The sequence below is a fragment of the Magnolia sinica genome, chromosome 9 (genome assembly GCF_029962835.1).
Source record: "Magnolia sinica isolate HGM2019 chromosome 9, MsV1, whole genome shotgun sequence".
In the NCBI taxonomy this organism is placed as follows: domain Eukaryota; kingdom Viridiplantae; phylum Streptophyta; class Magnoliopsida; order Magnoliales; family Magnoliaceae; genus Magnolia; species Magnolia sinica.
The window spans coordinates 76,912,334-76,984,422 of NC_080581.1; the positions used below are offsets into that span (position 1 = coordinate 76,912,334).

General features: G+C 39.2%; 3 protein-coding genes and 1 non-coding gene across 7 annotated transcripts in view; 2 read left to right on the forward strand and 2 right to left on the reverse strand.

Annotated features, from left to right (window-relative positions):
- Window positions 1-3,734: 3,734 nt before the first annotated feature.
- LOC131255744 (sister chromatid cohesion protein PDS5 homolog A-like) lies at window positions 3,735-33,460 on the reverse strand. 4 transcript variants are annotated; one of them, XM_058256549.1, is made up of 10 exons: window positions 33,246-33,460; window positions 33,024-33,134; window positions 31,425-31,504; window positions 30,629-30,680; window positions 25,413-25,499; window positions 6,017-6,054; window positions 5,087-5,152; window positions 4,835-5,001; window positions 4,083-4,195; window positions 3,735-3,990 (listed from the first exon to the last, which is right to left on the reverse strand). In XM_058256549.1, the coding sequence occupies exons 1-10, from the start codon at window positions 33,450-33,452 to the stop codon at window positions 3,982-3,984; spliced, it is 930 nt and encodes a 309-aa protein (XP_058112532.1). In that variant the 5' UTR covers window positions 33,453-33,460; the 3' UTR covers window positions 3,735-3,981. The 4 variants fall into 4 exon arrangements, with proteins under 4 accessions (XP_058112532.1, XP_058112531.1, XP_058112534.1 ...); XM_058256548.1 differs by lacking the exon at window positions 6,017-6,054 and adding an exon at window positions 25,283-25,320; XM_058256551.1 differs by lacking the exons at window positions 4,083-4,195; window positions 4,835-5,001; window positions 5,087-5,152; window positions 6,017-6,054 and adding exons at window positions 13,534-13,680; window positions 14,251-14,417; window positions 25,283-25,320.
- Window positions 21,873-21,979, forward strand: LOC131257217 (small nucleolar RNA R71). Its single transcript, XR_009177230.1, has one exon. It is a non-coding gene; the product is annotated as a small nucleolar RNA R71 (small nucleolar RNA).
- Window positions 33,461-40,268: 6,808 nt separating the features above from the next.
- On the reverse strand, window positions 40,269-45,159 carry LOC131255172 (uncharacterized). Its single transcript, XM_058255871.1, has 4 exons — window positions 45,090-45,159; window positions 44,910-45,032; window positions 41,488-41,568; window positions 40,269-40,979 (listed from the first exon to the last, which is right to left on the reverse strand). The coding sequence occupies exons 1-4, from the start codon at window positions 45,157-45,159 to the stop codon at window positions 40,942-40,944; spliced, it is 312 nt and encodes a 103-aa protein (XP_058111854.1). The 3' UTR covers window positions 40,269-40,941.
- A 13,577-nt stretch (window positions 45,160-58,736) lies between these two features.
- Window positions 58,737-72,089, forward strand: part of LOC131255173 (uncharacterized) — an 18,975-nt gene continuing 5,622 nt past the window's right edge. Inside the window, exons 1-7 of the mRNA XM_058255872.1 lie at window positions 58,737-58,910; window positions 59,977-60,068; window positions 60,155-60,215; window positions 61,956-62,015; window positions 62,530-62,594; window positions 67,738-67,844; window positions 68,993-69,111. Of these exons, the coding sequence (XP_058111855.1) occupies window positions 58,737-58,910; window positions 59,977-60,068; window positions 60,155-60,215; window positions 61,956-62,015; window positions 62,530-62,594; window positions 67,738-67,844; window positions 68,993-69,111 (678 nt within the window). The remainder of the gene's footprint in view (window positions 58,911-59,976; window positions 60,069-60,154; window positions 60,216-61,955; window positions 62,016-62,529; window positions 62,595-67,737; window positions 67,845-68,992; window positions 69,112-72,089) is intronic.

Here is a 72,089-nt window from a genome sequence, read left to right on the forward strand (position 1 = left end):
TCTGTTAGGCCCATCGTCTATTGCTTACAGTTCTAAAGAATCAATTTTATCAGAAAATCATAACCATCCCAACCATGGTTTGGCAATAAATAAAGAAGTTCCACATATGGATGGATTAGATCATTCAACTGATGTGATTTTCATATTGTAGCCCATGAAATGTTTGCTAGAACTAGTAAACATCTAGTGCAATCGACTGGACCGTGCAAGTGTCCTCCTACGAGGAGTCATTGATGAGAATAGAAAACTTGTCTTTGATTGAAAATTGTGATTGTTGAATGTATCAAATGAGAATTGTAAATGTAGATTGAAAGAGAGAAATTGTACATGTGGAAAGTATGTAATTAGATACTGGCTGAAACCTTGCAAAAAATTGTACACGTGGAAAGTATGTAATTAGATACTGGATGAAACCTTGTTTAATAGCCTATTTGGTTTGGCTCACTTAGTCTCACGGGCCATGAGACCACTTAGAACTCTTAGGGGTTGTATGGCTGCAAGCAATGTTGTGCCCAACATGGGTCCTTACTCTTGGTCCGGTGGTAGAGTCTCAAGAGTTTCAACACCTGGTCAACGGTTCGAGTAGCCATGGGTGGTGAAATCCCACTATGGTGTGAGCGTGTGGGGGTGTGTGTGCGTGTTAAAAAATAATAATTTGTGCCCAGCATGCACACTCCAGAGCAGACATCTTCTCTATGGTTTAAAACCTATTTATGCATAAGAATATATAAAATAATAATAATAATAATAAGGACATCACACCCTTGAAAGGTGGAATATAGCTAGGATGGATTTGTACCAAAAAAAAAAGAGAGTAAGGATAGATTCCTATGAAGAGGTGGAATAAACATAAGCAACCTCATCCCAAGTTCAGTGTAACAATCTCAATTACATGCATATGTGCCAGCATCAATCTCGATTACATGTGTCAGATGTGTCAATGTGCAAATTCAAGGTGCTTTACAAACAGCTTTGCTTGCATCCAAATAGCCCTTTCTATATATATATATATATATATTGTTGTGTTGCTTTGAGTAAGAATATAGAAAATAGGAAAGTTTCCTTCTTTCTTCCTCTGTATTCTCTTCTTCACTTTCTAACTACAATAATAAAGATAAGACTTCATGGTATTTAAACAACCAATTATCAAAACCTTATCACTCATTTGACATATAGCAATCATCTTGCAAGCCACACCACCCTCAAAGAATATCCTTTCTTCTTTTCTTCCCTAAAGTTTTGCTATAAAAGAATAAAAGATAGATCTACAATTTATATGTTCTTCTATTTCTCCAACTTTCTCAGATCTTTTACTTTCAATATCTTTAACTCTTTTTTTAAAGTCCATATTTTGAATTTCAAGATCATCTATTCTTCAAAACCTAAGATTCTCTTTGCTTTTCTTTTATCTTTTCACATTTTTCTTTCCCTTCCCTTTCCTTTTTCTATTTAGAAAAAAAAAGCCCATAAATTTTGATTCCATCACTCTCTCCAAATTAATCCCCAACTTCACCTCACTCTCCAAAATCATCTACAACGCTGGTTCTCTTTTTTAAAACCATCTCCAAAGACCATCTCATTCACCAAAACTTATTCAAAATCATTCCATTGACATCTATAATTCCTTCTCTCTTCATAGGTTCTCCTTCTTCCTCAATGCATCCCTTCCTACCCAATATGTCTTTTAAGCATGCTTCTCTAATTGATGCAAACTAAATTAAAAAATGATACCTTTCTTATTTGAAAAGGTCATACTGACAAGGCCGTTAGAGGCAGGGAATGATGAGCCATATGGATATAACAGCCATCGCTACCTATGACTACTAAGCATTCTTCAAATAAAAGAGAAATGGAAATCTCCAATCCTGAATATTCCAAATAGTTGGAAAATGATTACATGGCCTTTGCTCATTGTGACAGGCCGCATTGTCAGATATGCCGATCCACAAATCACAACAATGCTAATTGCCTTCACTTTTCAACTCTTTTTATTTGGATAAATGTTCCACGAGGCCTTCACAACAATAACCACCTAGTCAATATGCCCTTATGCATTCCTTCAAACAATTTTCTCCAAATCATTACGGCTCCCAAATTATTATTGGTAACCCATCATGTCTACTTTTTTTTTCCTTACGCTCCACCCATCTCCTATTAAACTTCTTCTAGTTCCTCTTCATCTTTCAACCCCTCTGTGCCAAACTACTTCTAGTTCCTCTTCATCTTTCAACCCGTCTGTGCCAAACTTCAACAAACCCAAACCTCAATTTGAACCTAGATGGATGGTACAACCCATGCCTAAGGATTGGTGATGGCATTACATTACCTATTACTCGCATGGTCGTCGTCACCTCGACATATATTCAAAAGAAAATTTATTCAAGCTTGACAATTTTCCAATACTACCAAATAGTCTTTCTTTTCTACACTCATTGTAAAAGGCCCAAAAGGACATGCCTGAAGGAGTTACGAAAATATTGATGACTTATGATCTTACTAAAGGTATAGCCCTTGATGAAGTCAAATAGGGAAACCAGATTCATATAGCCAACCCCAGGTAGTTGGAATAAAGCTTAGATAATGATAATGATGCTGACACTCCTCGTTTGTGAAGGATCTTTACACTCAGAAAAACCTCGCTAAAGGAGTGATGAGTGGCAACCTATATTTTCTAAGCAATGAAGTATGCCACATTGTCACAAGCAAAATCTCTGTTCTTTTCTTCTTCTTTTTCTTCTTTTTGTATAGTAAATTAGGCCATATTAGTTATAGCACTTTGATGCAATCATCCAACAAGCAGCTCATCTCTTGTAACAATGTTCCCGGAGAATGGCATGTCCTAATTTACAAGTTAGGAAAGTGCATATGGCTTCCCATTCCTTTGTCAAATAAATGCATTTGTTATTTTCTAAAATTTATGGACTGTGATTTGTGGACCAGCTACCTTCTATTTCTAATCGTCCCAGCTGATGATGATCATGTGGGACACATAAGGGATGCGATATCACCCTGAAGCCTCCCAAGTTCAAAGATGTCAATCCATCAAACAGAAATTATGCCACCAATTGTAGGCTTTGAACTCTCCAAAACTGAGAAGTTTCTGATGCACCACACATTTATAGTGGGAGTTTAATATCTAAGGCTGGAGATCGCCAAATGATGGACCCACATGAGATCATACACATTATCTGATGCACAGGATGCTACATAATTCATCATTTGTACTAATGATAGGTCGCAGCAAATTTTAGGCCGAAGTTGTACTGTGACGCCAAAAGGTGGAGACGATCCTTTCACACCAGACTCACTTCAGAAAGCGATAATTGTCACACATCTCAAATAAAGGTGTCCTCTCGAATATAAGCAAAATGCAACTGATAATGAATGAACTATGCCTGGAAATTCAATACTTACTAGTCTAGCTAATGCAACTGATTCAGACCATCCAATTAATTAACCGCCTCTTGGATGGACCATAACTGAAACCCAAATTGATTAAATGATGTTAACAGACGGATCAATGGACCTACTATCGACAGACAAAGTCAAAAAATCCAAGGGAAGCAACATCCAAGGGGTTAGCATACCAATTGAACAGTCGGAAGTCGCACATGAGATGATTCCTTTCAACGGTCCATTTGAAGGAACAAATCAGATGGTTAGGATTGTTGGGTGTGTAATTGTTTTTAGCTATGACCTATCCAAGATGAGTGGTTAAACTACTGTACATAAGATGGCTACAAACGCATGCTACATACAATAACCGTGGAAATTACATATACATGGCCCTTATCGTGGCATTTGTGTTACTATAGTTTATTAGCAGCATCTATTGTAGGTACCAAAACGTCTGTCTTCCTCCAGTAACTCAGATCAACAGACCATGGTTGGGACAATGGCAACAAAGCCAAATCCAACATTTGAGTTTTCAAAGAGAAGACCAGTCTCCAAGCTCTAGGCTACTTTTGCTCCTGGTACCTTCTACATGCTCTGCATTGGAAGAAACATAACAAAATGAGGAAGAATAACTAGTAAGATGCTAAGCAATCTAGTCCAAAGATGAGAAGGCAAAGAGAGATTACAAGGGGTTCATCATCCGAATCTCCTGCAGCTCCTCTGTCGGAAGAATGCATTTTGTCTTCTCTGTCTGATTCTTCTAGGTCTGATGGGGCCTCTCGTTCCTCCTCCTTCGCGGCTGCTAAAGGAGATGCTTGTTCATTTGCAAAATCATCAAATAAGAAAAAAGTAGGACATGAGAAACCAAAAGAATAGAGAAGAACTCTTCCATGGTTAAAAGACTCGTTGATTCAGATCAACTCATTCAGTCCTCAGTCAAAGTCACGAATCACTAAACTCAAGAGGATGAATTGGGGGGGGGGGGGGGGGTAAAACGAGGTGTCGAACCGGGTTGGATCTCACCTAGTTCGAGTTGACTCATTCAAGGTACACCCATGACCTATCTAGTACATATCTTAAGACCATAATGAAATCCTTCCACAAAATGATGTGTTAAGTGCCACTCATTAATTTTTTAAGAGGTAGATAAATCAATATTTTAAGAAAATTTATCAGCTACACTGATTACAGCAGAGAGTACTATTCTCATTTCTCTGTGAGGGTGTGAAGAGCATGTAACAAACATCATAGCCACAACATCGAGCAGATGGCACCCAGTGAGGTTGCAAGGGTAAGGGCAGAAGTGCATGTATTGAATTTGGCACCAACAACAGGTAACAGTAAGCCAATGGATGAAACTATCATCTTGTGGGCATTTTGCATTTCCCTAGGTGAACAAAAGACAAACCATTGATTTTGAAAGTGGCAGTAGCTTTACCTGAATTAACTTCATTGACTTCAGGACTAGTGTCGGGGTGAGAATCTGATAAATCAGGGGTAGCTCTTCCTTCAGCGTAATATCTAGCATTAGCACCAATGTTGCTTTCTGACATTCCACTATGGCTATTCTTTACATTTTTCTTTATAGTCGTTTTCCTCCTGAATCTAGAAGGTGAAAGCATGTCACAAATTTTCAGAATTCACTAAGCAAGAAAGATAGGTAAATACCAACAACATACAAATTCCATACTTCTTATAAGGATTCTTATTTCGTCTTGAGGCACCAGGTGTCCTACTTTTTTCCTCCTTGGCTGACCTGTAGCAACAACAATGTACAAAATGTATAATGGAAATTGCATTCTCGAAACCAAGTACCCTGCCTGGTATGGCAACTTGTGAGACTGGATTTTTTTATTCCTAGTCCCCAACATATGCCAATTTGCCATCTGTACATCAGGCCATTCATCAGGAGGACCCCCACCTTGTAACTGGTGTGAACAGATAAAATGGCTCACCTGGCCATTAGGTGTGCCACACATATGCCAGATAATGATCGCAAGTGTCAATTATTTAATCCGGTGACCTACCAGATGAGCACCCTGACCTAGCCATTGGGCCATGACACATATATGGGGACCATGGGTCCCAGCAGATGAACAACCCAGAATAAGCACACACCAGTCAATTGGCATCTGCGAGGAGAGTAAGATTCATAATACTACCATCACCAGTAGTCATCTCATTGCTCAAAAACCAAACTATTCACATAGGTCAGTCGGGGTATGAAATCACATCATTCTGACCACTACAATGACAACGGACTTGGCACCAGTTAGTTGCATAAAGTGGAAGAGAAAGCAGTGGCGGATTTGGGTGCAGGAGCAGTGAAGCAGCATTTCCAAAATGTTGCGAGTATGATGAACTCCTAGGAAGTAAAGAGCAGGAAAATTAGTTTGAACCAAAAGAAAAGATAGAAGAATTTTGGACGAGTTTAAAATCAGCAAAGCATCCCACACGGCAGATCCATTCAGGACCCTCATATCAGTTTCTATAATGTTGTGGTTCAGAACTCCTAATCTGTGCATAATATCAACCATATACTGCCCAAACTGTATTTTAATTAACTAAAATGACACAAAACTGAATCATGGAAAGAAAAGCTTTTGACAGTGATACTTACATTCCTTTGGATGGGGAAACATTCGATGATTTAAGTCGCTGGAAAAAGGTTGAACACATTATATTCCATGCTAAAAAAATTGCAATTTAGCCAAAGAAGAAAAGATTGCTCGATAATAGATAGATCAATACCTTGCTAGGCTCAGAACCTTCACTAATAACCCCCCACTGCTCCTTATCTAACTGGAGAACTTCCACATCTCCATTGTCATATAGTATCTTTGAAGCAAATATCATTCAGCAAGTAAGTCTTCAAGAAAGGGGACAGTTTGGACAGGGACAAGTACACAAGTCTCATAGTTTACCACATGTTTCTTCTTTCCTGGGCTATAAGATTGCACAACACCTTCATAAAACCTGCAGGTAAGAATGGTAGAGTTTACAATAAATACAGTGTTAAACAAGTCCATCCTAACAACTCAGCTTCCTGTTATCTCAAATTTTTTTACTTCAATGCTAAGAAGCCATGAAGTCGAGCTATCCCTACACACACACACACACAAAACAACAACAACAACAACAAAAAATAAAATAAAATAAAATCCAGTCACCCCAACTAAAAGAACCAGGAGTTCAAGATTATAATGATTCAGGGCATGTTCAAGTGTGCCCCCAAGTTGTGTTTTACAAGCCTACCCTAGCATATTTAATGCCCTCGGTTTAGGCAACAAGGAAGATGAACCCACACTGAGCAATCTTCTGCTTTACAGCCTTTTCCGGCCCAACATGATTGAAGTGGTAACAAAGTCCTACTATTATTTCAACCATGATTTGGCAGTAGCACAGTTTCTGTCTTGGGAATTGGGAGCAGTAATCTTTAACTAGTAACAGGATTTTGTCCAAGAATAAAAGGTGGAAAAGAAAGACATCTCCAACCAACACATAAAATGTGATTAATTAAATGTTGTTACCCAAGGTTCTCTAATACTGACAACTATTGTACGTAACAGCCAACGCGCACTACATATCTTTTTTTTCTCTTTCAGGAAATGCTTATATGTTGTAAGTTCCATAAAATCATAATGTCAAACAAAACAGTTACTGTTTATCTAGGAAATTATCTGGCCAGTCAATATTGTTTGAATGCTACCATCAACTGATGAGTAAGAAAACTTAAACAGGAAGTTGAGAATATAGTAACATGAAATGGCACATAATGTAGTACATAAAACCAAAACCTTGCATCAGATAAATAACTTATGACAAGAACATGTGGATTTGCATACCCAACCAAACATACCATCAGTACCTTTCCCATTATATTTTGGAAGATAGTATTGTAGAAAGACTTTCCTTTTCCCTTTTCGGGAAACTCCTGATTGCCCCCTTCACATCGGTGCATCAGCACAAAAAGAAAAAAATGGAATTGCCTTAAAAAATATAGAGCTTACATTGGAACAGAGGTGGCTAGGTTGTCTCAAGGACACAAGTTAACCTTGCATTTTCAGGCAGAGTAAGGGAATTCTACTCTGAGCATGCATTTGCATTTCAAAATCAACGTGACCTTAGGTGCATATATTTTTTCTAGTGCCATGTATCAATGCAGCAAAATTCATGGGGGATAGAAGGCCAAATGACTAAGATGCATATAATTGTAACTATTCACAATACCAAATGCAAGTAGCTTGAATCTAATTGCAATTTTTTAATGAATAAAACCAATTAAAGTTTGTGATCCAAAACTTATACATAATATGTATTCCTTGAAGATATTTAACACATCAAATCTGAGAAAATAGAAGCCAAAGACTATCTCAATAATATGACCTATCTATGTATATGCAAGCTACTTATATTTGATTTACACATATCATGCGGGACACAAGGTAGCATTCCCAAAATGCATATATTTGTAAGTACTTCTCGTATCAATTGTAAGTAGCTTGCATCCAATTGCTAATGTTTCTATGACAATGCCACTAATGAACATAATCTTACACCATGTACACTTTTAAGATATCCTTCCAAATCCTAGAAAACAAAAGCCAACAACAACCCGAATAATATAACAAACAATAGCACACTTAAGCTACCATGAAGCCGGATGCTCCAATTCCTATTGCTTTGTTCTGATCATGCAGCTGCAGTGTGGGGTCTATTTTGAGAGACAGCAGAGGATGTTGGATAAAGCAGAGGATGTGGAATTGGGTTCTATGCAATGTGGATGCTACTGTTCCAGTGCAGTTGACCACAGGTGGTTTGCTGTGGACAGCTATGATTTGTTCTTGCCTTTTTTTAGTGGTTTTAGATTGTTTTATGTTTTGTCTTCTCTATAATGTTTTACTTCTGCTGTGGAGTTATATGATAGATGAGGGACAAAAAAAATTTGTGGCACCCACCCAAAATTGTGTATAGCATTGTTCTCAATCAACTACAACGACAAGTTACAAGGCACCTCACGTATAAGTTGGACATGGAGTAGGTGTAGGGATGCTTTTCTGGACCCTAGCACTTTGGAGGAAGGGAAGGAGAGAATTCTATATATTTATTGATAGAATGTTTTTCTTAATTTTTCCTTCCATGGTGTTTCCTAAATAGCAATGACGGTGAGATGATTGGAGCTAGGGAAAATATGTTTGTATAGTTCATGCCTTAAAAATAAATATTAAAAAAAAAAAAAAAAAAAAAAAAGCTTTAGTTCTTTTCTTCTTTTTGTAAATTTGTGTATTTTGCTTGGTCTATATGATATGTGTGGCAGTTGTTTCTTGTATTTGCATCTACTTGAATGGTTGTACAGAACTAGTTTCAAATCAATAAAATTACAGGTGGTTTGCTCCCACCTTTCTGCAAACAAATAAAAATAAAAATAAAAATAAAAATAATGTCCAAGTTATCTCTTTGTTTTCAAATTTTGGCCCACCTCAACAACAAGATAACTTAATCTATGAGTTGAATGATCTAACTAATGTAGCCTACCTAGCCATTGGTTTTTTTTTGTTTCCGATAGTCTAGGCAAATGTGGGCTAAGCAAATTAACATTCAACAAAGAATAGTACAAATGTGGGCTAAGCAAACATTTAGACGAAGAAGAGTGGTGTTTCGTGTATATTTTATATTTTGTATTTTTCGATCATCACACACAGAGTTCTTTCACCTTCCCACATCCATGTACGTAGGGTGTAACCGTATAAGAGTAATCACTTGTTACTATGTGGTGATTTTCGAGTTGGACTTTTGTGATGCCAAAAAAAGAAGTGTGGAAATCATCATCACATGCAGTTTTCTACTTGCAAGGGGACACTTGGCCAGTCTAACCATGCAATATGGGCTGTGAATTACGTCCAGGACATATTTCTTAGGCCACCATGTAAAATTCCGACCAAAGAAGATGATTCATACCATCTGAACAATAACTATTTAGTGGACAATCAACATACTTTATGGGAAAGTCAACATAATTTTTTGGGAAAGTAGGCCTATTCAGCAGTGAGCCATCCATCTGTTACGCCCATCGTCTATTGCTTACAGTTCTAAAGAATCAATTTTATCAGAAAATCATAACCATCCCAACCATGGTTTGGCAATAAATAAAGAAGTCCCATGCAGATATGGATGGATTTGATCATTCAACTGATGTGATTTTCATATTGCAGCACAGGAAATGTTTGCTAGAACTAGTAAACATCTTGTGCAATCGACTGGAGGATAGAAAACTTGTCTTTGATTGAAAATTGTGATTGTTGAATGTATCAAATGAGAATTGTAAATGTAGATTGAAAGAAAAAAAAAATTGTACACGTGGAAAGTATGTAATTAGATACTGGATGAAACCTTGCAAAAAATTTTACACGTGGAAAGTATCTAATTAGATACTGGATGAAACCTTGTTTAATAGCCTATTTGGTTTGGCTCACTTATCTCATGGGCCATGGGACCACTTAGAACTCTTAGGGGTTGTATGGCTGCAAGAAAAGTTGTGCCCAACTTGGGTCCTTACTCTTGCTCTGGTGGTAGACTCTCAGGAGTTTCAACACCTGGTCAAGGGTTTGAGCACCCATGGGTGGTGAAATCCCACTATGGTGTGAGTGTGTGGGGGTGTGTGTGCATGTTAAAAAATAATAATAATTTGTGCCCAGCATGCGCAGTCCAGAGCAGGCATCTTCTCTATGGTTTAAAACCTATTTATGCATAAGGATATATAAAACAATAATAATAATAATAAGGACATCACGCCCTCGAAAGGCGGAATATAGGTAGGATAGATTTGTACCAAAAAGAAAAAAAGAAGAGTAAGGATAGATTCCTGTGAAGAGGTGGAATAAACATGAGCAAGCTCATCCCAAGTTCAGTGCATCAATCTCAATTACATGCATGTGTGCCAGCATCAATCTCGATTACACGTGTCAGATGTGTCAATGTGCAAATTCAAGGTGCTTTACAAACAGCTTTGCTTGCATCCAAATAGCCCTTTATATATATATATATATATATATATATATATATATATATATATATATATATATATATATATATATATATATATATATATATTCTGTTGCTTTGAGTAAGAATATAGAAAATGGGGAAGTTTCCTTCTTTCTTCCTCTTTTTTATCTTCTTCACTTTCTAATTACAATAATAAAGACAAGACTTCATGGTATTTAAACAACCAATCATCAAAACCTTATCACTCCTTTGACATATAGCAATCATCTTGCAAGCCACACTACCCTCAAAGAATATCCTTTCTTCTTTTCTTCCCTAAAGTTTTGCTATAAAAGAATAAAAGATAGATCTACAATTTATATGTTCTTCTATTTCTCCAACTATCTCAGATCTTTTACTTTCAATATCTTTAACTCTTTTTTTAAAGTCCATATTTTGAATTTCAAGAAAATCTATTTCTTCAAAACCTAAGATTCTCTTTACTTTTCTTTTGTCTTCTCACAATTTTCTTTACCTTCCCTTTCCTTTTTCTATTTAGAAAAAAGCCTATAAATTTTGATTCCATCACTCTCTCCAAATTAATCCCCAACTTCACCTCACTCTCCAAAATCATCTACAACCCTGGTTCTCTTTTTTAAAACCATCTCCAAGGACCATCTCATTCACCAAAACTTATTCAAAATCATTCCATTGACTTCTATAATTCCTTCTCTCTTCATAGGTTCTCCTTCTTCCTCAATGCATCCCTTCCTTCTCAATATGTCTTTAAGCATGCTTCTCTAATTGATGCAAACTAAATTAAAAAATGATACCTTTCTTATTTGAAAAGGCCATACTGACAAGGCTGTTAGAGGCAGGGAATGATGGGCCATATGGATATAACATCCATCGCTACCTATGACTACTAAGCATTCTTCAAATTAAAGAGAAATAGAAATATCCAATCCCGAATATTCCAAATAGTTGGAAAATGATTACATGGCCTTTGCTCATTGTCACAGGCTGCTTTGTCAGATATGCCGATCCACAAATCACAACAATGCTAATTGCCTTCACTTTACAACTCTTTTTATTTGGATAAATGTTCCACGAGGCCTTCACAACAATAACCACCTAGTCAATATGCCCTTATGCATTCCTTCAAACAAATTTCTCCAAATCATTACGGCTCCCAAATTATTATTGGTAACCCATCATATGTCTACTTTTTTTCCTTACGCTCCACCCATCTCCTATCAAACTTCTTCTAGTTCCTCTTCATCTTTCAACCCCTCTGTGCCAAACTACTTCTAGTTCCTCTTCATCTTTCAACCCGTCTCTGCCAAACTTCAACAAACCCAAACCTCAATTTGAACCTAGATGGATGGTACAATCCATGCCTAAGGATTGGTGATGGCATTACATTACCTACTACTCGCATGGTCGTCGTCACCTCAACATATATTCAAAAGAAATTTTATTCAAGCTTGACAATTTTCCAATACTTTCAAATAGTCTTTTTTTCTACACTCATTGTAAAAGGCCCAAAAGGACATGCATGAAGGCGTTACGAAAATATTGATCTTACTAAAGGTATAGCCCTTGATGGAGTCAAATAGGGAAACCAGACTCATATAGCCAACCCCAGGTAGTTGGAATAAAGCTTAGATAATGATAATGATGCTGACACTCCTCGTTTGTGAAGGATCTTTACACTTAGAAAAACCTCGCTAAAGGAGTGATGAGTGACAACCTATATTTTCTAAGCAATGAAGTATGCCACATTGTCACAAGTAAAATCTCTGTTCTTTTCTTCTTTTTTTCTTCTTTTGTATAGAAAATTAGGCCATTTTAGTTATAGCACTTTGATGCAATCATCCAACATGCAGCTCATCTCTTGTAACAATGTTCCCAGAGAATGGCATGTCCTAATTTACAAGTTAGGAAAGTGCATATGACTTCCCATTCCTTTGTCAAATAAATGCACTTCTTATTTTCTAAATTTTATGGACTGTGATTTGTGGACCAGCTACCTTCTATTTCTAATAGTCCAAGCTGTTGATGATGTGGGACACATAAGGGATGGGCCATCACCCTGAAGTCTCCCAAGTTCAAAAATGTTAATCCATCAAACATAGAAATCATGCCACGAATCGTAGGCTTTGAACTCTCCAAAAGTGAGAAGTTACTGGTGCACCACACATTTTTTGTGGGAGCTTAATATCAAAGGCTGGAGATCATACACATTATTTGATGCCCAGGATGCTACATAATTCATCATTTGTACTAATGACAGGTCGCAACAAATTTTAGGGTGAAGTTGTACTGTGACGCCAAAAGGTGGAGACGATCCTTTCACACCAGGCTCACTTCAGAAAGCGACAATTGTCACACATCTCAAATAAAGGTGTCCTCTCGAATATAAGAAAAATGCAACTGATAATGAATGAACTATACCTGGAAATTCAATACTTACTAGTCTAGCCAATGCACCTGATTCAGACCATCCAATTAATTAACCGCTTCTTGGATGGACCATAACCGAAACCCAAATTGCCAAATTGATTAAATGATGTTAACAGTTGGATCAATGGACCTACTATTGGCAGACGACAAAGTCAAAAAATCCTGGGGAAGCAACATCCAAGGGGTTAGCGTACCAATTGAACAGTCGGAAGTCGCACACAAGATGATTCCTTTCAACAGTCCATTTGAAGGAACAAATCAGATGGTTAGGATTGTTGGATGTGTAATTTTTTGGCTATGACCTATCCAAGATGAGTGGTTAAACTACTCTACATAAGATGGCTACAAACGCATGCTACATACAATAACCGGGAAAATTACATATTCATGGCCCTTATCACAGCATTTGTGTTACTATAGTTTATTAGCAGCATCTATTGTAGGTACCAAAACGTCCGTCTTCCTTCAGCAACTCAGATCGACAGACCATGGTTGGGACAACGGCAACAAAGCCAAATCCAACATTTGAGTTTTCAAAGAGAAGGCCAGTCTTCAAGCTCTAGGCTACTTTTGCTCCTGGTACCTTCCACATACTCTGCATTGGAAGAAACATAACAAAATGAGGGAGAATAACTAGTAAGATGCTAAGCAATCTAGTCCAAAGATGAGAAGGCAAAGAGAGATTACAAGGGGTTCATCATCCGAATCTCCTTCAGCTCCTCTGTCGGAAGAATCCATTTTCTCTTCTGTCCGATTCTTCTAGGTCTGCTGGGGCCTCTCGTTGCTCCTCCTTCGCGGCTGCTGAAGGAGATGCTTGTTCGTTTGCAAAATCATCTAATAAGAAAAAAGCAGGACATGAGAAACCAAAAGAATAGAGAAGATCTCTACCATGGTTAAAAGACTCGTTGATTCAGATCAACTCATTCAGTCCTCAGTCAAAGTCACAAATCACTCAAGGATGAATGGGGGGATCACTCGAGGTGTCAAACTGGGTTGGATCTCACCTAGTTTGAGTTGACTCATCCAAGGTACACGTACACCCATGACCTGACTAGTACGTATCTTAAGACCATAATTAAATCCTTCCACAAAATGATGTGTTAAGTGCCACTCATTAATTTTTTAAGAGGTAGCTAAATCAATGTTTTAAGAAAATTTATCAGCTACACTGATTACAGCAGAGTACTATTCTCATTTCTCTGTGAGGGTGTGAAGAGCATGTAACAAACATCATAGCCACAACACAGAGCAGATGGCACTCAGTGAGGTTGCAAGGTTAAGGGCAGCAGTGCATGTATTGAATTTGGCAGCAACTACAGGTAACAGTAAGCCAATGGATGAAACTATCATCTTGTGGGTGAACAAGAGACAAACCATTGATTTTGAAAGTGGCAGTAGTTTTACCTGAATTAACTTCATTGACTTCAGGACTAGTGTCGGGGTGAGATTCTGATAATTCAGGGGTAGCTCTTCCTTCAGCGTAATTGCTAGCATTAGCACCAATGTTGCTTTCTGACATTCCACTATGGCTATTCTTTACATTTTTCTTTATAGTTGTTTTCCTCCTGAATCTAGAAGGTGAAAGCATGTCACAAATTTTCAGAATTCACTAAGCAAGAAAGATAGGTAAATACCCACAACATACGAATTCCATACTTCTTATAAGTATTCTTATTTTGTCTTGAGGCACCATGTGTCCTATTTTTTCCTCCTTGGCTGACCTGTAGCAACAACAATGTACAAGATGTATAATGGAAATTGCATTCTCGAAACCAAATACCCTGCCTGGTATGGCTACTTGTGAGACTGGATTTTTTATTCCTAGTCCGCAACATATGCCAATTTGCCACCTGTACATTATAGAGAATGCTAGTGTATTGTATTTATTGTGTGTCCTTTTAGTGTAAGTGCATGTGCACACTTCCCTATTCCCCTGCAGTGTACTATATCTTTTTCATAATAAAATATTATGTGTTAGGGCATGCAAGCCTAACACATCATCTCTCCCAAACTCTCCTCCTCCTTCTCTCTCAATATTCTCATCTCTTCTTCACATTATCCCATCAAATCTTTTTCTACTTGGTATCAGAGCAAGTTCAAGGCATTCCGCATCCAACAGGTTGAGAGGCGACACGTCACCTTGCTGACGTCAGCAGCCGTACGGCTGACGTCAGCGTTGTACGGACGCATGGCTCTGTTTGAGCTAAAAGTTTAGGGGTTTGATAGATCTTGATTTTAGAAGATTTGTCATGATTTTTTCAGAATTTATTGGACCTCATTTTATGGTATTTTGGGCGAAATAGAGAAATTCGAAAATCGGTTCCAGATTCCGTTTTTCTTCGATCTACCTCAAATCGGTAAGCTTTTCTTCGGTTTCTTTGCTCAAGATGGACCGAAATCTTCCTCCCAAGCTATCCATGGTGGATTTTTTACTTAAGATCAATGTTTGAGAGATTTTTAACCTCAAATGGGCGTGCGGCTGGGCCGTTTTTCACTCGGTCAGGCCCTATTTGACTGCGTTTCATGGTATTTTGGATGATTGATATTTGTTTGAGGTTTATCTCTTGTTATGTTGAAGGATTGAGTGAGATAGAGTTGTTTGAATCAATCTTTCTTGGCATAGGGGGTCTCTTGGCATAGGTTTATTTCTCTTGAACTCTATTATGGCTGACAAAGGGCCCTCATCTTTTGGCAAAGGGTCTCTTGAATCTAACCCCTTACAGATTACCTCCATTAAGTTGAATGGTGACAACTATCTTCAATGGGCACAATCTGTAAAAGTATTTTTAGGAGCCCGTGACAAGTTGTCGTATATTTTGGATGATTCCCCAAGCTCTACAGATGTTACCTTCAAGTCTTGGACAAAGGAGAATTATCAAGTTATTGCATGGTTGTTGAATAGCATGGATTCCTCGATTAGCCACTCAGTGATGTTCTTATCCTCAGCTAAAGGCATTTGGGATACGCTTCATGATATGTTCTCGGAATCTCAGAATTTTTCACGGGTATTCCAGCTTATTCAAGAAATTGGTCGGTTTCAACAAAACTCCAGATCCTTAAAGGACTACTATTCGATGCTTCGGGGTATGTGAGATGAGTTGGATATGTATCAGGCTCTTCCTTCCAAATGTAAAGAGGATCATGAACATGCTCATAAGCAACGGGATGATACTCGTATCATGCAGTTCCTCGCTGGGTTGAGTTCTGATTATCTTCACGTTCGCGATCAGGTTGTTATGCAGGATCCTCTTCCCCCATTGACGACAGTCTATGCCATGTGTCAGCGTGCTATGATCTCTACTCTTCCTTCTCATTCATTTGTGCCACCCAAGCGTTCGGCACATCTTGTTGGCGATCAGTCCTCCCTTGGTCTTTGGGTACCATCCTTGAGCTCAGGGCGCATTTCTGGTTTTGGTGGTCATAGTAGAGGCCGCGATCTAGATCGCAGTCGCGGCGGCCGTAGTCTTCGTGGTTGTGGTGGACGTGGACGAGGACGTGATGGTTCCCACATTTGTTCACATTGCGGTGGAACTAATCACACTATTGATTATTGCTGGCAGCTATATGGTCGTCCTACGTATGTCGCTGCTTCTGTTGCTTCCACTGTTGCTTCTGAGACACAGTCTTCCACCCCGACAGCTGAGCAGTTTACTTCAGGGGAGTCTCTTATTATTTCTCGGGTGGCATATGATGCCCTTTTGCGGCTTCACATTCGGGATATTCCTGAGCCTTCTCACGCAGCTTCGGCCCAGTCAGGTACCGCCCTTCTTGCGTCATCCTCTCCTACCTCCTGGGTCATTGACTCTACAGCTTCCTCCCATATGAGTGGTAAGTTGCAATTCTTTTCTTCTTATTCTTCTTCTTCTCCCACTCAGTATGTCACAGTCGCAGATGGAACCCAATCTCCCATCTCTGTGATTGGTTCCATCCCTCTCTCTTCTTCCTTATCTTTGTCCTCCATATTGCATGTGCCTCGTTTTCCATTAAACTTATTGTCTGTTAGCTCTCTTACTAAATCACTCAATTGTTCCATCACCTTCTTTCCTTCTTATTGTTTGTTTCAGGACCTACAGACGAAGAGAGTGATTGGTGGAGGGCATGAGCGAGGAGGTGTTTATCTTCTCGATGATACACCTATTGCCGCTTCTAGTACCCTTTCTCTAGATCAAGAGTCCATGACTCAGTGGCATTGCCGCTTAGGCCACCCATCCATTGCTAGATTGAGACTTTTATTTCCCTCCTTACCTGTCACTAAACCATTATGCTGTGATATTTGTGAATTGTCTAAACATCATCGTGCTACGTTTCCTCCTAGCTCTTCTGGGAGAAAATCTCAACCTTTTCTTCTAGTTCACTCGGATGTTTAGGGACCAGCTCCGGTTACCTCGACTTTTGGATTTAGATATTTTGTTACCTTTATTGATGATTATTCCCGCATGACTTGGATTTATCTTTTGAAATCTAAAAGTGAAGTGTTTGATGCGTTTAAAGTGTTTTATCATGAAGTGTGCACTCAATTTCATTATTCCATCAAATCCCTCCATTCTGATAATGGGTGAGAATACATGTCTACTGCCTTTCTGTCCTTCTTGCAGGAACGTGGTATTTTATCTAGGACATCATGTGCTCGCACTCCTCAATAAAATGGTATTGCAGAACGAAAGAATCGTCATCTTCTTGAAGTTGCTCGCACCCTTCTACTTGGTATGCATCTACCCAAACATTTTTGGGGTGATGCTCTTTTAACTGCTACTTTTCTTATTAATCGTATACCCTCACATATTCTGTCTTATAAATCTTCATTTACTATTTTGTATCCTCATGATAATCCATTTCCTCTACCACCTAAAGTTTTTGGTTGTACATGCTTTGTTCAAATTTTGGATGGGAGTAATGATAAACTTAGTCCCAGGGCGATTAAATGTGTCTTTATAGGGTATACTCAGAGTCAGAAAGGTTATAAATGCTTTGACCCATTGACTCGCAAGAAATATGTCTCTGCCGATGTCACCTTCTTTGAGGATCTTTCTTTTTTCTCCTCTCCAAGCCGATCCCTCTGTGATCCTCTTGCGCGTCAGGGAGAGTATAACTCTTATCCTCTTTCCACTAGTGATCATCGGAAAACTCCTCTCCCCTCTATTCAGCATCCTGTTGGTGATATGGGTGAGCCTAAGCCTCTGCGAGTGTATCAGCGTCGAGATAAATCTTCACAAGCTCAGTCATCTACCCTTCCGCTTACTTTAGATGTTGGTTCAGGTGACTCTCCTAACTCGAGTTTAGATCTTCCCATTGCCTTGTGCAAAGGGTCACGATCTTGTACTCAACACCCCATTAGTAATTTCGTTTCATATGATCATCTTTCACCGTCTTTTCAATCGTTTGCAGCTTCCCTTTCATCACAGACTATTCCTAGATCTCTCTCACATGCTCTTCAGAGTCCTGATTGGACAAAGGCGATAATGGAAGAAATGTCTACTCTTGAGAAGAATCATACCTGGGATCTTGTGCCACTTCCTGTAGGCCATAAGCCTGTTGGCTGTCGATGGGTTTATACAATCAAGTTTCTTCCAGATGGTTCAATTGATCGCTATAAAGCCCGTCTTATTGCTAAAGGTTACACCCAGACTCATGGTGAGGATTACTTCGAGACATTTTCTCCAGTGGCTAAGCTTAATTCAATTCGTGTTGTGCTCTCCTTGGCCGTTAATTTATCATGGCCCTTGTTTCAGCTTGATGTTAAGAATGCATTTCTCCATGGGGATCTTACAGAGGAAGTTTACATGCATCAACCTCCTGGCTTTGTTGCTTCTCACAACCCTGCACTTGTATGTCGGTTGAAGAAGGCTCTTTATGGACTCAAACAATCTCCACGCGCATGGTTCGAAAAATTTAGTCAGGCTCTCTTGGAGTTTGGCTTTGTTCGTAGTCATGCTGATCATTCTCTCTTTATATGTCATCGATCGACGGGCATTATGGTTCTCATTGTCTATGTGGATGATATTGTTTTGTCCGGTAGTGATTCTGCTGGAATGAGGGAGGTCAAAGATTTTTTGAAGACCAAGTTTGAAATCAAGGATCTTGGTCCTCTTCGCTACTTCATTGGAATTGAAGTTGCTCGCTCATCATCCAAATTGGTCTTGTCACAACGAAAATATACGCTCGATCTTCTCATGGAGACCGGCATGTTAGGGTGCAAGCCTGCTACCACTCCCATGGATACTTCACAGAAGCTTCGACCAGATGATGGTCCTCTCCTTACTAATCCCGAGATGTATCGACGACTTGTAGGCCGGCTTATTCACCTGACTATTACTCGCCCAGATCTCTCATTTGCAGTGGGGGTTGTTAGTCAATTCATGCAAGCTCCCTGTACTTCTCATCTCACGGCTGTCTACCGCATACTTCGATATTTAAAATCAGCCCCGAGTCTTGGCCTCTACTTTCAGTTGCATGGTCATCTTCATCTTTCTGGCTATTCTGATGCTGATTGTGCAGGTAGTACTTTTGATCGCCGCTCTACATCCTGCTTTTGTACCTTCCTAGGTGGCAATCTTATAACCTGGAAGAGTAAAAAGCAGCCAGTTGTTGCCGGTCCTCGGCTGAAGCTGAATATCGTGCTATGACTCATGCGACATGTGAACTTGTGTGGCTTCGCAATCTTCTTGAAGAACTTGGCTATCCTCCTTCGGGTCCTATTCCTCTTCACTGTAACAATCAAGCGGCCATCCATATTGGTCGTAACCCAGTTTTCCACGAGCGAACCAAGCATATTGAGGTTGACTGTCACTTTATTCGGGAGAAAGTCGAGGAAATTGTCACTCCTTTTGTTAGATCTGGGGATCAACTTGCGATGTTCTTACAAAATCCTTGAGTCGAGATGCTCTTCATCGTGTTCGTGACAAGTTGGGCATGATCAACATCTATACTCCAACTTGTTGAACAAACCAATGGTCCAGCCCAAGGCTCCTTTATGGTCCCTTAGAACTTTTAACAATTTAATCTCTTGATCCTTCTCTAAAAATGAAGAGATCACTACAGGATAAGTTTTATTTTCACCTAAGTATACATACTTAAGCTCATTTGGTAGTGGTTTTAAATCAAGCTTTGGATCATTGGTTGGTGATGGCAAAGGTCGCAAGTCCTCGATAGATAGGATTTGAGTGCGTGGTCTCCATTGGTACATACCAATGTCCTGGGGGGTAGTGCTCTCATTATCATCAGAAATTTCAGCAAGCACTTTTTCTAAATCAGAATTTTTCAAGTCTCCAATGACTTGAATCAATTCCTCAGTCAGACTAGGTTCTAATTCCTCTTCTTCTATCAAGCAGTCCATGAAATTCAACTCATGAATCTCATTAATATCAATGGGCTGCTTATATAGATTGAAAATATTTAGCTCTAGAGTCATGTTACCAAAAGACAAGTTCATCATTCCATTCCTGCAATTTATGATTGCATTTGAAGTTGCTAGGAATGGGCGGCCTAAAATGATGAGAACTTGAGCGCTAGCATTTACACATGGTTCAGTGTCTAGTACAATAAAATCCACGGGGAAGTAGAATTTCTCCACTTGGACCAGCACGTCCTCTAAAATTCCCCCTGGTACCTTAATAGAGCGGTCAGCGAGTTGGAGTGTAATTGTGGTTGGTTTAAGCTCGCCTAACCCCATTTGTTTGTAAACCGAATAAGGTACTAAGTTGACACTTGCACCCAAATCTAGCAAAGCATGCTCAATTTGAAAATTCCCAATAATACAAGGAATAGTGGGACTTCCCGGGTCTTTGTATTTGGGTACAACCCTTTGTTGAATGATAGCGCTCACTTTCTCAGTAAGGAAGGCCTTTTTGTGCACATTTAATTTCCTCTTTACAGTGCACAAGTCCTTGAGATATTTAGCATATAATGGAATTTGTCTAATGGCATCAAGCAGAGGAATATTGACAGTAACCTTTTGGAGCACATCCAACACCTCTTGATATTTCATGGGGACAGTTGGATTCCGAAGTCTAGATGGGAACGGAACTAGAGGCTCATATGACTTAATCTCTTTATTCTTTTGTTGTTGCGGCTCTTGAAACATAGCCGGTTCATCATTTTCTTGAGACAGTGGCTTATCCTCCGGTATTTCTACCGGTTGCATTATCTTGTTATTGACCTCTTTTCCACTTCTCAAGGTAATGATGGCCTTAGCTTGTTCATGATGTAGTTCACTTGGATTTGAGTCTCCAATGAAATGTGTGTTTCGAGGGTTTGGCACAGGTTGAGAAGGAAGGGTGTCTTTTTCTCTAGCATTTAGTTGAGTCTCAATCATAGCCACAGCTGTCTTTAATTCCTGATTTGATTGGATTAGAGACTGATTCATTTGAGCTTGAGAGTTCATGAATGTGGTCAATGCATCCTCCACAGATGATCGCTTTGGCGGGGGCACATATGGTGCATTGTTAGGTGCCCCAAAGAAGTTATTTTGTGGAGGCATTTGAAGTGCATTGGGTGCATTAATTTGTAGTCCATTCCTCCAACTAAGATTAGGATGGTTACGCCAATTTGGATTATACGTGTTTCCCATTGGTTGCATAACTGACCTTTGGTAATTATTTATAGCATTTGCTTGATCATGCTCATGCGTGATATTTTGTACAACTAAGATTATTGGACAATCCTTTGTGTCATGGTCTGTACCACCACAAATGCTACAAAAATTACCTAAGGAAGTGTTTGCTTTAACCATATCAACCTTCCTAATTTCTAAGGCTTCGACCTTTCTAGCCAATGCAGCGAATTTTGCATTAAGGTCGTCTTCCTCTCTTAGGACATACATTCCCGCTTTCTCTCTAGGAATGGGTCTAGTTTGGTCTGATTTAGCAGAGACATCCCATGTCTGCGTATTCTCTACTAACATATCTAAAAAATCCCAAGCCTCATTATGATCTTTGTCAAGAAAGGTTCCACCACACATCATCTCTATGAACTGACGGGTATCCATGGTGAGCCCCTTTTGGAAAGCATCAATCACGTGCCATGGTTCATAACCATGATGTGGACAAGTAATTAGAATGTCTTTGAAGTGCTCCCAAGCTTGAAAAAATAGTTCATTCCCCTTTTGGGAGAATGACATGATTTCTTGTTTTAGTGCATTTTTTTTTGTGCTCGGGAAAGAACTTTTTCAAAAACTCTCTACTTAAGGCTTGCCATGAAGTGATGGTATTAGGTCTTAGAGAGTTGAGCCATGTTTTGGCCCGATCCTTTAGAGAAAATGAGAATAACCTAAGCTTAAGTACATCCTTATTGTCATTGTTTACTTATAACGTTGCAATTACTTCCTCAAAGTCCTTGAGGTGCAAGTAGGGGCTTTCAGAATCTAAGCCATGAAATTTAGGAATTAATTGAATCACACCTGGTTTAAAATCAATGTTCCCTGTGTGAGCAGGGAATACTATACAAGATGGTAAAGTTGATCTCTCAGGGTATAAATGTTCACGTAAAGTCCGTGGTTGGTTTAACACATTCCTATAAACTTCATTTTCATCCTCAAGAGGAGGATTATTTTGATTTATAGTTAGATCTGGCAGATTTGGATTTGGATTATCAACTAGGTCTACCATGGAATCCAAGTGATGTTGAGTGCCTCTTCTAAGTGAATGATCAAGGCCTGGAACTAGTCCCCTTTCAGAGGAGAGTCGATTGTTTTGATCCCTACTCCAACGGGACATAAACCATCCACACCACACAACAAATACCACTAATTCAAATACTAAGTATGATACTTAAAATAAAAATAAAAACTTAAATCAACAACCCAGGTGGCAGAGCCGACCATGAGGGTTCAGTCCATAAAGCAAAATAAATCAACAACCCAGGTGGCAGAGCCGACCATGAGGGTTCAGTCCACAAAGCAAAATAAATCAACAACCCAGGTGGCAAAGCCGACCATGAGGGTTCAGTCCACAAAGCAAAATAAATCAACAACCCAGGTGGCAGAGCCGACCATGAGGGTTCAGTCCACCAAAAAAATAAATAAATAAATAAATAAATAAAAGTAAAACTAATGCAGAAATTAAACTATGCTAATATGGAAAATAGATTCAGCGGATGATTTTTGTAATCAAACAGCAACTATAGGACAACCATAGCACTTGGGTGATAAAATCCTAAGCAAGGCAACCTTATGTCATAGTTAGTGCTTGAAAGACCCAACTGAATTTATTTTCAAAGAAAAAGAAAATAAGAAAAAAAAAAATAAAAAAATAAAAAATAAAAAAAAAAAAAATCTATAAAAAATCTGGAGGGTTTAGAAGAAAACTTACCTTAGCTATCTTGCACAGATCTGATCTATCTCAGTCTCTCCCTGGCAACGGCGCCAAAAACTTGATTCCTTGCCTCCAAGTGCAAAGGTTCATAAGTAATATCCTGTAAATACAGGGTCGATCCCATAGGGAGATGAATTGCGAGAAGAAAAAAAAATCAAATGCAAAACAAACTAAGTAATAGAAATTAATCTGATGATTTGATTTTGAAATTTTTGAATGGATGTAATTCAATTGAATAAAAAACACCCAAGCTTCAAAGTTCTACACATAGGTTAATGTTCCAAAATCATGATGACTTGGATAACACAACTAGGATCTGAGCACTATGGTCAGCCTAATCGAAAAATAAAACACTTTAAATATTTTAATAAATGATATAAAATATTAGAAAATAATGGATTTGCACCATTGACATATATTCTCAAGCGCCAGTGATTTTAAGTATTCAATATCTATAGGATAATAAATATCAAAGAAATATAACAGGTTGAGAACATCTCCTATCTAGGAAATCTGATTAATCTAGGATAAGCCTATCCATCAATGTGGATCTCATATGATGGAAACATATGGATCTTACAAGAGGATAAAAAACAAAACCTAAATAATAGATAACATGCATATACCATTCTTTTCATCATTAAAACAATCAATCATCATAATCTTAAAGAAACAATAAACCCATGTGCTTCCCTTCTAGCTTGGGCTAGAAGGAACTTAGAAAAACATAATTAAATTACAGAAATAAAAAGCAACAAGAAAGAAAGAAGAAAAAAAAATACAAATAGAAAGGATCTAAAATTAAAAAAAAACAACTTATAAAGCTTTAATAAAACTAAAAACTCTTAAAAAAAAAAACCAAATATTGCTCTTGAATGCTTTGAATGATGTTTTAGAATGCTCTAGGAGGCCCTATTTATAAGTAGGGAACTCCAATTTTCGTACAAAGTTGAAAACCCTAGAAAACGCCTCAAATATACGTATTTTCTCAAAATAGACTTCTCGCTGCATAGTTCATTTAAAACAGACTTCCTGCTGTACAGTTTTCCAAAATAAACTTCACAGCTTCATAATACACTTTTTCAGGACGATTTCAGGATTCTTCACTTCAAATCTTCAATTCTCTTCATTCCTCGCTTGGTTTTCTTGGATCTTTGGCATGTGAATTCTTCAATCTTGATCTCCTAAGATCCATCCCTTGCCTTAGTGATTTTTGAGCATCAAATTCTTACTTTTTAGCACCATTTTTCAATCCAAGCTCTTGAATTCACCTTGTAACACATACATGAGTAAAATAGAATATTAAGATGATTTATGTTCATAAAACCAAGATATAAATGGGAAAATTAAGCAATATTTGAGTCTCAACACAATATAAATGGGAAAACATAAAACCTCATCAAATCTTTTTCTACTTACATCAGGTGGACCCCCACCTTGAAACTGGTGTGAACAGATAAAATGGCTCACCAGGCCATTAGGTGTGAAACAAATATGCCAGATAATGATCGTAAGTGTCAATTACTTAATCCGTTGGCCTACCAGATGAGCACTCGGAACTAGCCATTGGGCCATGACACATACATGGGGACCATGGGTCCCAGCAGATGAACAACCCAGAACAAGCACACACCAGTCAATTGGCATCTGCGACGAGACTAAGATTCATAATCTACCATCACCAGTAGTCATCTCATTGCTCAAAAACCAAAATATTCACATAGGTCGGTCGGGGTATGAAATCACATCATTCTGCCCACTACAATGACAATGGGCTTGGCACCAGTTAGTTGCATAAAGTGGAAGAGAAAGCAGTGGTGGATTTGGGTGCAGGAGCAGTGAAGCAGCACTTCCAAAATGTTGCGAGTATGAACTCCTACGAAGTAAGAGCAGGAAAATTAGTTTAAACCAGAAGAAAGGTAGAAGCTTTTCGGACGAGTTTAAAATCGGCAAAGCATCCCACACAGCAGATCCATTCAGGACCCTCATATCAGTTTCTATAATGTTGTGGTTCAAAACTCCTAATCTGTGCATCATATCAACCAGATACTGCCCAAACTGTATTTTAATTAACTAAAATGACACAAAACTGAATCATGGAAAGAAAAGCTTTTGACAGTGATACTTACATTCCTTTGGATGGGGAAACATTTGATGATTTAAGTCGCTGGAAAAAGGTTGAACACATTATATTCCGTGCTAAAAAATTGCAATTTAGCCAAAGAAGAAAAGATTGCTCTATAATAGATAGATCAATACCTTGCTAGGCTCGGAACCTTCACTAATAACCTCCCACTGCTCCTTATCTAACTGGAGAACTTCCACATCTCCATCATTATATAGTATCTTTGAAGCAAATATCATTCAGCAAGTCTTCAAGAAAGGGGACAGTTTGGACAGGGATAATTAAGAGTGTTAGACAGCTCACATACTACCTTGTATATCTTCTTACCTTGTATAGATGATTGTAATATCTTTCCTTTCCTGTTATAGATGAGTGTAATATCTATATATTCAACCCCATTGGGTTGTCTCAAATACATAGAAAAACCTTTTTGGATTCACTGTTTACATGGTATCAGAGCCATACTGATCCAAATCCGGCCACTCCCTGCTGCGTCCGGCCTCCCTGCTGCGTCCGGCCACCCCCTGCTGCGTCCGGCGTCCCTGCTGCATCCGGTCACCCCCTGCTGCAAGATCCGGCCTCCCTGCTCCCTGCCCCCTGCTGCGTCAGGCCTCCCTGCTGCTCCAGCCTGCTCCAGATCCAGATCCGATCCACCCCCTGCTGCCCCTGCATGGTTTTCCGGCTCCAGCCTGCTCCAGATCCTGCACCCCTGCTCCAGATCTAGCGCACCTGCTCCAGATCCAACGTCCCTGCTCGGTTTTCCTGTTCCAGATCAAGATCTGACGCCCCTGCTCCAGATTCGACGCACCTGCTTGTTTTTTTTCATACTCCAGATCCAGATCCAGAGTTGCCGTTCCAGATCCCGATCAAGGTTGCTGATTGCTTTTCCAGATCCAGATCCAGATCCAGATCCAGAGTTCCTTTGCCAGATCCAGAAACTGCAATTCCTTGGGTATCTCCTGCTGTACGGTACTTCTACGACCTTCTTCTGCTGCAACTTCTTGTCTGCTTTACATTACTTCAGATCAATGGACAAGAACTCATCACGTACAGAGGCCCCACGTTGTAGTTTTGATGGTACCAACTACTCTCTGTGGGCCATCCATTTTCAGAACTTTCTCAAGGGTCGTGGTTTGTGGGGACTAATTGATGGATCCGTTCCTCTCCCCACTTCCACAGATGCCGACAAATTAGCTGATTGGGAAATGAACAATGGAAGGATTATTACCTGGATTTTTGATTCCGTCGATCGGTCCATTGCTGTTGGTCTTACACCTCATCGCACTGCTAAGGCAATGTGGGAACATCTCCAGACGATTTATCAACAGAGTAATGCGGCCCGGTTATACCGCCTGGAACAGGATCTCGTTAACCTTACTCAGGGTAACGACAGTATTCAATTATTTTACTCCAAAATTGTCACAATTTGGACAGAGATGGCTATGATGGATCCACCATTTCCTCATGACTTTAAAATATTCCAATCTATGCGCGAGAGTACGCAAGTTCGTCAATTCCTTATGAAGCTACGTCCGGAATTTGAGCATTGTCGGGCTGCTCTCTTGAACCGTAGCCCTACTCCTTCACTGAATTCAGTTATTAATGATTTATTGGCTGAGGAACAACGTCTGAAAGTTCTCTCTCTTCCTTCCTCAACTCCGGGCTCATCTGATATGGTGCTTGCTGTGTCCACCACTCCACCAACACGTGGTTCTGGTTCCTCTCCTTTGACTTGTCGCGGGTGCAACAAGGTGGGTCATGTTGTCGCTCAATGCAAGGAATGGTGCGCTTATTGTCGACGGACTGGTCATGGTATTCAGGACTGCCGTACACGTGCCAATGCATCTTCGTTCGGGCGTGGACGTGGAAGTCGTGGTCGTGGCCGTGGTCGTGCTCTTTCTGCTACTGCTGCCACTATTTCTTGTGAGCCGTCTGTTAGTGATTCTGCATCTACTGCTTCCGCTGAAGGTCTTTCATCTCCGTTGACTCCTGCGATGATCCAGCAAATCGTTCAGGCCCTTTCTGCGGCCGGTTTGTCAGGTATATCCCCATCTTCTACATGGTTCTTCGATTCGGGTGCTTCCAATCATATGACCAGTGCTGTATCCCATCTTCGTAACATTCGTCCCTACACCGGCAATCAGGCTATTTCTACTGCGGATGGCACTAGACTACCTATTCAGTCTGTTGGATCATTGACTTTCTCTCCTTCTGCTCATCGCCAGTTCACCCTTCGTGATGTGTTTCATGTCCCTAACCTCTCCTCCAATTTAATTTCAGTTGGTCAACTCACATCCAATAACTGCTTAGTCATTTTTCTTCCCAATTGTTGTTTTGTGCAGGATCTGGCAACGGGGAAGGTGCTTGGGAGGGGTAGGCGGCATGGTCGTCTGTACGTGCTGGATTTTGATCCATCTGTCACTCCGGCTCGTTGTTTCTTTTCTCCATCTTCATCAGATATTTATTCGGCAAATAAATTGTGGAAATTGTGGCACTTTCGCCTGGGTCATCCACATTCTGATCGGTTACTTCAGTTAATTTCGTCTGGCATGTTAGGGAATATTTCTCTTAATAACAATGATTTGGATTATTCTTGTTCTTCATGTTGTCTTTCAAAAAGTAAGTGTGTTCCATTCTCCCTAAGTACTACAAAATCATCTTCTATGTTTGAGCTTGTGCATACAGATGTCTGGGGACCTTCACCAATAATGTCTCTCTCTGGGTTACGATACTATGTTATATTCATTGATGATTTCACACGTTACACTTGGATTTACTTTTTGCATTCGAAGTCACAGGTTTTTGAAAAATTCAAGTCCTTTCACTCTATGGTAAAGACTCAATTTCGGGTTCCAGTTCAAACTCTCCGTTCTGACTCAGGGGGGGAATATCTCTCAACAGATTTTCGTACATTTCTTCAAGGTCATGGGATTATTCATCAGACCACCTGTTCTGATACTCCACAACAGAACGGGGTGGCTGAACGAAAAAATCGTCATATTGTTGAAACTGCCAACACCCTGATGACAGCTATGAGTGTTCCTCGTTCTTTCTGGGCGGAAGCAATGTTACATTCTGTCTACTTGATTAACCGGATGCCAACCAAGGTTCTGAACAGTAAATCTCCCTACTTTGCTCTCACCGGCTTACCTCCTGCATATTCCACATTTCGTGTTTTTGGTTGTATCTGTTATGTTCACCTGGCTTCACGTGAACGTCACAAACTATCTCCAAAATCAATCAAATGTATGTACTTGGGATTTGGGGAAACTCAGAAGGGTTTTCGGTGTTATGATCCGGTTTCTCGTCGTGTTCGGGTTTCACGAAATGTTGTCTTTCTTGAACACATTGCTTTTCATTCATCTCCTCCTCCTCCGCACACTCCAAACCCTCCTGGTTTAACCGCCTTTCCAGAAATTCCGGTTGCCTCAAGAACTCTCCCTCGTCCGTTGCAGGTTTACTCACGTCGACCACGTACAGATCCACCACCTATTACTCAACCCGAATCTACTGTACCTGTTGCAGATCCCGAACCTACCTCAATACGACGTTCCGCTCGTGAACATAGAGCGCCTGATCGCTTGATATGCTCTATGTCTGCCATGAATGCTACTCTGGATACTGTTTCTATTCCAACTTCATACTCTCAGGCAGCCACTCTTGATTGTTGGAAGAAGGCTATGGCAGACGAACTTGCGGCATTGGATGATAATCATACGTGGGACATTGTCACTCGACCTGCTGACCAACAACTGATTGGTAGCAGATGGATTTATTCTGTCAAGCTCAAGTCTGATGGATCATTGGATCGATATAAGGCTCGGCTTGTCGCTCAGGGATATAAACAGGAATACGGAATTGATTATGATGAGACATTCGCTCCCGTGGCCAAGATGAAAACTGTTCATACTCTTCTGACTATATCTTCTGTTCGCTCATGGCCACTCGCTCAGATGGATGTGAAAAATGCCTTTCTTCAAGGAGACCTCCAAGAAACCGTATATTTGAAACCTCATCCTGGCTCTTTAATCCCTAACAATAAGGTATGTCGCATAAAGAAAGCCCTGTACGGCCTCAAACAGGCACCTTGGGCATGGTTCCAACGCTTTCACGATGTTGTTACGAGTGCTGGCTTTACTCAAAGTGGTCATGACCCACCCTTATTTTTGCGCACCACTGCTCACGGAATTGTCATTGTTCTAGTCTATGTTGGCGACCTCCGCCTAACTGGTAGCGATGCTATTGGCATTTCGGCTTTAAAGGAAGTTCTGCAATCATCCTTCAAGATGAAAGACCTCAGCCATCTGACATACTTTCTTAGACTTGAATTTTCACGTTCCAACCGTGGGATCCTGGTCAACCAGCGTAAATATACCAAGGATCTTCTCGCCTTGGCATCATTGACGGATCAGAAGACAGTTCAGACTCCCTTAGAACTTAACGTTCACTATGGCCGTGACGATGGTGATCTACTTGCACAGCCCGATTTATACCGCCACTTGGTCGGGAGTCTGGTTTACTTAACTATGACTCGCCCTGATATTGCCTATGCTATCCAAGTCGTCAGTCAGTTTGTTTCTGCTCCTCGGACTCTTCATATGACTGCGGTGTTGCGCATCCTACGATACCTTCGTGGAACTCTAGATCGATCTCTGTTCTTCTCCTCCACGGCAACTCTGGAACTTCGTGCTTATTCGGATGCTGATTGGGCTGGATGCGCTCTCACACGAAGATCTACCAGTCCGTGTTTTTCTTAGCACTTCTCTCATCTCTTGAAAGTGTAAGAAGCGGCCACTGTTTCCAAATCAAGTACGAAGCCGAGTATCGGGCGATGTCGGCTGCTTGTAGTGAGCTTGTCTAGTTACGTGGACTTCTTTCGAGACTTGGGTGTTCCTGTGCGTAATCCTACTCCACTCCATGTCGATAATCTCGGTCCATTTAGATTGCCTCTAACCCGGTTTTTCATGAACGGACGAAGCATATAGAAGTTGACTGTCATTTTATCCGCGAGAAATTTCAGTCTGGGCTCATTTCTCTTCCACATGTGGTATCCCATGATCAGATTGCTGACATTCTCACCAAGTCCCTCACATCTGCACGTCACTCTTTTCTTGTTGGCAAACTATTACTTGTCGATGACCAGCATTAGTTTGAGGGGGGATGTTAGACAGCTCACATACTACCTTGTATATCTTCTTACCTTGTATAGATGATTGTAATATCTTTCCTTTCCTGTTATAGATGAGTGTAATATCTATATATTCAACCCCATTGGGTTGTCTCAAATACATAGAAAAACCTTTTTGGATTCACTGTTTACAAAGAGAAGCACACAAGTCTCATAGTTTACCACATGTTTCTTCTTTCCTGGGTTATAAGATTGCACAACACCTTCATAAAACCTGCAGGTAAGAATAGTAGAGTTTACAATAAATGCGGTGTTAAACAAGTCCATCGTAACAACTCAGCTTCTTGTTATCTCAAAAAAATTTACTTCCATGCTAAGAAGCCATGAAGTTGAGCTATCCCTACACACACACACACACACACACACACACACACACACACACACACACACACACACACAAAACAACAACAAAAAACAAAAAACAAAATAAAAAAACCAAAAACAAAATAAAATAAAATCAAGTCCTCCCAACTAAAAGAACCAGGAGTTCAAGATTATAATGATTCAGGGCATGTTCGAGTGTGCCCCCAAGTTGTGCTTTACAAGGCTACCCAAGCATATTTAACACCCTCAGTTTAGACAACAAGGAAGACGGCCCCACACTGAGCAATCTTCTGCTGTACAGCCTTTTCCAGCCCAACATGATTGAAGTGGTAACAAGGTCCTACTATTATTTCAACCATGATTTGGCAGTAGCGCACTTTCTGTCTTGGGAATGGAGAGCAGTAATCTTTAACTAGTAACAGAATTTTGTCCAAGAATAAAAGGTGGAAAAGAAAGACATATCCAACCAACACATAAAGATGTGATTGATTAAATGTTGTTACCCAAGATTCTTCAAAACTGACGACTATTGTACGTTACAGCCAACACGCACTACGTATCTTTTTTTCTTTTTAAAGGAAATGCTTATATGTTGTAAGTTCTACAAAATCATAATGTTAAACAAAACACTTGCTGTTTATCTATTGGCCACCAAACTTTAACTCTGCACCCAACCAATTCCGAGTCCTGTTTTTCAGATCTCTTTGTTGAACACTACACAGAAAACCAAAGAATAACATTGTGGAATGATCTTTTTTTAAGTGAATGGCAACCAGTTAAGTCCAAAAACAAAACAGCAGGGAAAAACTAAACTACAACCAAAATGAGCGAGGAAAGGCATATTGTATTACACTATGTTGAAACCATAGGGAGTCATCATTATAAAAAGGAAAAGGAGAAGAGGAGGGGTTAGAAATTTTACCAGGATCCTCTACTTCATTATGGAGACAAAATGGGACAGAACCTGATGCAGGACATGGAAAATTAAATATGATATGCAAGATTTCAGGCTTAGATCCTACTAATTCAGAAACAATCACACAACTTCCACATCCCACATGAAAATCCAAACATTCAATTAAAGGGGAATCTATGCTGGTCCAAGCCGACACAGGCTAGGACTGGACCAATAAAATTATAAACCAAACAATGTCAAAGGGAAATAAAATCAACTACTCATGCATAAAAATCAGTCCCTAATCCAAGGGATTCCCTAATTTCAATTCAAGGAACCCTAAGGTGATAAAAAGGGGCAAATCAATTAGGGATCATGTAATATAGGGTTAGGATTCATGAAAAAAACGGCTATGAGAGGATAAAAGAAGATAAAAACCTGAACCAAAAGATGATCCCGCGTGTGGACAGCAACAATGGTCCAGATGGACGTGTGTGTGATCCCGGCCGCACGTGTGTGGAGCCCACTATTCAGAAAAAGGCCACCTTGGCCCTGGTCGGCCAGGGATGGACTCCAAAACCTCCAAATTTCAGCTCGATCCGATGTACGGTTTGTGCGTGGTGCTCCGCCGAAGTTTCAGCTCGCCTGCGGGCCGAAATCTGGAAACCTGCTTCAATGAAGAAATCTGATGCAACAAAAGGACAAATTCGAAGTATGGATGGTGGGGGAAGATGGAAAAAAAAAGATGATGGAAGATGGGGGTGAATTGGGATCGATGTGGCTTCGCACCACGGTATTTAGCCCTTTGAAAAGGGAGGGCTTCGCACCCACTTTTGAATTCTTCCACAACTCACGAAGAGAGCAGAAAAATAAAGCAGGAATTTTTTTATTAACTTCAATGAATGAAAAGAACTACAAGGGGTGCCTATTTATAGGGAGAACCCTATACCCAAAAACTCGCACCATGTGCGACACCTATTACTTGGCGATGAAGTAAATTAAAATAAAAACCAAACGAGGAAATCTAAAGCGTTCACGATGTTCTAAATAATAACAATAAGCAAAACCTAAAATATAAAACCAATCTGATGAGTGGGCCACGATCATGAGATCCCATGGTGGGCTTTTCTTGACAATCGGGCCACTTTTCTGAACCAAAACTTGACTTCTAGCTAGGAGGCCCTCCCTGGACGTCGTCATCGAGACAGATCGATGGTGGGGTCCTCCATCTGCGTACGTACGTGCGTAGGGGTGGCGGCGTGAGTCCGCGTGTGCGTGTGATGTCCCCATCAGAACCCCTCCAAATTGATTATAAAGACAAGAAATGAAAGAAGTTACCATTGCCAATCTGGCAATACTTCGTCTTTTTCGCTTTTTGTTAGCACCCATGGGGCTCTTGAAATTACCAATCGAGTTCTTTTCATCATTTTCTACCAGCAAAGAGGACTCCTGCACACATGGGTCCAAAGCAAATTGCTATTCACACCAACAAAACCCAGATATGGCAAAATTTGGGAAGCAAATTGTCAGTTTGAAAAGTCATCTTAGGAAAAAGCACACCTCTGGCTCATGGCTGAGAGTTTCTGAATCACCCATGTCATTCAAATGTCGCACAATGCCTTTCTTTTTACGTCTTGACGAGCTTTTAGTTGTTGGCGATAGTGATAGCAAAAAGTCCGACTTTGTGGGCTCTACCTTGCTTTTCTCCTTGGATAATTTTACTTCTGACCAATCCTGGAGCTCTTCATCCATTTCAAGAGATTGCATGGAGGAAATTCCAATGCTATTTGAACTTGCTCTTGAAGCTTTGCTGAGGCCCTTAACAGAATTCCTCGAACGAGACTGCTTACGAGTGTCCTTACCAAAAGGTGATCTCTTGCATGTTGGAACTGGTGTGAAAATACATCACTGGTTTTTCTCTTTTTCTTTTTCGGTGATTCAGAAGATTTCTTTTTGCCATTTTGATTAGCTGTTTCTCCAGTTATAAAGTGCTCGTGACCATTGCCCAACTTGCCATATTGCAAGTTCGTGGCTCTTTCCTGATTATCTAATTTTATTTTCCTTGAAGTTCCCAAAATATCAACATCATTTTCTGCATTATTTCCCTCAACAGTTGAATGTTTTCTCACTACTTTCTTTTTCTCCGTTCTCTGAGATTTCAGACGTTTCATCTTCCCTAAAGGCAATTCAGCCCCCTCTATATCACTATATTCTAAACCCTTCTCATCTTTGCCAACGTCAGTATGAACCTGAAATTGCATCACAGTAAGGACACCCAGCGGAGTTAGAACAAAAGAAAAAGAATTGAATAGAGAACAAAATTTAGCATAACAGAAGTCATCAACAATTGGTAGGATATACTGTTTTTGTGTTTTCAAACTTGAGTGATTCAAAATAAGTCAAGACTTTGTCATCTGCCAACCATGACTTCTCTTCGTTGGCCTGAAAGGAAGGAATGGGAAAAGTAAGATATGGCCAAAATAACCAAATTATGATGTTCTATCAAAAGTTTAGCCAATTAATAGATGACTACAGCATATCTATCTGGTAATGACTCTATAGGCATCCAAATGAATCAGACACGAAAAGAAGACAGTTACATATTTTAACCGCAATTACATTTCAATATGCTTCAATCTATCTATAAGATAAAAGTAACTTTAAAACCATTAACGACCATGAAACAATACGCCATTTCAAGCTTTCTAACTTGACTTTTGTATCATATTCAATGAGATTTCAATTAGATCACAGGATCCGAATTGGAAACTGTAGGATTTCAACAACATTGAGCAAAACATTCTGCTCATAAGTTAATTCACATATCCAAATAGTGCTAAATTAAGCTACTAGGAAAACTCACACATCCGTAGGTTATGGTATCAACATTTGAATTGATGAATTCCCATAACTGTCATGGTGGATATACAAGAGCCAGTAGAAACATAAGAATAATCAAGGAGGATGTGGAAGTCATACCTTGAAGACTTAGAACCATTACTGTTGTCAAGTACCAGTTACAACTACAGGGCTTGAAAGACACTTTCCCCTAACATTAAATTATACCATTAATATCAGCAATGAAATGATCACTACAAATTCCATGCCTTCAAGCGAAAGATATCCCCTGTTACAAGTACAATGTAAGATCCTTGTTGGAGTCTAGCTGTCTAATCTAGGACAAGGTAGTCCCAACGCCATCAGATCAATGGATTTTGTGTTGCAACCACCAAGATCAAGGGGTCTGATGCCACAAAATGAGATCACATAATCTTAACTGGTGGATGATAAGAAATGGATGTCACTAGGTTATGCATACAAACAGGGATGTCCATACCTGTTTTAACTATAGATCCTCTATGAAAAGCTGAAGATATTAAAGTTTACAAGCCAACTTGACATGGGTTCCACTCAAGACATCCTTGATTGAGAACTATAAATGTGCAGCATGAGTTTCCTAATTGAGGTGAGATAGGCATTTGGTGGCCTAAACCAATTAAGAGAGAAAAGAAGCTGCGCAGTCTGTGTTAAAGGTTCTTTCCCATTTTGTTATAAATACACTTGTTGCACAGTTTACAGTCCCTATCAAACAGTGTATCCATCTCTTTCGTACAACTCAGGCATATGAGATATGCTTGGGGAAATATTCTCTTCCTAGTTTGGTTCTTCTTCCACTTCGACCTATTGAGTCTAAAAGGTAACCTTGGGAAGGCAGTCTACTTCCCAATACAACAACATTGCACTCACAGATTGCACAATTTAAACTCTCAATTCCATCTTTGATTCAAGACCAATCAACGTTATCAAGGATGTCTTCTGTGTTAAAGGATTTCTTTCCAGTTTGAAATAAATAAACTGATCACATGGTTTAGAGACCCTATCGGCTATCACAGAGCGTCCTCTTTTTCCCTACTCATATGCATAAAATACACGCTTGGGGAAGGATATTCTTTTTTCCATTTCAGTTCTTCTACCACCACTTCCCTTCGAGTTGACAAAGGCAGCCTTGAGAAAGAGATCTAGTTCCCAATTAAACAACATTTTCACTGATAAGGGAGCAATTAGAACTCCAAAATCCTTCTTCTTCTTCTTCTTCTTCTTTTTTGAAGGATACCAAATCCATCTTTATTACAAGCAGTGATTTAAATAGCAATACTATCGGCCTATACTATTCACATCACATGTTCCCAATACAGTATATAGTGGGAGTTATTAAATTCCCCTATATTGCACAAAATAACGCAATGAATTGCTGATATATTGCAATATATCGATATATTACGATATTTTGCCAAAACTCTTGATGACATTCCCCAATATCATCAATACTACAATCCTTATCGGTGATATACTGCGGTACATTCCTCCACCGGAAATTCGGAAAAAAAAAAAGGGCAAAAAAAACCTCAAACATCCATTTTATACTCTTTTTTTAATCTGTTTTCATACTTGTATGATTTGTGAATTATATGAACTCATTTTGGATATAATTGCATCACTTCTGTCAGACACCGCACAATTTAGGACTCTATATAAAGGATACTTGCTGTGCACAATTGTTTTTTTTTGATATTGTGAGTTCTTAGTGTGTAATCAATGTCTCTTTCCCCTTTCAACATATCCTTTAGTTTTATTGGCAAAGTACATCACTTCCCAGTGCTTCCCTCAAACAATATGGCATTCTGCACTACAAGAGATGTTTACCCTGCAATAATGATATGTTTCTGTATCCCAAGGGTGGGATACATGCATCAACACCGATATTTAAATCAATGATTACAAGAAAGATCAAAGATATAGACTCTTGAGTCTATATGGATTCTTCGTATTTCTAACAGAACAAGTACCACACCAAGTAAATTGTTATGAGACTTGCCTAGATGTGTCCAAGAGGTTCCCTCAATAGATAGCAATAGCATGAAGGATAGCATTCATCCAAAATAATGTGTTTACGAGACATCTATGACTGTGGCCTTCAAGGCATGAGGTACAAATGCATGAGCAGACTCTGGCGGACGGTCTTGTAGGCGATGATAACTTGTCACCCCAAATCTTGGTTGAGAATATGATTATAAGACAGCCAAATAGCTCTAGTTCAGTAACAATTTTTTTTTGCTTTTTTTTTTTTTGAAACTCTAGTTCACAGGCACTTGATTAATGTATTCCTAAGGCCTAAACAAACATGTATAATATAGGCTATTACACAAATAAAGCGGGCGAAAAGAACACATTAATCCCTAGTGCAGCCTTTTTCTCAAACTAACCTACGAAACCAAAATATAGCACCACATTTTAAATGAGCAAACCAAAGGCTATGCAGAGCAGGGAATGGGTAAAATATGCAGAGCTGACAACACACCTACTGTCATGCAGCTTCATCATCAATTGTTACAAAACAAAGAAAGTTTTTATTACAAACTTGGCAATAACTATGATGGAAAAGATACCTCTTCTCCCTCTTGGACCAAATCCTAAAAACATCAAGTGCACCATTGGTAACTCTCTTGTAAAACAGAATAAAGGCAATGCACAACCAGCATTACGATGACATGCAAGTCCTGTGCTCATCAGCAAATATGGATCCCCATGGACTACTTTTAAAACAAAGGATTTAGCACTACAGACTGCTAGCACACTGTCACAAGAGTTGCACCAATACACAAATATAATGTTAATAATGCATTCTCATTCATTTTTTGTTTCTGATGCTTAAGTTAATAAGTAATGTTTTTTTCTTTTCAAAAAAATGCTATTTCATATATATGGAGTGGCAATCTGTACATAGCATGCAAGGCCCGGAGAACAAAAAAAAACAGGCCAAACAAACAAAAACAGGCCGAACAACACAAAAAAAAAAATTGCCATGCCCCGGACTCGAAGAAACCCAATTAGGTTTCCTTAATCATCCCCAGGCCCGTCCTGTCTAGGACAGTTTCTCCTCGAGATGCAGCTGGAAGCTCAGAGACAGATGTAAAGACCTTGTCTGTTTGATTGGAACTGCCTAGGTGTGCCAGGCTGTCCGCCACTTTGTTGACCTCCCTCGGGATGTGGGAAAGCGACACATTGGTGTTACTCCGAATTAAATCAAACTGCTTCTTCCAGTAATAGTTGTTCCAGGGAGCTAGACCATTCGAGGAAAATAAGGCCACCACCGAAGATGAGTCACTCTCCACTTCAACTCTGGTGAGACCTCGATCCTGGCACAAGATTAGGCCATCCACCACTGCTCTTGCTCCGGCTAAGAAGTTGGTCCCCAGATGTTGGTAATGCTTCAAGTACATGAAACAATAATCTAATTGGATTTTTTGGGAAAAAAAATAAAAAGAAAATTGAAGTCTGAGATTGTTTACCATCACCGGAGGCTGGATCGTTATTGGTGGCAGAAATCCAACTTAACCATAACGTTACAAGTACCTTGCTTTTGTTGTAGGGTGAATTTTTAACATTCTCTATCCTAAGATGTTTGTGGACAGAATTATTTTTAAAGATGCAACATGCATTATAAGTTCTTGACTCAATTGTTTTTTGTTAGAAATATCACATTCTATACATTGAATAAGAATCATTTTACTGAATTTTTTTAGTAGATAACAAAGATAGCTGCAACTTACAGTTAATATATTGGAAATGCACATCCTACAATCACATCCCATAAAAAAAGAATAGATTTTTTTTTTAGATCATCAATGCATCAAGAGCTAGAAACAATAGCTGATTTCTACTTTCTAGAGAAGTTTGCAACAAAAGATCCCATAATGAGGGACATACTTATGTACAAAAGTTAACCCAATTTGCTCTTGAGAACATATTCAAGTTGAATACCTTCAAATGAAAATGATTTTTACAATTCTAATTTTCCTTATTGTGGAGAAAAAAGGGAGTAATTCATCATATATATATATATATATATATAAAATCATTGACCACCATATCAAATTTCGCACCAAAACAAATCACGGACTAGAAAGTAGAGAAGAGTTACTGATGAAATCTGTTAGTTTTCCATTCCCTCATGATTCAATGTTAGTTTTTCATATCCATGTATTCATTCAACAATCTAATCAACCTACTTATTAAATAATTATTTTAAAAAAAGAGCTTGGTGGAAATACCTTATTTCATAAAAAATGATCCGGATCAATGGCAGTAGAGAGTAATTATTTTGCCTCTGCAATTCTTCTGCCTACTTGAAGATGTTTGTTGTTGTATGTGTGTGCTCGTTGAGTCAGAATTGAGAGAATTCAAGATGAAAATAAAATCAAGAAGCAGCGACAATGTAGGGGAGATGCCGGGGCAAAAGAGACCCAAAAATCAAACATTAAATTTACGAAGCAATTGAAAAACAACATTTACTGAAACCTGAAAATCTCCTCTTTGGCAAGTGAAGAAACTCAACATGCTCCGTCTGTCCTTTGTCTGTCTTGTGCAGCTGCAGAACCAATGGTCAACATGTGACAATCCCTTCAAGAATACCACAAGATCCACAGTAGAACAAAATTCAAGAAATAAAAAAATAAAATCAAAAGAATAAAAAATTCAAAACTCCAACCAGATCCGCTAGGACGAAAATCCCACCCGACGATGCTCTCCAAAACCGATGATTTTCCAGAATTCTGCAATCAAGTGAAATAAAATCAAAGTATAAACCACATAAATCAACAAAAATGAAGCTGAAGTATATGGAAACAGATTGAGAGACAAACCTGTACACTGACGACGGCAACAAACGGAAGGGCTTCCCAAAGAGTTAGCAAGGCGTTGTTGCCACCGTAGTCGCCGAGGACCGTATAGGCCCTCTCGATCCTATTCATGAGGTCGATTAAGCTCTCCATGAGAAGCAGGGAAAGCGATGGTGAGCAAGGTATTCAAAATCAGTTACGTAACGGCCGTTACATAACGATAACGATCATAACCTTTACGTGTTACGGGGTCGAAACGGTCGTAATGGCTGTTACAGAAAAATGTGCCTTAATGACCTCAGAACGGTCCGATAACAGTTTTTTCAAAAAATAAAAAATGGCCGTAACGGCCCATATCATAACGGTAACGGTGGTGGCCGTTACGGCCACCGTTATCATTTTGGAATACCTTCATGGTGAATGACTCCCTGAGGCCCAAGGAATCGCAGCTGATGGCAATCACAGTGGCAACTGCAGCAGCAAAACCGAAAATGCTTCTCCCAACCAACTTGATCCAACTTCCATCCCATCCATCTGTCTTAAATCAAACTGTTCTAAAGTTGCTATCATCGGGTCAATTCTACAAACGGGCGACAAATCTGCATAATCCAGAAGTAGGAGAGATCAGTTTTCTCCATTTTACATTGATCTGATGATTTGGACAGAGAGATCAATGGGAATCAGAAACTTCCTCCGAGGGTTTCAGAGAAGAAGGGAAATGACGAAATTGAAGTTTGATTTAGGGCAGAAAGCTTCCATCTAGGGCACAGAGATTTTTAATGTGTTAGGGTTTTTTGGAGTTCCAAAGAAGGAAACCTGATGGCCGGAGAGAGAGAGAGAGAGAGAGAGAGAGAGAGAGAGAGAGAGAGAGAGAGAGAGAGAGAGAGAGAGAGAGAGGTCTTTGCCAATGCCTGGCTTTAGTTAGTGCCGACAAATGGTACCCCCAAATGGCAGATACATTTTTTTAGGCAATAAATCAATAAACAAAACTTATGAAATAATTAAATACATCAGCAGCAACTCATAGTGCCCATCTTCAAATACCAAATATAGGGAAATCAACATGTACCTTCTCATCATCAAAGTCGGACAGTTCAGCAAATGCAAAAAGCCAGGAAAGGAAATATCATGACATTGAAGGTATGCTTCATTCATAGTAAAACCAAAGAAAAACAGTAAACTTCAAACTTTATGCTCATGTCAATTAAAACATAAACACAAAGGATAATGTGAAAATTATGAATCCACATACTGTCATCCATTTTGAATTTGATAGCATCTTCTGTAAATTTCTTCATTTTTGCATCGGGCAATTGTTAAGTGTTGTTCTTTGCGAATCATCCACAACAATACAAGGCAAGATCTTATTATGTGAGCCCAAATTCAAAAAGTTGTTTCCCTTCATAGACTGTGATCAGTAGGCCAGAGAAATGAAGTTCATCTTTAAGCACAATCAATAACAAATTGCAATCTGCAATAGCTTACATCCAAATACACTGGTCTAGATAGAGGACTGGTGCAACTTTTCCAAATACATTGGTCTACATCAAACTGCAACAATAGATTATGTTCCAACATTACAGCCAGTTAGATGATCCAACAACTCCCCCGTAACCTGCAAAAAAAAAACAAAAAGAAGAAGAAGAAGAAGAAGAGAAAAACGACTTGAATTTTCTACCAGGTTTTGAGCCAACAGCTACCAAACAGTACACATCCAATGTCAAAAGCCTCAATGACATATCATGAGGTATTTGAATTGGAGCTTGTTTGCTCACTCAAGGTCATTGTCATGATAAAAGCTATGGGAATACAACTTCATTGTCATGATAAAAGCTATGGGAATACAACTTTCCAAAACCGTAGAGAAGATGTAATATAAAATAAAAGGATTAGAGCCTAAACTGTAGATGGAGGATGTCCTACAAATCTCCATCAGATTGGAAGATCCAAACCCTTTTATTTTGGTAGAGGTCAGTAGATTATTGACAAATTCATATCATATTAGCCAATATGTATCAAGAATTTCAAGTGGCTGATACAACACGTAGAAGGAATATGTAAGACTTTGGAACTTTGTCTAAGTTCTATTCCATCCATTTATGACTGAAAGGAAAAGACCTCACCGTGGAGCTGATGTGCATCACATGGGAGTATCATTCGACATTCATAAGCTTCTCCACTTTTACATAACCGAACTTTGAGACCTGCATCAATAGCCTGTTTGAATACAAGCTTGTGTAGATCTAATCCATGATTCTTTGTGAAATGATTCCCAACTAAATAAAACATGCAATGAGAAACCAAAATAAGAACTGCAATTATCAATCATAGGCAGGGTCATGCACAAGATGTACACAGGCTGAGTAATAGAGAAAAATTAAAAAAAGGTAATATTTGCAATAAAAGGTGCCATCTGCACACATAAAACACTCAGTAGATGACCCTAGATCATTCGTGGGTGCACCGAAATATTAGAGGAGACGGCAGCTGCAGGTTCATGCAATTTTTGCAAGAGTTCATGCTTAAAGTTCAAAAAAGGAAAATTCATAGAGGATAAAACCAACAGCTCCCTTAATACATTGCATAAAGTGAGGAGATGATAAACAAAACAAAACAGCGGAGAATGCTGCTTTAGCTTGGCTGCTTTTTTCGGCCCGGCTTGGGCCCTGTTTCGCCCCTGTTTGGTTTCTGGGAATCTTTGTGTAGCTGTCCCACATGATAGGCAGGGTCCGGATCATTTTTGTTTGGGCCTGCCCGAAAGTCTGTAAATCTCTTTTGTCCCATCATCAATACAAGAGTAGTTGTTGTTGTTTTTTTTTTTTTTTTTTTTTTTTTAAAAAAAAAAAAAAAAAAAAAAAAAAAAACAAAAAAACAAAACAAAACAAAACAAAACAAAACAAAACAGCCCATCATAAATAGCAACTAGTACATAAGTTTGACTTTTTTCTTCAAATCTGATAACTTAAAACAACCACTTACATATTTTAATCTTAAAATAAACCATGCATTATCTAAGTACATTAAAAAAAATCATATAAGGTGGTTCATTAGCAGATACGGTTTCTGAATGGAGTGAGCAATCTTGTCGAAACAAGAAGAAGAAGACAAAAAAAAAAGAGAGAGAAAAGAAGAAGAAAAGAAAAGAAAAGAAAAGAAAAAAGAAAGGAAAAAAAAAAAGAAAAAGAAACAATGGTTCAACAAAACTATGTCAGGAATTCAAAACCCCATTTGAATTAGAATTCCAAGTCTCTGTGTAGCAGATATCTTATGCAAATATCCAAGCATCTGAGTTGGGTACTCCAGTTTTTCCGAATGATCCAATTATTGTAGGTTGTCTATCTACATATATCGGTGTTCTACAGTTTAAGGAGCAAGATCATGAGACTCATGAAAAAGGTTTTGATGCGAGATTTCTTGGTTTAGCCATGAATAACAAAATGATGTCACATTTCCAAGAACATTGTAAACTAACCATAAGACATACCCAACTCAAGGAGGTTTAAAATGACTCCATAATTGTGAGTAGAATAAGTTTTGTGCAGATGATTGACTCTCTTCCACCTTCCCTGTAGTACACATTATCTAACAAAGTTGCATATGTTTTATAATTCTACTGCAGTATCAATCGGCATTTGAATGGTGCAGACTTGCAGGACTATTTATTTTCTTTTGGACAATTAGAGTCTTTTAGAAAATGAGACTTTGTGTTCCATAAACAATTTTATTTCAGTTGCCAAATTGCTAATTACATGATATATCTGCTTGCATCATCTTTATGTACTCATTTGTGTTGACTATCACTATATGATCATTTTCCTAGGTCTAGTCTCAACAATGTTTACCATTTGTTATGCAAGAAAGGCCTCACATTTTTCAATTTGTTCCTAGTGGAAAACAGGTAAGAAACAAAGCTTCTCTTGTTATATGGTAACATTTATATGGAATGATTTTCTTCTTTTTCAGGTCAAAGCAGCGAAGAATCTTCTTAAGATGATCCCACAGAATATAGAAGAAGGCTTGAGGGAGTTCCTGTATTTACTGCTCAAAATTTGAAAATTGCAATAGCTACAACTGGTGGAATTAAGTGGTATGATGTTTCAGTGTTATACATGTTTCTGTATATCATATTTGTAGCATTTAGAAAAGGGTCGTGGTTATAAATCCTTCTGATTTTTGCTGAAAACTGTGGTTACTGCAGAACACACATCAGCAATGGGAAACTCCTCCAAGTTTTCAAAGGGGAAACTGTAGAAGATTTAAAATTTCAGAACTCATAATTGAAAAACAGCTCTAAGTTGGATGGATTCCACCCAAAATAGATGAATAATCCAGGCAGTGATGCGCAGTCACTGCAGGATAGTAATTTTCAATTTGTTTAGTGTAGAGCTACATTAAAGAACTACATTATGTAATTTTTAAGTTTACAATACTGGTATACTTTCTGCATCACACAGAGGCTCTTGATCACTGTTGCATTTCCAATGTCAATGAAGGGTAATGTGTCCAACTAATTGGGGTCAGCCTTTTTGTTTCTAAGACATTAGCAACAAATAACACAAATGGAGGAAAGTAATGAAGGTAAAAACCTACTTTTCAAAAAAAAAAAATGAAGGTAAAAACCTTAAAAATTAAAATAAATGATGATTAAATACAGTTTATTTCAGTGTTTTTCAAAATAAATAAACAAATAAATGGACCATTTATTTGATTAAAACTCAATGCCAATTTTGTAGATATGAAAACAATGATGAATTTTGTATTAAAATAAGAAAATGGAAGTTCTGAAAATATGAGAAAAGGTGTGGTTTTGTTTTCATGAAAAGGACTGTGTTTTTTGCATCTCTCCTTTCTTGTCTTTTAAAATAGTCACACATCAGAAATACAAGGGAATATTTTAAGCTGGTTGATTTTCTAGTATAGTATTCTCGTATGCAAGCCCCATCAGCAGGCACATGAGTGCCTGAGGTCATTGTGGTGCATGCATGTGGAAGGGCATCTCTCTCTCTCTCTCTCTCTCTCTCTCTCTCTCTCTCTCTCTCTCTCTCTCTCTCTCTCTCTCTCTCTCTCTCTCTCTCTCTCTCTCTCTCTCTCTCTTGCAAAATGATATAATAGTATGGGGCAACCTTAAAGGTAATGACATTGAAACGTTCTTCAATCCCATCTTTTACCCTTCTTTTATCATTATTTTTACTTTCCCTTTTTAATCATTTCCGTCTCCTTAATTCTAATTATAAAAGAAACATCTAATAAAAGACCTTATCCTCTTAGAATCTACTTATGGTTTTACTCCTAAAACTAGTTCATGTGCAAATGAGTCATGTCTAGAACATTCAACACTGCATATACAGTGGACCAAACAATGAAGATCACCTGACATGAAAATCATATCAGTCCACCAAACAAGTGGGCCCCACGTGAGAAGTGTACCAACCTAATGTCTGCACAAGGCGATCTTCATGGTGGGACCACGCTGGCATATACAATTTTGGTAGATTTCCAAAGTAAATTACTATCAAAAGCCCTACTATTCGCTAATAAGAGTTACCTGATCCAAGCAAGAAGACCAAAAGCAGCGTCCCAATGGACTGTAGGATGCAACGCAGATCTGCTCTGAAGAGCAGCAAATGAACGGCAACGGGCAGCAGATACTCCAAGATAACATAATACACTGGGACCTAGCAATGATGCTGAGGTTGGTCACGGCGAGTCCCACCAGAGTGCTGACCAGGGTGCCTCTCAGTGCGCTCCGCACTTTCGTCTTCTCCGGCCTTCCCATCCCATTTCAAAACAAACATCTTTGAATCAAAATCTCAAAATAAAAAGAAGAAAGGAGAAATGAATCAAGGCAGGATCGATGAGTGAGAAGTAGTACCAGAGGCCGAATGCACCAGCTGTGAAGAGAGAGGTCCATATTCCTTCAATAGCGGCGGATATTAATATTGGGGGCGCTCCTTTCTTTAAATCGCGGCGACCACAAAAATCGCCTGCATACCCCGGCCATACGTGTTTGCTGCGGTAAAAATGTACCAGTAATGCTACTTTTATATATATCTATATATATATATATATATATATATATATATATATATATATATATATATATATATATAAAAGGAAATGTATCCTTCATGCAATTCCTCTCAAAAAATTCCCAAAGAAAGATAAAAGAGTGAGGAGAGTTTATCCTTAATTTGTCCATATACTTTTGGAAATCAAAGCCATTCACGGTAATCCGAGCACCATCTTAACTATAGAATTAGAGGGGGTGATCAGATCCTCTCTACTCGATAGTATTTACGTGGACCTTTGGATGTAGATTATCCATTTTCAGCTTTGCACAAAGGTCTCAAGATGGTGTAAATATTCAAATCCTGCAGGTCCATCCATTTGCACCTTGGATCAAAAGTTATGGTCAATTTACGATTCACCTTCTTTTGGTGTAACCATACTAATGGCCTATTTGGGAGCGTGGATTTGTAACCCTTAGATTCGGAACCCCCAAGATTAGAAACCCCCTGGATTTGCAATCCTCTCAGTGTGTTTAACACCCTGGAGTGTGAATCAACTTTAATCCAAAAGTACCTATCCATAGTATATTTGCAGGGATTTAAATTTAATTACTAAATCAACTTAAATATCTCTAATTAGTGAGATACGTAATTTTTGATACAATGGTTGTGATAAGCCCGCTAAAATATATGCTTTGCTCGAAAATGATGAAATTCCAAGTCTCGGATGGGCCACAACCACAAGATCATGTCTGAGTGACTAACCAATGATTTTTAATCGTTGATTTACATGGACAATGTTTGGACGGTGCTGGACAATGTTTGGATGGTGCTGATCATCATTAGTGGGCCATGTGCCCAATAGAATGATAGTGTATAGTGACACACATGTTAGACCTACAACTATATATTGAAATAACTTTAGGTGTAATCCAAGCTCTCACCGTGGATTGCAAACTCCCTCAAAGAGGGGATTGGGAACCCCCTGGATTTGAAACCCCAGTTACTTTATGCTGCCAAACAACCAGGGGATTGGAAACCCCCTCCAATCCATGGTGCCATACAACCCCTAAGAATGTATATGTCCCACGTCCTACATTAGAATCTCTTCACTTGGAAAAAACTCATTATCAAGTTACGCAAAAGACTTGCTCATGATACTCAGATAACTTTTAGTGCCGGTGTTTATTAGGCATTTACTTGTACTTTGTATTAAGCTCTTGAGTTGGCACATCATAGGTACTGATGCTCTAATTGACTTGACTTTTATGGATCAGTTCTTCCGCTTGTACTTGTAAGTTCTCACATTCTTGCTAATAATGTAGACAATTAGGCAAGCTTGTTCTTGGGACAATATCAATATGGTTTTGTATATCTCACATGGGAGGTAACTCCTTTGTAAGTTCATCTAGCATAATTGCCTTAAACTCATATGTAACATTAGTTTTAAATCCTCTAAGATGTTCATGGGCTCCACATCCTTTTCCTTTTCAACTAATGTATTTATCTTTACCATCACTTTAGATTATTTGACGAAATCTTGTTCATCTGTAAGTTTTCGTGTTCTTGAGCTAAAAATGCACATTATATCTTATAAGACGAACTAACACTACTCACTAACTGGGTCGGGTTGACCTCAAATGGCCCATTATACTGAAGATTAATTGGTTATGTGTTTCATAATAATACCCGGATGAAAAGTTATGGCCAATTTACTGTTGATCTTCTTTTGGTTCAAACTAGACGGTACCATTTTATGTTGTAGTGGCGGATTCTTCACTATACATGTGTCCCTCTTGGGAAAGGAGCATAGGCTAAAAATCGCGCTCACCCAATTGGAGCCCTGACTAAGTAACTTAGGGTCGTCAATTTTAGGATCTTATGATTAATGTATATTTTTCCAGGATATACTCCATTCAAGTGGACCTGCAATGAATGCTCTGCCGTCTTCAAGCCTACTTAACCTTGGAACTGCCTCAGTTTTGGGTTTATATCCTAAAATGATGCAGCAAAATAGATACGGACAATGTGGATAAGATCTATATCACGGTGGGCCCCACAGGTCTCCTGCCCCAACCTAGTCAGTCCTAGCTGGGGCAAGATGCAATCCACTTCCTCGATCAAAACCCTTGCTTATTTGACGCTTTTGGTAGCGATTTGATATATTTCTTAAGACAGGCACTTGCCTGTGTCTAGAGGTGGGCAGAATCTGACCTGATCCGACGAATCCGACATGATCCAACGGATCCGACCCGATCCGAACCGAAGGCCAGGATCAGGTCGGATAGAGTAGGCCCACTCAGATCCGACCGTACATCAAATCGAGTTCGGATCAATGGCCAATCCGGACCGATCCGATCTAGGATCCAATCCAATTGGATCCGATCCGATCCGCACAATGTTCATTCAACACTGTTTCCTGTAATGTTGTCCACTTGAGATTGGGATATACCTCATTTTTGGTTTAATACCATAAAATGATCTAGAAAAATAGATGGACAACATGGATGAAATAAATACATCATGGTGGGGTCCACAGGGCTGGTAGCAGGGGGAGTAGCCAATCCATCCTCTCATGCCTCAACCCGTGGCTCATCGAGCACCGAGCTGTGCTAGACTGCCCGGTGCCCAAGAAAAGAAGGAAAAGGGAAATGGTTCCATGCGGTCGAGCTGTGTGGGCCCCACTGTGATGCGTGTCTAACATTTGATGGGTCCCCTTTAAATTATGGGATATCTCAAAAATCAGCCGTATACGGAACTCAAGTGGGCAATACCATCTAAAATCATGTGAAGACATTCCTAAAAATATAAAAGCACTTGGTGGGGCCCACCTAAAAATTTGATGCATATGAAACTTGGTATGACCCCTCATCCAAGTGGGACACACATAATGGATCGTCTAGATTTTTGAACCACACCTCGGTGGGCCCAAAAAATGATTATGAATGTTTCAATGGGAGGGTAACCCGTAAGGTTGTAACCCCTCTCAAGTACGTGAACAGACGGACAAGTGTACTACGTTGTTGTATTGACATTAGCAAGTTCTGTGGGTCCCATCATGAGGTATGTGTTATATCCAAACCGTTCATCCATTTGGTAGGCTTGTCTTAAGGCTTTAGCCGAAAAATAAGATAGATCTAAAGATCAAGAGGACCACACTGCAAAAAAAAATAAAATTAAAATTAAAATAGAAGATTTAATCCAAACCGTACCCAATTCGATCCGACTTGGTTTCCCAGACCAAGTTGGACTCGGTTCGGGTCAGGACAGCAGTACAACGGATCAGATCGAGTCAAAGAACCCGGACTCGGTCCTGGATGGGATCGAGTTTGGTCAGTGCATTAAAAGTTTTGGATCGATTCGAGTTGGACCGATCCAGTCCAACTCAAGTTGATGCCCACCTCTACCTGTGTCCCATGCCCACTGGAAGTTCGTGTGGTCGGAAGCAACGTAGAGCTTACCATGATGTCATTGAGAAATCCACTCAGTCTATCAGTTTGTCCAGCTCATGAAAGGACACAATTCAAAAACTAGGACAGATTCGAAAGTCAAGTAGGCCACACTACATGAAACAGTAGGGATGGAAATGCCTATTGATGAGACCGTTCTTGGGCCTACCATGATGTTTATATGCCATCCAATCCGCTCACAGGTTCATTCTAACTGAGGTAATTGAAAACAAAAACACTAGCTTGATCCGAAATTTGTGTACCCCATAAAGATTTTGATGGTAGGCATTTCATCCCCACCTTTTCCTATAGTGTGATTCACTTGAGTTAATTTGTGTACCCCATAAAGATTTCGATGGTAGGCATTTTATCCCCACTTTTTCCTATAGTGTGATTCACCTGAGTTTGATCTGACTCATTCTTTTGATCGTATCCCAATGTCAGCTGGAGAAACTGACGGACCGGGTGGATTTCTCACAAACATCTCGGTGGGCTCCATTAGGTTCCGACCATGGCAACTTTGGGTGGGCGAGGCAACTAGCGTTCGTTTTCTTTAGACTGATAATGGGCAATCGTAAAAACAAATAATAAATAAATAAAAATCCTACCATTCTGTTTGTAAGATAATGCTGATCGAATCCAACCCGTCCAAAATGGTAGCCCCACCAAGAAGTTGGGAAGCAATGCTGATCTAATCATCATGTCTAGAGTTACAAAGTTTTTGGATGGATTTTCATTACTTTCCATGGTGTGGCCACATAATAATACATATAAACCTGATTTTTTGGGCATTTCATCATTATTGTGGGACTCGTATGATGTGTGGATTAGATGGAATACAAACAATGGTGTGGACCCCAAACTTACACTTGCATAATATTAAAACTCATGTGAGTCAGTAATTTAAACACACGCTAATAACCATCGCACAGATGCGACCTCATTTTGAAAAGACCTTTTTGAGCTGACGGATTTACTCTCGTTTTGAATTAGGACCATTGAATATATAATTTTCATTTATAACTGTACAATAAATTTCCACCAATCTGATAGTCAAATAAATGCTTCAATTTTGGTTCATGATACATAAACTAATACACATATGAATAATTTAATTTTGGTTAATTGTATGCCATGAATGTTGTAACTTCTAAATGCATTTGTATCATCTGTAACAGTACGCCAGAGTATCAAAGTTTTCATCAGGAAGAAAAAGACAAGCTGTTTGACAATTTATCAGAGTATGATCTTTGACTCTCAGCTTCGAAACTGTACACCTGGCATAAAAAAAATAAATTGGAATGAAATTCCCTAAATTATTAAAATTAGTTGTTTCTCAGTTACAGTCAAATTAGATTGTTTAAACAATACCCATCTCTATTCGTCCACACTTGTTTATTAAAATAGGAGCATTGTATCTTTTTTATTTTCATCAGCTAAACTTTAATTTGTACGGTTTAATTTTAATTATTTATTTGTCATGCTTGCAATTTCTAAGTGTCGGTGTATCATTGCTCATTCTCTGGCGGAGTCTTAAGCTTTTCTCTTATATACAAAGGTGTAGAGGACTCCTATGTTAGTTTTGCACTAAAATGGTGGTGATCCATCCTTCTCAATGTGGCCATGGCACTGATATGGTGATTTTCGGGCCATTAAAATTGTGGATTACATTGTTAATGGAGAATATCTCTAAAATTACCCTGATCAAGCAATCTTATCCATCTAATAAATAACTATCAAATGGATAGTTAGATGTAAAATAATGAGTGGTCCAAATTTAAGAAAATAAGATGGTAAAATTACCTTCTCTATGTAAGTTCTTCGTAATGCTGCATCACAGTTGTGGTAGTGATTTGGAAGGTCTAGATTCCCATACAAATATGTTATGTGTAATTGAAATGTCTCAACCAATTGAATGTAGAATTAATATAAGAGTCCAGTCAATCAAATAAGTAATTTTAACTAAAATACACAAAAATGGAATTATCGATAGCTGACTTTATCTAATCAGTGCGCATGGCCGTCGAATCAATGGGTCACTTCTTCGATAAGAGGCGGCATGAAGGATCACAACGGTCGCAGATTGCCTACTGACACCGCAGTAGAGAGTTAACATTGGACGGTGCTCTCTGGGTCCCACCATGATGTATGTGCTTTATCCACGCTGTCCATCCATTTTTTCCAGCTTATTTTAGGGCATGAGCTCAAAAATGAGGCAGATCCAAATCTCAGATGGACCACATTACAGGAAATAGTGGTGATTAAATGCCTACCATTAAAAAAAATTTAGGGCCCACAAAAGTTTTGGATCAAGCTGATATTTGAGTTTTCCGTTCATCCAGGTCTTGGTGACCTAATCAACCGGTTAGATAAAAAAACAAACATTATGGTGGGCCCTAGGAAACTTTTAATGGTGGCCGTTCAATCACTAGTGTTTTCGTGTGGTGTGGTCCACATGAGATTTGGATCTACCTCATTCTTAGGCTCATGCCCTAAACTAAATATCCAAAGTGGATGGACGGAGTGGATAAAACAAAAACATTGTTGTGGGGCTAACAGAGAACCGTTCGCCACTGGCAGTGTCAATAGCAATTGCGTCTGATAGCAGCCGCGATGAACCTAATGGTCCTGGACCTTTTTGTTACGGTGGTGACTATGGAGATTGAGACCATTCATCAAGTGGGCCTGAACATTTACTTGCCCAAAGATCAGGCCTACCATCAAGAGGGCCCCACAAGCATAAGAGATGCAGAATATACACTTGTGTGTATACCACTTTTTAGTATGTACTTTTAATTTTACGAATAAACTACTGAGCTGGTGTATCGGTGGGGCTTCCTCCGTGCACGTATAACACGTACCTCCAATCCAAAGCGTCCAATGGGTGGGTCTCACTGTAGATGGACTAAGCTGATGGTGAATGACATCTGATGGTTGATAAATGAGACAACCAGTAACAGGTCCAATTTCAACACCAGATCTCAATTTAAGGCTGGCCACATCATAATATCATTGGGGCAAAAGTAGGACTGGTACAGATTCAAGTGGTACGTGATGTACGGCCCAAGTGAAAGCTCGTGTATCAAGTCAGCCCCCACTGCATAGATCGGACGCGGATTTCCTGCGAAAGCCTTTCGCAGGCAAGTTCCTGCACAAGCATTCTAGGTGGGCCCCATTATGATGTTTGTGAGAAATCAAAGCCGTCCATCCGTTTTTTGACCTCATTTTAAACATTATACCAAAAATAAGTGGGATCCAAAACTCAAGTGGGCCATAGGAGATGAAACAATGGGGAAAGGAATGCCTACCGTTGAAACCTTCCTAGGCTCTACCTTGCTGTTTATATGCCATCTAAACCGTTTATAAGGTCATTTTCACTTAGATAAATTGAAAAAACCAAAAAAATTATATTGTCAAAAACTTTTATGGACATATAAATATTTCAACGGTGGTCACTAAATCTACACTGTTTCCTATTGTGTGGCTCATTTGAGTTTTTGATCCTCCTCGATTTTGGCCCCATGTCATAAAATGAGCTTAAAAAACGGATAGAGGGTTTAGATTTCACACAAACAACTAAGTAGGACCTACACATAGTCTTGCGCAGGAACTCCCTGCTAAAGTCTTTCGCAGGAAATCCGCGTCCGCATAGATCCAGGATACCCAGGCCAGAAAATCACCGTCCGTTTACAATGAGAACCACGTGTGTGTTGGATTTCTAGCCATTCATTTCTCTGCCACAACCTCATGTGGGGGTGTGACCATTTACTAATGTGGATCAATGACTTCATTTGGATGAGATCCACCCCATCCATTAGGTGTGTCACCCTGTGTTTTGACTGGGCCCAAAAATCAGGCGAATTCAAAACTCAGGTGGGCTACACCATGGGAACATTTGAGATGGTAAATCCCACCGTTAAATCAACCAAATTGTATGTGGTGTCTACTGTCGTGTGTACATGACATCCAATCCACTAATCTGACATGAAATACCAGATGGGTGGATTCTCTCAAAATTAGAACATTCTAAGACTCGTGTGGGCCACACAACATGAATTTTAATGTTTTAGTCATGATATCACACCGTTGTCTATGGTGTAGCACCTAGGGCTTGGAGTAGCCTGGTATTTGTTCATGGAGAAAATACGGTAGCTCACCGATGGACGGTATGGATCTCATGTACATTTTCCCAAGCGGAGGTGGGTTAATTGAAGGTACGCCTTATGTGTGACTAGGCATGGTTAGTCCGGCCGCGATTTGGCTAGTTAAGCCGCTGGCTAGAGGTCAGTGATCTGTGAGCCCCCTCAATAATGTATATTATTTTATCCACGCCGTCCATCTATTTTTACATATCAATTTAAGTTTTGATTATAAAAAAAAAAAAAAAAGTAGATCTAAATCCCAGGTGGACCACACCGTGAGAAAACATTAGTGATTGAATGTCCGCTATTAAAACTAAGGTCCATTGTAATGTTTACACTACATCCAACCTGCTGATGAGGTCGTACAGACCTAAACCTGTATCAAGGGCAAAAATAAATATCAGCTTGATCTAAAACTTTTGTGCCCCCAAGAAGCTCTTAATGGTGGGTGTTCAATCAACACTTTATGGTCCACTTCAGATTTATATCTATTGTAATGTTTTGAAAAAAAAATGAAAGCACGGTATATATGAAGCATATAAATCATTGTGGGCTCATTGAGCACTGACCACTAGCCAGGGTTACCAACGTTTACCCCTAACTTGGGTTCGAGTCCTCACTGCAGTGGTAGACTCTGGAGTTTCTACACCAGGTTTTGGGTTCGAGACCCATAGGTAGTGAAACCCTCCTACGTGGGTGTGTGAAAAAAAAAAAAACACATTTACCCTTAACAGTGTTGTGTGATGTGTTGATGTGTTGGGAGCCGTGGAGCTGATCCTGATATATGCCTTTTATATCCACTTTATTCATTTTTTGGGAAGCTCAAGTCGACCACAAACACAAGAAGTAGTCAAAACCTTCCTATGGCTGACTATAATGTTTATTTGAAATCTAACCTGTTAATAAGGTTATACGGGGGATTGGGGTGTGCATCGAGTCGAACCAAGTCAAGCTGGCCTCGGCTCGAACACTGGTTGACCTCAGCTCGAACTCGGCTCGGCTCAGACCTCGAGCCTGACTAGCCAGCTCGGCTCGATTCGGTCAGCAGCTCGGTCTGAGTTCGAGCCAAGATCGAGCCGAGTTCGCCATTGAGGCATTTCCACAAACACATGAATTGCAACTTTAAAATTCCACTGTTTTGCAAACAGAGACAATGGTTTTACAGGAATAGACTTCCATTGATGGTTTCGGTAGGAACTTGAGCTGCACTGAAGTGTTCGATGTCAGCGACGACACTATCTACCTTATTGTCTTCTCTAACTGGGTGATGTTCTTAGACGCCAATGGGTAGATGGCGTTGATAAACAGGTGCAGTGGGAACCTTGGTGAGCTGGATGTGATGGAGGGTGGGAAAGTGAAGATGCTGTGGACAAGGGCCCCGTAGAAAGATACTGGCCAGTGTCCTTCGATTTTTAATGGGGATTCTTACTTGGGTCCTCCAAACGGAGACAAGAAGATCGACAGTTTGGTAAGCTACACGTTGGCAAAGATCACGGAGAAGCAACTAATAAAGATGGAAGAGGATGTAGCAGCAGCAGTGGGCTGAGTATTAGTGGTGTTTGTTCTTATGGCAGTAGTGCTGATGATTCTCCTCTTTCAAAGATCAGGAATTATGCTATGAAACTCTCAGGTATTCAAAACCTATTTGAAACTAAAGCCCCCCCCAAAAAAAAAAAAATCCTTGCCACCAACCACATTTCATTGAGTCATTTTATTAAACAGTTGGTGAGCAACATCAATGGCAAAGTAACCGAGTCACCGAACTGGTTTGATCCGAGTCGAGTCGAGCTGGGGCCTGCTCGAACTCGGCTCAAACACACTTTCGAGCTTAAAAGATCAGCTTGACTCGGCTTGAACTCAACTTTGAACCGAGTCGAATCGAGCTTTTTCAAGTCGAGTCGAGCAAGCTAGCTCGGTTCATGTATACCCCTACATGGGGATGAAATAAAAATACAAATATCAGCAATGCAAAACTTTTGTGGGTCCCAAGAAGTTTTTCGGTGGTGATTGTTCAATCACCACTGTATTCAATAGCATGGTCCACTTGAGCTTTAGATCCCCTTTCTTTCTTTCTTTCTTTCTTTTTTTCAAGGAGAGTGATGCCTTAAAATGAGCAGGAAGAATGGATGTACTTATATAAAACATATATATAAAGGTGAGCCTACAACTCCCAACATATCATACACTATAGTTGGGGTGGTGCTAGCAACACCAGCTAATTAGAGAAGCATATTGCTTGTGATGTGGGCAGTGTATAGAGATATCTCCATGCCTGAGGTTGTGGAGTTGAAATAGATGTTCGTAGGGGTGTACATTGAGTCGAACCAAGTCGAGCTGGCCTCAGCTTGAATCAGCTCGGCCACTAGCTGACCTCAGCTCGGCTCAATCCTTGAGCCTGACTAGTTAGCTCGACTTGGTTTGATCAGCAGCTCGGGCCAATTCGAGTTGAGTTCGAGCCAAAATCAAGCAGAGTTTGCCATTGCAACATTTTCACAAAAACCTAGACTGCACCTTCAAAATCTCACTCTATTTGAGACATCAGCAATAGTTTTATAGGTATTTTATCAAACACCTTCTAAGCAACATAAAAATCAAGAAAAAAAGGGTGTTGATTTCATATACATACCTTCCTTGACACCAGTCATGCTTCTTTGAGTCGTTTCATCAAACACTTGGTGAGTAACATTAATATCAAAGTAACCAAGTCACCAAACTGGTTCGATCTGAGTTCGATTCAAGCTAGGGCCAACTCGAACTCATTTTCAAGCTCAAAAAATCAGCTCAACTCGACTCGAACTCTGCTTCGAACCGAGTCGAGCTTTTTCGGGTCAAGTCAAGTGAGCTAACCGATCTAGCTCGGTTCGTGTACACCTCTAGATGTTCGTGATAAATCCACTCCATTCATCTGTATCGAAAGACTAAAATATAATATGATTCTAAAAATTGACAGTTATAAAACTCAAGTGTACCCCATCAACAAAACAGTAGAATATTTCTTGAGCTAAAGCTGACCATGATATTTAGATGTCATCCAAACCGTTCATAGAATTATTAGCACTCAAATGAACCGTAGTAATAAATATCATCCTGATAAAAAGCTTTCGTCACTGTCAAGCGTTCAATCACCATTGTTTTGTATGATATAGCCCACATGAATTTTGGATCTACCTATTTTTAGAATTTTATCATCTTTCAAAACAAATGAAATAAAGACGTGTATATGGGCCCACACATCTCTATGCCCAGGTCACACTCAATCCACTCCCCCTTAGGCGCGTCCATATTCATTGGGAGTTGAGGCGCGTGCAGCCCACATAAAGATGGAGGCTGCCCACGGCCAATTATATTTTTAGAAGTTCCTGAAATACCGTTAGGTAGCTAACTGAAATATAGAGGCTTTAATAGATAGATAGATGCTCGAGTAGTCCCATATCACACTAAATTACAGATCTCTCAATTATATTGGGGCACTTAGACAGTCCTATTCATTGATCCAGACCGTTCATTATTTCCATCATGCATTTCATGGTCAGCAAGTAAACGTCACAACACTTAGACAATTATTACCCATTTGATCAACGGGCTTCAATATGGACGGTGAAGATTGTTCACAAATGATAAGTCCGATCAACAATTTGATACATCGATTTGTTAGGGCAATCATAGATTGCTTATTATTCTAAAGAATTGCTTATGTTAGTCAATCACAGTCATTCCATCCATGCCGTGGAAAATAGATAGAAAATAAAGCCATACCATGGATGAGCAATCAAAAGATCAGTAATAATTTTTTTTCATGGCAGACATAACAAACGGTTCAGATTGACCGATTGAACTGTCAAAGTGAACCTTTGCAACCAGGAGCACTGTAATTTTTAATTCTCCGAGTGGAGCATCTCTCTTTAATTAAAGCATTCGACGGACCCTGCATTTTGTGATACTGAACTGATTAAGATTTAGCGGACTCGTAAATAAATTAAATAGAAAAACGCATGCAACGGTTGTATACGAACTTCATATGTAGGCATTCCTTTCATGACAACGTGTTAGTATATAAGGTGAGCTGGGAATAAGGTGGAACATGGCATGACAATCACATGGTGTGAAAATAAGCCCAGCCTCAGGATGCTGGTGTGACCCATCGAATATGACCAATTTTCAGTGGGTCCCACTGCTTGAGGGGTTGGAATTTTATGTGCATGCCACACTCACACTCGTGTAGTGTAGTATAGAAGCAGAGTCCTCAGTTAGCAGCCTCAACACATGTGCCAATTTAAAACGTGTGGACACATGTGGCTATTGCAACATGAGTTGTGATAGAGATTTGCTAGAGCCGCAGCTTCACCTCTCATGCTCTAATACGTGTTTGCTTGATACAGGTTGAATACCTGAGCCTCGTAGTACATAGATATGGGAGGGAATTTTGCAGACGTGCACCCAGGGGCAAATAACCTTTTCGGCATCCTCTCACAAGACGACGGGGAGATTTTAGGGGCCGGAACATATAATCATTGTGGGCCGAGACATTGGTCTTAAACTAAGTTACTGTGTGAACAGTACTTGCTCCCCGCTCCTAAAAAACTATACATTTACGTATACATATATATGGGAAATGGCTCTATGCGGTTGAGCTCATGGGAACTACCTATGAGGTAGAGTTGTGTGGGCCTCACCATGATGTGTGTGGGACATCAACACCATGTATTTGATGGGTCCCCTTTAAATTATGGGATATCCCAAAAATCAGCCATATATCTCGATGGGCCCAACAAATGATTATGAATGTTTTAACGGGAGGGTAACCCCTCTCAACTTTTGTATGTGGTGTGGCCCACACAAGTCATGGATTGACTTGATTTTTAAGCCAGAGGCCCACCATGGAATGGTGCATCTGATTGATAGCATTGATTGATGTTCGACACGCATCATAATGGGCCCACATGGCTCGACCTCATGGGAAGTTTCCATGAGGTGGACCGCATAAGAAATGGTACTAGGAGGACGACCTCATGGGAACATCCCATGAGGTGAGGTTGAGATGTGTGGGCCCCAGATGTGTGTCGAACATCTACCCCATCAGCCAGATGCACCGTTCCATGGTGGGCCACGGGTTTAAAAATCAAGTTAATCCATGATTTGGGTGGGCCACACCACATACAACAGTTGAGAAAGGTTAACCTCTCATTAAAACATTCATAATCACTTATTGGGGCCACTGAGATGTGGTTCACAAATCCAGCCCAGCCATTGTGTGTGTCCCACTTGGATGAGAGGTCAAACTAAGTTTCAGCCGCATCCAAAACTCAAGTGGGCTCCATCAAGTGCTTTGATGTATTTTAGGCATGTCTTCATATGGTTTTAGATGGTATGACCTACTTGAACTCTGCATATGCCTTATTCTTGGGATATTCCATAACCTAAAGGGACTTATAAAATGTACAGTGTTAATGTTCAACACACATCATGGTGGGGCCCACGTAGCTTGACCTCATGGGAAATTAAGAGAGAGAGGGAGGAATAATCACCTTCACATGGGTTCTCACAAGAACTTGCTATAACTTTTTGAGAACTCATCTCTTATAACATGAGCCCAAAATTTAAATTGTCCATGTGATGCAGCACCCCATGAAGCACTTAGGACCCAACTTTTACCCCGATTCAAAACTTTGGTGGGCCATGGCAAAAGAGAGGCAAATCAAGTGAGAAATTGTTTCATTTTTTCATAGTCTACCAAAGTTTTGAATCAAGGTAAAAGTTGGGTCTAGAGTGTTTCATGGGGTGCTACATCATATCAAATCAACAGGTCACTAGAAACCAAGTTCATTTGAATGCCTTAGCCCTTTTGTATCTATTGATTCAGGAAAAAAACTTACTTCCACTGCCCAAACTGGAGGGTGATGAACGTGCAGAAGCACACGCTCTGGCAACTATTTATTCACATCTGGTGGTATGTTTGTCATTGCACCTTTCCTTCTTTTTTCTAGAAATTTTATTTCAGGAAGAAGGGTTTTCACATTTTCATTAGCTAATATTTATTATTGAGGAATTCTACGACGGTAGCACGCTTCATCGAGTTCTGTGAAGTGTACATCCGAATGTGTCCAATTTACATGTGGTGCCTGTGCATGGTGATCAAATCATCGAATTTGTGGACCTGAAAAGCAATGGTATCTGACTGTTCTAGCCAAGCATCTGCTCAGTGGTCTGAAGAGGACAATTAACCCAAAAAGAGCAAATGTACATGTTCAGTGGGCAAAACTTGCAATAATTTGGTGGTCAAAATTGTTGAAAAATGGTTATGCCCATAGTTTACCCATATTGTGGCCAACCAGATCATTGGTGCCAGTCAGCACAGACATTTGCCACGTGTAGTGACACGTGTGTTTCTATGGCAAAGATGTCATTATATCATAAAAAATGCTCTGAATCATGGTTCACGACAAGTGTGTATCTTTGACTCTATGCAGCATTCTATCTGTAATTTCAAATTAAGCCTGATCTCTGTGTAAACTGAAGAGCTTTCACTTTTTATTATAGTTGTACATATAAGAAAGCAGAATAATATGTTAGATGAGGACTCATCATCTGCAACTGAAATGTTGCTTGCAACCTTCTCCAATGCTTACATTGCATGTATACAGGACATTCGAGCCGTGTGTTACGTATGCTCCATCACGAAGATCTCCTGGCACGCAAATCAGGTCTGTTGCTCATCAGGGTAATAACCTATATGAAAACAACACATGATTTAAATAAGTGTCACCACTTTCTGATTCAACTTACACTTGTGTCCCACCTAATGACTGGATTGGCCTGATTACTGTCCTGGTTGATCATGGTTGTGCCGCCTTAAACATGGCCCTGATTTCCTAATTCCTACATGTGCGTTGCAATGGCATTTTAACGAGTTTCCATGTGAATGATCACATGAAACTGGTTGTGGTGATGAATTGTCATGCCACTTAATTATTATAGATTATAGAGGTGCTCATGGTCAATTTTCTGTTATCCAGTGGATGGTTAGATGGTGGATAAAATATCTTGGGGTAGAGGAAGCCATGAGGCTTATGATTTGGAATAATAGTGATCCCAGTTTCAGCCTCAGGTTCTCTCTCATCTCATTTTCTTCAGTTGATGATCTCATGTGCTGTTGATGTGTGGCTGATTTGCAGCCACCTCTTCAAATGACAGGGCAAACAGTGTGAAAGGTTTTACAAGAGCTGACCCAGTTGAGTGGCTGACAGTACTGAAGGTGCTTTAGTCATATTTTCTATTGTGCACACTATATGATCTATAATTTATCTGTGTTAAGCATTTTGCTTTTCTACTGACATTCCCGTCACTTTTATGCAAATGACAATCATCATCATCATAGCCTGTGTTATCACAGACAAAAGGGCACCTTTCTTTTATGGAAAAGATTTTTTTTTCCCCCCATTTTTATACATAAGCTGGTATTGAACGTCAGACCTCAACGTTGAAATGGAGTCTACCATTGAGCTAAGGGCTTGAATAATGGAAAAGACATGATTATAAAGACATTGTGAATTAACTTTGAATTTTGGAGGTGCATTTATGGTAAGGTGAAGTGATGGTATGTCTGTATTTACCTGATAAAGTCGGATGTTTGCTTAGTCGTTATTTCATCCATGTTGCAAGTATGCAAGATGGGTGAGTGAACAATTCTTGATTGAAAAGGTTGAAGTTCTGTAAGAAGTTCAACAGCATCAGATAAAATCAAATCAACCTAAATTCATCCGGGAATGGGTTTATAGAATTAATGTTTGGTTGCCTTATCAACTTGTACGCTTGGGTCCCTTGCTCATGCCACAGTGGTAGACTTACAATAGTTTCAACACGAGGTCATGGGTTTGAGTACCCATTATGGTGAAATGCCAGTGGTGTGAGTGCGTGGGGTGTGATTGCGTGTGTAACAAAAAAAAAAAAAAACTTGTAGGCTTGAAGTACACCTCTTTATTATAAAGCAATGGGAAAAGATGATTTTCCTTTTTTATCAATGAATTATGTATATTGAGGTTTTCGTCTTATATAAGGTCCTCATAACATACCACTGTACCTAAAGAATAATAACATGGTAATGTCTTTTTCTGCATAGTTTATGGACCTATTTGGTTAGTGCTTTGAAGATATACCTTGATGTATGACATGGATTCACATATGCCGGTCCATAAGGACACGTCACCATTTCGTCCGTAGTGAAAAGAAACGCTGACAACCATGTCAATAAAAATCAGCAAAAAGTTGAATATTTTATTTTCCCGCTGGATTATTGCCTAGCATGTTGCAATAGACCCAGCCCTATCAAGTTGATGGCTCTAAAAAGGTAAGGGAGGTCCCAAAGGATGTGGGTGGAGTTAGTAAGAAAAGATTTGATGACTTATGGTGAATATGGTCCCTGATAGAGTGGAATCGTGGAACAGGATTCATGTGGCCGACCCCATTTAGTTGGGACAAGTCTTAGATGATAATGATGGTTTTTTTCCCCACCACAGAAAAGATGGATTTACCACTAGATACAGCTAAAATGCAGATGTGGCTGCCATCATTTTGGTTGTCATGGTTGTCTCTATTTCATTTTTAATGACTAATTGGCATCTATACACACCACATCCCTGATATACAATAATTTCCCTACCAATAGAATACCTTGAAGACGGACACATTCCTGTATACTCTAGCCCACATGCGATAGATGTGCCGAGAATATAGGACATACACCTCACACACTGCCTGAGAGTGACATTGTCAAATGACACCCTGCCAACTTAATCAGCGCCTGCATTTGATTCATGATGGATTTCGGACTCCAATCCGATTCCCAAATTTTAATCAAGTTTACAACCGTTGTGCATGCACTTTTTCTTTTTCTAAATGAACATAAAAGAGCATGTTTCCTCGCCCCAACAATGCTTTACTGTACTAGATATTTCTGCCTTGTTTTTTCATTAACAATGCTCTTCCTGAACTTCAGGTTCCTCATGAACCATCCTTGCATATGGATGATTTTGTCCACATCAAAACCGGCATGCAGGTGTGTGCTAAAATCTATAACACAACAAAAGGGTATTGCTATTACCTGTTTCCTTTTCACAGGACTTGATCTTTTGTCCGTTTAAGGGTCTGGATGGTTATTCAATTCAAACTAAATTGATCTTCATTACAAAGAATACCAAGCACATGGTTAATGCATGGGACTAGGGGCAGTGTGGTACAATTTCAGCTTACTCAGATTATAGGGCTGTTTGCACTCTGATACGTGTCCAAAAACCATTGGCCGCTTGCCATCAATGTTTCCATTGTTGTTTGAGTCGGTTATTCTTTACTTGGTGTCTAACGGAGAAGGAGTTGTGGCTTTCCCAGTGAAGGAAATTTGAGTTTGCAATTCCTCATGTTACCCTAATAGCTTTTCTTAAGAATGAAATGCAACATTCTTCAAACAACTGATCATAAGTCTTCCTCACCATTATTGACCACTTTTTGCTTCAATTGTTTTATCAAGTTTGCTAATGAGTTCAACATTTTATTTTATTTTTTCTGCTTCTCAGACTTGCATACAAGCAGGATTATTGAAAGACGGTCTATGTTCAGTTCAGGATGAGAGTGCAGGTCAGTTCTTTTTCCTGACCCTACCCCAGCCATTTTTCTAAAATACGGTTTGAAGGCTATGCCTATATGCGGTGCAAAAAATTGAAGTGCATATTCACTAAAAGTTTTTTTTTAGAAGCTTTGTTACACTCACTCTGTTCCAGTGAAATAGAAATATAAAGTGATGCATTTTGATCATGGTTAAAAGACTTGGTGACTCGACCTGACTTGTTCGACCCTGAGTTGAGTCATGACTTAGCTGAATCGTGGTTGAATTGACTTGCCTGTGTTGGGGGTGACTCGTGGTGTTAAACTAGATTGGGTCTGACTAAGTCTGAGTTGACTCGGGCAGGTTGCACCTGACTCGTCCATTTCTTAAAACCATGATTTTGGTGCATATGTCATATCTCATAACATACAAAGACATGATTCCTTTACAAAATCGTCTGGAGGGGCTGCTTCTCCCAGTTCTCAATTGCTCGAGTTTATTGAAAAATGGAACATGCATAGAGTTACAAAAAGCTGACGTCGTCTGTGGGGCCCAGATGTTTCCTCAACAAATGACTTTTGGAAGGAAACTAAAACTTGACCTAAACATGCCCCAAGACTTCTGTAACCACTGGAAGCTTTATAAATATGCGTAAATTAAGAACCCACATAGCTTGCACAAGGCTAAGAATGACTTGGTGATGGTACTAGTGATGTCTTAAAAGGTGCATGCCTTACACATTGTTGTGAAAGAAATTGTCATCGAGGCTGTTTTTGATGTTAAAAAATGTGAGGCTTATGCTTCACTTGGTCAAAGGCATACCTCAGCCTCACATATATATTTGAGTGGAATGTTTCTTTATTTGTTCTTTTGGATAGTTCTACACTCAGTTCTATGCATGCACGGCATTTGGATGCATGGTAATTAAATCAACGAATTTTGGGTCACACATCAAAGGCCACTAAGAAAATCTTGCTCCGATTAGATGATTTTAATCATCCAATTAGTAGCTTATAAAATAGATGCGCAAATTGCTTATACTAAATGGCTTTGGTCGTCAATTTGAGCCATCCATTTGTTGGTCTATTTACACCTCCATACATTCATCTCAACCAAAAGATCCTGATCATCCCAGTTGTGGCTTGAAAAATAGAGCGACATAAAATGCAAGGGCCACTTTGGATGGTTATGATCATTTGACAGACGATCTTTCAATGTGACCCATGAACTATGGGCTAAACCTAATGGAGTGTCCAAATCGATTGATCCATGGGTATAAATGCAAGTCAATGCACTATAAGTTGTGTGCTATGAGAGCATCAGATTTTAACTACTTAATATGAAACTAAAGGTAAACCATTCTTTGTACCAGCAAAAGATGTAATCAATTTTTGTAAGCCAAAACATTAATTTAGCGCCTCAATGTAGATTGGGGATGCATGAAATAGACTAATGCAACCCCTCATGCCAGGTACACACTGCACTTCATGCTGAATTGTTTACAAGCTCTGATCATCAATTACAAGGACCCTCTAAGAGTGCTTTAAAATCTAGATTGGACTGGACAATCACACTAGTTTTAGACTGGAGATGTCTGCTATGGCGATCTGATTTCATATGATACCCATTTTTAGAACAAAACCAACTAGGTTTTTGAGATTTTTTAGTCCTTAATTGGAAGCATTCGACCTGGGCAGTTTTGTGTGACCTTCTTGGTCTGTTTATCTCCTCTCTCCTCCATTAAAAAAAAAGTCAATGACTGTTACTAGAAGATTGAAAATAGTGTGGCCCACTGTCCACCATATTGAAAACAAGGATGTCACACACCTTTGTTGCAGTGGCACATATGTCTGTATTCAGATGGGCAGGGCTGCACGGGTATTTGGGTGTGTAGCACAAACAAGAAAAGAAAATTGGATGTACCAGCATGTCTCTTTTTTGTTCTTTCTTTTTTCCTCTTTCTCTGTCCTCTCCTTTCTCTGTCTCTATACAACCATCCAATTCTCCGCCTGTCAAACAGGACTCAAAGATGGGGAGTCATTTGATACATGGGAGAATGCAATGGTCGATATACAGACATTTGAAAAGTGTATACGTGGCATACTTAGACGCGGCTTAACCGTCCATATTGTGGGATTCAGTGTAGATAAGCTGTGGACTAAACATCAGTGCTGGTTCAAAGAATCTAAACTTGGATTCATGGACCCTTATTTGCTTAATGAGGACCATTGGTCATTTCCATTCTTCCATCCACTAAATGGCTACAAAATCAGATGCTTAAGTAATCAAGTTAGTCGTTGTCATCACCAATCTGTTGGGGTTTGCTCCATGAACTCTGTTCCGCCATTCAGGCTTAGACCTTCAGTTAGACCATGGGTCAAGTCTTTTCTTACTACCTCCATGTCCTTGTGGGCCTTCCTTTGCAAGTCAGTGTAACTTCTTATTTATAATCCATCTACATTTGGATTCACAATTTAGACAGTTCAATTTGAGTTACTTTGTATGCCGTTTTTATCTTTTTTTAATGCCTATGTATCAAACTTAGCCAGAGTATTAAAGTGGTTCTCCTCAAAGACAGGTCAACTCTGTTAACATCCAGGTCCGGTTTTATAACATTGCTCTCAACTATGCTTGCCTTTTAAAAGTCTCAATTGTATTAGGAACCTATTAGACTGGTGTTCAGCATATGTATGTTAGGAACCTATTAGATGGGTGTTGGGCATGTGCCAAGACAACCATTCTCTACTTATTTCTGTAGACATGTATTAGGCATATTTGTTGGGTAATATTAAGATGTTTGGTTTGGACAATCTTAATTTCTTTGGTGCTGTTCATATGTGAAAGTTTCAATGCTTTAGCGGGTAATATATTTTTTTGTATTTCCTTTTTTACTTACATGAACTAATAAAATCCTCCAAAGGAAGTTTTGTGCTCCCGTTGCTTGTCCCATGCTTGTATAAAGGAGGGTTGCATTAGCTTGATAGCCGATGTCAAGCTTTTGCCACATCTTTTACTGATGAATCCTGAAAATGAGGTGTTCCCTAACGGTAACCATAACAGCCACCACTGTTACCTTCACGATACGAGGCATAACGACTGTTATGGCCCTGTAACAGCTGTTACGGTCTCTCTCTCTCTCTCTCTCTCTCTCTCTCTCTCTCTCTCTCTCTCCCTCTCTTTAAAATTGAAAAAACTCCTAAAAAACCTATATCTGCCCCATATTGTTGATTAAAAAGTATGAAAAACCTGTATATGTCCTGTAATAGACCATTGCGGGGCTATTATGGGCTTTCTAGGGGATGTAACGTGCTATTAACGGCAATTACAGGTCATTTTTTTCTATAACAGCTGTTACGCCCGTTACGACCCCGTAACGTGTAATGGTTGCCACCGCTACCTTTACGTAACGGCCTTTACAGCCCCGAAACGGCCTTTATAGCACACCATGTGAAAATCTGACGTTTCAAGTAGAGTGGAACAACATAACAAAATGTGTAGCAGCTCTAACCCCAATATGGGATAAGGCTTAGATGATGATGATGACAGCTTAACAAAATAGGATTTTGGCAAGACATTCACCACAAGTATCCTAGAGTATTGAGTACTAATGCCCGTATCATGTACATGTTTAACATGGTACATTGAGCATATATGAGTATTCGGGTATAGTAGCTCTACATGCCCATCAATGCACGACCACGTGTGTAGGATCTTCTAGTTGTATTTCAGGTGGGACCCATAGGTTAGATCATTCGGCCAAAAATTCAAGCTCTTTAACTATCAGTTAAGCTACATACTTACATACACAATGGAGAGTGAGTTCTTTCAGCTGACTACTATTTTCATATGTGTGTGTGTAGCCTATCTCATATGGTTAAATGACAATGGGTCCACCCATCACAAATGTCTTGCACATGTGGTGCAGTCCCAAATGGCCCAGTTGGGTAGCCGCTCAAGAATGCAACAATGAAGAAGAACACACTCCACGTGAGGAAAGTCGAGTAACTAAAACATGCTTTCCATGAATTTCCAATGGGGAAAACCATGTTCCAAAATAAAAGAAATTAGATTGGTCACCTTTTCTTTCTTCAATAATACTTGGATATTTAAAATAAAAAAAAAAACGAATAAAAAAAAAAACAAAAAAAAAAACAAAAAAAAAAAAAAAACAAAAATCCCCTCCCTCTTGCATTGAGGGTTGTTTTTAATCATAAATTTCAACATGCCACATAACTTCCAACCGATAAGATTCAATCATATTCTACTCTTAAGTCTTTAACCAATAGAAAATCATCCTAATATCAACATATATTGAGAAATAAGCTACTAAACTTTCAACCAATAGGAAATAACATCTAAAAGAAGCAACCAATATAATTTAATCTAACACCCAAGCAAAGAAGAAATCCCAATAGGACTGCTGAAATCATGTCATTCTTGTATGTTGTCCACAAAATTGGTGGTAACTCAAACAATATCAAAATTATGTGATCTTGGAATCATTGGAGAGCTATCTAATTCAAGAAGCTTTCAAACATGGCCAATTTCATGTTATTCCAACATTGCTTGATACCTCCAAAGTGGGCCAATACATAAGTGACGGAAATAGCAAGTGAGACTATAAAATTATTTCGAGAAGTAAAAACTAGGAGAAAATCTAATGACAATCTTGAGCTAGGAGACTCAGTCAGAGGAATCTTCATGAGGGACCCACGATGGTGGCCCACTCTCCAGGCGACCATGATTAGTCTTCTGGGGTAAAAAACGTTGACCCTTGTGTATGTGCAAAAAAGTCTAGGCCTTTGGATGGTTTGATCATGGGACATATGAAAATCCACAATGGAGATTTGTTTGGCCCAAATGCAGTCTTCATCAAGTAACATGTGGTTGTTTGGCGGTCCTTTTTCTGCTATTAATAATATCATATTACCATGTTGAATGATGTGTCTGCATGTTGAGTTTGCCTTGGCTGCCACATAAGATGCTAGTGTCATTTCTTACAGCACCTTGCATGTCTAAGTCAATTAGATTAATCTGCTAGAAATTGTAGTTCATTGTCTTTGGGATTACTTTTGTCTGCTTTTCCTCGTGAAAATCTAGGAGTGACTTCCTATATTCATCTTTCAGCTCAATTGTGTTGGGATTTAGGGCTTCTGGTAAGTATATATTTCCTAACAAGTTTGGTGGTGTCTATTGTGGATTCACAACCTGGAGAGACCATTGTTGACTGTTGTGCTGCGCCTGGAGGAAATACTCTATTCATGGCATCACGTTTGAGAGGCCAAGGTGATCTTCAATGAAATCCGATCCTCCGTATTGGATGGGTGAGGAATTATTGAGTCCTGAATCTCTCAATGCATTAAGATGTGTATAACGTCCAAACTCCTGATGTGCTATGTCATATAAGAGGTCCCAGGAAATGGTCAAGGACTGTAGATGTAAAGGGAAGAGCCCTGCCATGGATGGGCATTCCTCAAAAATCCCAAATACAAATATCCTAATTAAAATAAATAACTTAAATTTTATTGGACATCTAGACTCATCTAAATTAAAATAAATCCCAAATTAAATTTTATGGGTAGAAAGAAGATGATGCCGCATCAGTCAAGAAAAAAGGTGACATATTGGACATCTAGACTCATCAAGTCTGAATGATTTTTGGATTCACCATCCACAATGGGGCCCATCCATGCTTTAAATTTTTATTCCTTGTTTCATGTCGAAATCGAGTCTTCTTGCTTTTGGTCCGTCTAAGATGAGTGAAGGGCCAAAACCTGCTAAAACGATCCAAAATAGTTGCTTGTTCAGGACTGAAATCACATCAACTTGGTCATGACCGAAACTGAGTCGATTCGTTTTTTTTGCTAATATTTGATTTCATAGGCCTATCTGGTCAGCAATCTAGATCTGGGGACCGTGGGCTTCACCTGTATGGATTGCCTGCATCAGGTCACTAATCCTGTCCTGATGCACAGGATCCTGTAATTCTTATCTATATGTGAATATAGCATTTGAACATTTCATTCATAGCGTTATGAGCCATACTTGTGTACAAGGCATACCATTTACACACCATCATACATTCTACGATGGCAGAAAGGTACACTTTCATTAAGCGGGTGTGACAGGATTGTTGTTCTTACTCAAAAATAAATCTGGTCCAGGTGGACCACTATATTAGAAACAGGTGATGGGTTAGAAAACTTCAGCCTAGTTTTTATCAGCCATAAATTTGTATCGTGAACTATTGCCTGCCTGACTAGTGGACTGACCTGATACTTGGCCCAGGGCATCTATGTAGAGGTAGTCCTTTGATGGGTAGGTTGTATCTCATTCCTATTTGCATGTTGGTACACCTGGCGTGTACATGGGCTACCTTTAACATGTGTGTGGGCTTAGCAAAGCTCTTTCACTAATGCCTTGTCATGATGTAGGTATGGTGTATGCAATTGACGTAAACAAGGGCCGTTTAAGAATTCTTGAAGAGACAGCCAAGTCACACAATGTCAATGATGTCATCACTGTTGTGCATGCTGACCTTCATATTTTTTATGCAAGTCATTTACCAACAGAAAATTAATTAATAAAGTAAAGGAAATTTTGAGTTCATCAGGATAATCTACATTTCAATTTTCTCTTAACTATGCTTGCATTGTTCTAAATCATCTATTACATATTAAGATGGGTACATTGTTTGTACTAAACTTATATGCGTTATGCTTGCGGAAGGTACCATTTGAGATGCATTGCTTTCTGCCTTTTTATTGTTTGGTATTTATTGTTGTAGATATGTATATAAGGGCCATGCCATCGCAGAAGATCACGTTAGGAAAGCATGTTGAATGCACAATTTGGTGGAAAAACCACAATTTACTTCTCTTTTAGGCTTATACATTATATGCAATTTACACCCACCGTGATTGTTTAATTCATAGTATCCTCTCTGCTTTTAGTTAACATAGTAATCCAAATTCTCAAGTAATTGTGACTAGTGTGCTACATAGCGTAGTGTACTCAAATGGTACAAATCCCTTGTAGTGTACGCTACAGGGGTTGTAGCACTACAATGCACTTATATATGTATATATGTTTTATGTATTTGAAATGCTGTCAAACTCATGTTATAAAAAAAATCATATAATGTAAAATTGATACCAAAATTACTTTATTGTTTCTAACTTTAAACAATGGTGCTTATTATTATTATTATTAAAACGTGTGTTGAATTCACACCATAAAGATATCTTAAAAACTTAAAATTTAAAAGAAAAGAGTTCAAAAGGGGGTTTTTGAAAACCCCTCTTTCAAACCCCAGCCTCCAATGCAACTTCTCCTCCACTTCTTTGAATCTGGCGATCCAGAAGGCCATTGAAGGGGATATTTCGGCCAATCATTGGAGCTTGCAAGGTCTATTTGCTGTGTTTTAAAGAACATTGGAGCTGAAACAAAGGAGAAATCAAATTTCCCCCTGTCCGCATTTGTACGACCACGAAATTGTAAATTTCAGAGTTTTGATTTATTAAATCTCTTCTTGAGCTTGTAAAACTAAGAGGTATGTTCTTGCACAATGAGTTCATTTTCATTTAGAATGAAGTTTTGTTAGTTATTTTGGATTTTTTTTTTTTTTTTCATTTTGTAATATCAAAATGTCAGTTACCATGCAATATTTGTAGGATAGGGTTGGTATGCAATTTTTTCATTTCATTTTTTTAGGTGGTGTTTGTATGGGTGGTATGCATTGTTTTCTATGGTGTGGCCCATGTGGAGCTCACTATGGGTTGTGTATGTATGTGGATATGCATTGTTTTCTATGGTGTGGCACACATGGGGCCCAGTGAGGTGTGTGTGTGTGTGGATGTGCATTATTTTGAAAATGCTTATTCTTCCAAATTTTTATTAGGCGTATGTATATATATTTTGTTTTTTCCTTACTATTTATTATTATTTTATTTAAAATTTAAAAATAGAAGTACCTTGTAGCTCACGCTACACACTGCACTATTAACGCTACAAGCTACAGAGGTTTGAAAGCTATGCAACACACTACCGGTATTTAAAACAGTGATAGAACATCCTTGCAAACCTTTCTGGATTCTTATGCATTCACTCTCTCTGCGTGGTATGTTATAATAAATGTCTCTCAAACATCCTTGCAAACATTTCTAGATTCTTTTACTTTCACTTTCTCTGCGTTTTATGCATTAGCAAGGCATAAAAAGCTCTTTCAACTCATACAGCCAATAGATGTATCAACATCTCCTGAACTTACAATAGATTCTCATGTGAGTGAGGGCTTTACCTTTCACTTGCCAACACAGTGGGCTGTTCATCTGGTGGTGCCCACCATGAACATGCATTGGCTGAAAATTCAGGCTGGTCTACCTACTAGTTAACTTATACATGCATGTTGTGTACGGGTGTTTGGTAATTTTCTTTTGACTACCCATTTTATCATATTTGCATGACCAGTGTTTTAAGCAATAGTTAGTGTGTAGCCTAGTATTCACCCCTCTGAAACATGAGGCTTAAACTATATAGCATGTAGCATAAGCTACAAGCTGCTTCTAAAATTTTAATTAGGGTTGTGCTTGGTTGTGCCAAATATCATGATATGATATTTGGCACCAAATTAGTTTGATTAATAATGAAATTTAATGACATTTTGTGCAACCAAAGACAACCTAAAATAATAGGAAAATAAATAAAGATTAAGTTTAAAGGTAAAGAAAGAGCAACCTAATTGATTTAATATGGTTACTAATATTATTTTAGTATAATCATTGAAAGAATTGACTACTTTTTTATTACAAAATAAAAATGTAATAAATCATTGAAAACATCAATTGATTTTAATGTTTTAGTGAAAAATAACTTGTAATGTAAGCAATGTAGCATATACCATAGGCTATGTAGCGTGTAGCATATGAAAAATTAGTATTTTGCACGGGCTACATGACTTAGTCTATTTTCATGAGCTATACAATATTAAGGCTAAGCTATGCTACATAGTGTATGCTACACACTACATAGCAAAGCTATTTAAAACAATGCATCTACCTTCTTGATGAGTGGACTAGATTGATTTTGTGTTAGAGTGTGTTCATGTGAGTCCATTGGAGTAATGGGCCCCACCAAGGGTTGGCAATAGGTCGAGTAGGGGTCATCTCGAGCTTGACCTTTGCTAAATGGGCCCAACATCTAGGCTTGACCCCGACCCAAGACTAGAAGTGAGATGACTAGGCTTGCTTGAGTGTAGATTCTTATGTGCAAGCGTGGCTTGGTCCAACACACTTATAAAATGATATGAATTAGGGATGCTTGAACTTGTAACCTTTTATATCTATTTAAACTATGTTGAGAAGAAAAAAGGAAAAGTAGAAGAAAAGGGAAGGAAAAGAGAGCTTCAGGGAGTTATGGGATACTTCGAAAGAGTAGGAGGTTAGATACATAGGCGCTCAAGTTAGACACGTGGCCTACATCAACGTAAATTAAACTTGCCATGTTGTGGAATTAATTGTCGCCTAGTCACAG

Excerpts from the sequence above, each read along its gene's own strand:
- LOC131255172 (XM_058255871.1), bottom strand. The coding sequence starts at position 45,159 with ATGTTTGTTTTGAAATGGGATGGGAAGGCCGGAGAAGACGAAAGTGCG. Across the intron at positions 41,569-44,909 it reads GGTCTTCTTGCTTGGATCAG|GTCTCAAAGTTCGGTTATGT; the intron begins GTAACTCTTATT and ends CTATTGATGCAG. Across the intron at positions 40,980-41,487 it reads TGATGCACATCAGCTCCACG|GTTACGGGGGAGTTGTTGGA; the intron begins GTGAGGTCTTTT and ends TTTTTTTTGCAG.
- LOC131255744 (XM_058256549.1), bottom strand. The coding sequence starts at position 33,452 with ATGCAATCTCTTGAAATGGATGAAGAGCTCCAGGATTGGTCAGAAGTA. Across the intron at positions 33,135-33,245 it reads CTCTCAGCCATGAGCCAGAG|GAGTCCTCTTTGCTGGTAGA; the intron begins GTGTGCTTTTTC and ends CCATGTGTGCAG. Across the intron at positions 25,500-30,628 it reads CAGGAAAGAAGAAACATGTG|ATACTATATAATGATGGAGA; the intron begins GTAAACTATGAG and ends TTTGCTTCAAAG.